The sequence below is a fragment of the Dendrobates tinctorius genome, unplaced genomic scaffold (assembly GCF_039654945.1).
Source record: "Dendrobates tinctorius isolate UK_male_01 unplaced genomic scaffold, ASM3965494v1 ptg000011l, whole genome shotgun sequence".
Classification (NCBI taxonomy): Eukaryota; Metazoa; Chordata; class Amphibia; order Anura; family Dendrobatidae; genus Dendrobates; species Dendrobates tinctorius.
In genome coordinates, this window is record NW_027361679.1 from 105406435 (window position 1) to 105478523 (window position 72089).

Sequence of the window (72089 nt, forward strand, 5' to 3'; positions counted from 1 at the left end):
GGAGGCTGAGTCAGCAATGTAAGACAAAACTTTTTCCTGATGCTCTGGATTTAAAAGCGGTTTGCCAACTCCTAGAAAACTAAGGGTTCGAGGCCTTATGTAGCCAGACGATGACGCAGGGTCAGCACCTCCTGCATTCGGTCCTATTTTGCTCTTGCCACTACCATCAGATCCACCACCAACACCATCATTACCAGCTGCCAACCACCGCCCAATTCCACGGCCTCTTCCACCAGCCTTCCTCATTTTTGGTAGAAATGTAGACAAAATCCAACAAACTATATAGTAATGTAAAACAAGGTACAAGGTGTCTATAGGACAGGGGAGATTTTGAATTTCTGCAGACACTTGTGGACACTGGACACTTTTGGATTGTGTGAGGCCCACTGATATCTGAGCGCTATGTGACAGGCTCGATGGCACAGCTGTGACCAAAGTGACTAGAGGATAAGGGAGATTTTGAATCTCTGCACACATTTTTGGACACTGGATGGACACTTTTGGATTGTGTGAGGCCCACTGATATCTGAGCGCTATGTGACAGGCTCGATGGCACAGCTGTGACCAAAGTGACTAGAGGATAAGGGAGATTTTGAATCTCTGCACACACTTTTGGACACTGGATGGACACTTTTGGATTGTGTGAGGCCCACTGATATCTGAGCGCTATGTGACAGGCTCGATGGCACAGCTGTGACCAAAGTGACTAGAGGATAAGGAAGATTTTGAATCTCTGCACACACTTTTGGACACTGGATGGACACTTTTGGATTGTGTGAGGCCCACTGATATCTGAGCACTATGTGACAGGCTCGATGGCACAGCTGTGACCAAAGTGACTAGAGGATAAGGGAGATTTTGAATCTCTGCACACACTTTTGGACACTGGACACTTTTGGATTGTGTGAGGCCCACTGATATCTGAGCGCTATGTGACAGGCTCGATGGCACAGCTGTGACCAAAGTGACTAGAGGATAAGGGAGATTTTGAATCTCTGCACACACTTTTGGACACTGGATGGACACTTTTGGATTGTGTGAGGCCCACTGATATCTGAGCGCTATGTGACAGTCTCGATGGCACAGCTGTGACCAAAGTGACTAGAGGATAAGGGAGATTTTGAATCTCTGCACACACTTTTGGACACTGGATGGACACTTTTGGATTGTGTGAGGCCCACTGATATCTGAGCGCTATGTGACAGGCTCGATGGCACAGCTGTGACCAAAGTGACTAGAGGATAAGGGAGATTTTGAATCTCTGCACACACTTTTGGACACTGGATGGACACTTTTGGATTGTGTGAGGCCCACTGATATCTGAGCGCTATGTGACAGGCTCGATGGCACAGCTGTGACCAAAGTGACTAGAGGATAAGGGAGATTTTGAATCTCTGCACACACTTTTGGACACTGGACACTTTTGGATTGTGTGAGGCCCAATGAATATCTGAGCGCTATGTGACAGGCTCGATGGCACAGCTGTGACAAAAGTGACTAGAGGATAAGGGAGATTGGATTGCTTTTAAAAAAGCAGTTTGCGGAGCAGTGGGTAAACAGCAATGCAGGAATGTCAGGAAGCCTTAGAAGGCAGCCCAACAACCAACACCACTGATACACCACTATATAGCCTCCCCTTGCACTGCACACACAGTGACTGGTGTGTTGTGCAGGCCAAATTGCTAGCAGCAGAAGCAGTTTTTTTGTCTTCTCAGCAGGACAAAAAAAAAAAATTGGGATTGCTTTTAAAAAAGCAGTTTGCGGAGCAGTGGGTAAACAGCAATGCAGGAATGTCAGGAAGCCTTAGAAGGCAGCCCAACAACCAACACCACTGATACACCACTATATAGCCTCCCCTTGCATTGCACACACAGTGACTGGTGTGTTGTGCAGGCCAAATCGCTAGCAGCAGAAGCAGATTTTTTGTCTTCTTCCCTGCCTAACGCTCTCCCTACAGAATCAGCAGCAACCTCTCCCTATACTAAGATCGGCAGAAGTAAGATGGCGGTCGGCGTGCACGCCCTTTTATACCCCCTGTGACGTCCACCAAAGCAAGCCAATTACTTGCATGCCCTTCTGAAAGATGGTGGTGACCCGTGCCTATGTCATCACGTTGCCCACAGTGTCTGTGGATCCTGATTGGCTGAAAAAGAGCGCAAAACAAACTTTTGAAATGCGACTTTGGCGCGTAAGTCGCCGACCTCGTGGCCGACCTCATCCTAGGACCGGGTTTCGTTTCATGAAACCCGACTTTGCTAAAAGTCGGCGACTTTTGAATTTTTTCGACTCGTTTCGCTCAACTCTAGTTGTGGCCATTTTGCTGAATTTGAAATAGAGAAAGATCTATTAAGTTTTTGTTGCAAGGCTTTGAATAGTTACGTCCCTATACTGACAAAAGGTGGATCTCCTGGAAACAAAGTTTACTGGATATATGTTGTCAGAATATTGTTTTTTACTTGTTACAAAACAAAACAATGTGTCCAAAATAGTTTGTGTATAAAGTTTTCGCTAAATTGGCTTATATATGTAGTGTTCTTTTCTATATTATATAGACTCGATGGTGGGCGATTCTTCTCATTATATTAACACTTGGAGCCATGATGGCTGGGACGATATTTATATTTGGCCGGACTCTGGACTCCAGTAAAGGTAACAATGAGAAATCTTAAAAGGATTGTGCCATAGATGCAAGGTTTCACCTATATTCAAGATAGCTAATACCCTGCTCATCATTAGGACTCGCCCTAAATCTGAGAACAAGGCTCTCACAGAATATTTCTTCAGACTTATATATGACATAAAGGCTTTCATAGAATGACTCCACCTGGTGTTCAGAGTGTGTAGATTTGCATACTCCATTAATCTCCTTACAGTCAGTTCTCTGCATAGCAATCCTATGTTCAGGTGGTCAGCCCTACTTTTCAGTTTCTCCCAGTTGTATGACAATATAGCATTAGGATTATATTTTCAGCTACCAGAAGGGAAAGAAGACATATACTGTCCAGAGCCCTGCCTGACCAGAAAATAACATCAGATTAGTAAAGTTTAACAATTTAATCCAAACTAATAATAGTGGACATTAAATATTTCAACTCCTCACCATTTTCATTTTTTTTTGTCAGTGACTAATAAAGGTTTTTATTTACATACCTATCATATCAGTGGCACCATTACTTGACTTTCACTAGTTAGTTTTAGAATGAAAGCAAGAAACTCACATACCTTTTCATATGATTAAGCTTGGTTTACATGCATCTAAGAATCCCTTATAATATTTATTAAAAAAAAAGCTTTTTTTTAAACTTATAAAATGGTAAATCTGTTTTTTTTTTCTCGTAGAAAAAACAACAAAGCCAACTACTAGAGCTAATGCTAGAAGATCCAGTACTGACTATCGAGGACGTATTTGTGACCAGAAAGAAGAATTATATATGGCTTCCATTTATGAGCAATCAGAGACAAGAATCTAAAAATCTCTAATGTCAAAGTAAAAGTTAAAGAAAGTCAGCTGAGCCATTTGGTATACAGTATTTCTGTCTTTTAAATAAGATGCAATAAGACCATTTCTCCATAATAATTTTATTCGGTAATTGATGTAAAAAGCCGCTCAAAAGATGCCATGAGCCGAACGACAAACTAACAGACTGACAGTCTTTGTATATATACTAAGATGGGATATCGTATTAGACTGAAAAAAAAATGTACGTGTTATAAAGCTGAAAACTACTGTATATATGTAGGGAAGGTGACCTGACGGACGGACGGACTAGTCAGAGTGAAGAAAGATAGGTTTGCACAGTGTAGGTAGGAGTCAGTGATTACAGTGGGGAAACAACTAGGAAAGTGTAGTGGACGTGCAGTACCTTGGGATGACCATTAGATGGCAGGGAGGAGTGTGAGCAAAGGACTTTACAGCAGCTTAGGGCTTTAGAAACCGTTGGTCATGGGGGGCGTGGTGACAGTTAGTGACAGTTTCAAGGAACCGGGGAAGTTATAAATACTGAGGGAGGGTTCCAGAAGGTTCCAGTCCCCAGGGGGAGCTCAAGTGACAGGAGGACTACGACAGTCTGTGCACTCTGAGGAGAATCCAGACCAGGGGGACTGAGGAGAGAGGACGTCAGGGGGGTGGTCCTGACAGGAAAGGACCGCAGTTGAGACGAGGTACTGGGTGTAAGACACCGTATGTGACACGACGACTGAGCAGTAGAAGCGCTGTTGGTTAATGGGCCTAAGGCGGCCACAGTGACGGAACTGTCAGGAGCGTCGACAGTAAAGGAGGGGACGGTGTGTGCAGACACGTCTCCAGTGTACGGTGTGAGAAGCGGCTCTGGAAACGGAGGGCCGCGAGGTGTGCCGTCAGTCGGACGGCAAGTGAAGAAATAAACTTGGACCTGTTGCACCCAGAATCTGCCTCCATCGTGTCTCTGTTGTCATCTCTGCGCGGTATAAAAGTAGGACCACCCCCCCAGCTCGGCACCCCACCACCGACTCTACATTTGGCATAGTCGGCAGGATCGCCGCCGCTAATACCCCATCTTCTGCGGCAGACCTGCCTCAAAGAATGGAAAAGGACTTGGACTACTCTGTTTGGATTACAATTACCTGTGGATTACAAATGACCTACCTGTGGAATACAAATGGGAAGCGCTGTGGCGGATCTGTGTGGCGAGCAGAGGATCCGGGGCGGTACCAGGTACTGTGCAGTATGGCGGTGTTGCTTCAGCGCAGAGGAGAGGTCCGGGTGTTTGCAGTCGTGTTGAATGGACTGGGACCCCCTCCAACGTACCCCAAAAGGAAGCAGTATGTGCCTGGAAATCGACGCTTCCATATATTGGACCCTGACAGGATGGTGGAGAGGCCTGCCGACACCTCACCTCACAGAGGGAGTGGCACAGAAGAAAAACTTGGCTGCGGCTGTCTGATGCCATTCGAGTGCTGCCCAACGGACGGTATGAGACTCTGCAGGTGTCGGGGCATCGGCCGCCTAGAGTGGCAGTGGCGGCAGGGGATGGAGCTGTGCCAGAAGTCGCCCTTAGAGCCACGGGAGAGCAGCGGGATGCTGAGCTGGGGAGCGGAGCCTGAGCGGAGTCAGCGAAAACGGCCGCCACCAATACCAGCAGAGGACTTCTCAGCGGAGCCCCCGAGTTTAGGGGGAAAACCCGCGGGACAGTGGAGCGAGGGACGGAGGCTGCGGGTGAAGCCACGTATTGATGTGATGGAGGCCGCAGCGCCGGGGAAGGTGAGAGTACCCCCGGCACCACCAGTGCCTCCGCCAGTGTCCCTCATCATTCCGCCGCAGCACGCTGCCCCCTGCGCCCTGGAAGGCCTGGGTACATCGGGCCCAGTGGTGTATGCAGAGTTGTGCGAGGCCCCTGCTCAAGTCCCTGGGGTACCCCGCCTGGAGCCGCCAGTGCGGAAGTCATCCAAAGAAGACGCTGCTGCGTTCCCCCTGCTGATAGCAGCTGCATCGTTGGAACCGACCGTTACTCCGGCTCCAATGGAAGTAGTGGATGCGGCCTGTCCTGAGGCCGCGGTTATGCCGCTGCTGAAGTCGACTGCGGCCGACTTAGTGGGCCTTGTGATTCCAGCCTCCAAGGACCCGGTTGTCCCAATTTGCTACCCGGCCCCAGCGGCTGCTGGGCCACAGATATCATCGACCGCCTCTGCCCCGCGCCCCTTCTCGGCAAGGTCCCGCCCACCGGACTCTGGGACTGGCGCGGTACCCTCCGTTTGGGTTGCGGAGGTGGTAAAACAAAAGAAGGTTCGAGAGCAGGAGGTATGGAGCCTGCTTCATTCAAAAGGGGAGGCTGGCATGGCGGTGGAAAGATCCCGGGGGCGGCTGGTGTACACCAATGTGGCCCGGGGGTATGGCTTCATATGTGATCAGACTGGTCAGAAGGTATACGTGAACGTAGCCTCCATACGCCACGGCCGTGCCCTGGAAATAGGGGACTTTGTCTCTTATTATAAAGAATACTGCCCCCGCGGGTATTATGCGGTGGCGGTACTGGCGGTACCCGAGGAACGCGAACCCCCGTAAAGAGGACTGTATTGGACACTCCCTTCACCCCAGGAGTTCCACGGCTGTGGGCCCCTTGCTACCGGCCATCAGGAGATGGCCTGGACTGTCAGAGTCTGAAAGAACAGTTCTAGTTTTAAAAAAAAAAATGTTTTATGTGATTAAGCTGTTTTTTTTTAGAATGTTCCTCTTACAGGATGTTATTTTACTGATTTGGAAACTTGACAGAACGGGGATACGAAGACAAGAGGGAGTGTTCATGTCCAAGGAAGGGGGAGGGAAAAGGAGTACTGGCGATGTTTATTGTTGAACGTTGAGTTTTAAAGCAAAAGAAAATGAAAAAAAAAAATAATATAAAAATGGGTACTTGTGCTATTATAAAGTTGTTTATTGTATAATATGCCAAAGTAAAATGCAACAGGTCCGGGTAAGGGAAGGTCTGCGGGACCAAAGGAAAGTGTGAGATCCGGTAGGGATCTAAGAGTTGAGGTCTGGGAGACCGGGACGCCGACCATGGCATGTAATTGAAAGAAGGAAAATGAGTTGGAAGACGTGAGAAAGACAGCCGTCCTAGGTCAGGTCCCCAACACCACGGACACCCCTGAAGAAGGAAAGGCGGGCGTCGGCAATGATCTGGTAGGTGAGTGGCCTCGATCATGGCGTACCGGATAGTGAAAGGTAACAGTAGGGGAGAGTAGGGGAAAGATACACGCCGTAGAGAGAATACGGGTGTACCTTGCCCAATTTGAAAGACGTTGTCATGTGGCGTGCGCGCTGGTGAGTAGCAGTAGGCTGCTCAGAGCATAGTGCTCCCAGTATGGTTCGGCCCCCGCAGATATTGGGTTTGGCTCAACTTCTGGTCCGACAACAGAATGTAGGTGTAGATTCAGAACGACGAAGGCAGGGATGACGATTGTCGAGGACAACAATGGACAAAGGAAGGGGGAGTGTAGGGAAGGTGACCTGACGGACGGACGGACTAGTCAGAGTGAAGAAAGATAGGTTTGCACAGTGTAGGTAGGAGTCAGTGATTACAGTGGGGAAACAACTAGGAAAGTGTAGTGGACGTGCAGTACCTTGGGATGACCATTAGATGGCAGGGAGGAGTGTGAGCAAAGGACTTTACAGCAGCTTAGGGCTTTAGAAACCGTTGGTCATGGGGGGCGTGGTGACAGTTAGAGTGACAGTTTCAAGGAACCGGGAGAGTTATAAATTCTGAGGGAGGGTTCCAGAAGGTTCCAGTCCCCAGGGGGAGCTCAAGTGACAGGAGGACTACGACAGTCTGTGCACTCTGAGGAGAATCCAGACCAGGGGGACTGAGGAGAGAGGACGTCAGGGGAGTGGTCCTGACAGGAAAGGACCGCAGTTGAGACGAGGTACTGGGTGTAAGACACCGTATGTGACACGACGACTGAGCAGTAGAAGCGCTGTTGGTTAATGGGCCTAAGGCGGCCACAGTGACGGAACTGTCAGGAGCGTCGACAGTAAAGGAGGGGACGGTGTGTGCAGACACGTCTCCAGTGTACGGTGTGAGAAGCGGCTCTGGAAACGGAGGGCCGCGAGGTGTGCCGTCAGTCGGACGGCAAGTGAAGAAATAAACTTGGACCTGTTGCACCCAGAATCTGCCTCCATCGTGTCTCTGTTGTCATCTCTGCGCGGTATAAAAGTAGGACCACCCCCCCAGCTCGGCACCCCACCACCGACTCTACATATACAGTATATATTGTAACAAAGTCTGGTGGACTGGGGTTAAAGTCTGGTGGACTGGGGTTAAATCCTAGCCTTATGGGCTCTGATTATTTGCATCTGGCTGACTCTACATACAACAAGGCTAGATGTTTGCCTTAGTGAGTCAGCTGTGGGAAGCTGACCAGAGTGGATTGTATTGGAACTGGAGAAAGAGACAAGTAGGAATTTCTTTCTGAGAAGAGAGACAAGCCAGAATTTATCTCCGAGAAGGCCATGTTCTTCAAACTGCAAATATCAGTGGTTGCTATGGACAATAGCTGTCTTGCTTGACCAGACTGGGACTAACTCAACTGTTTCTCAGTAGCCAGGGTCTGTGTTGCTTAGTTAGTTAGCCCTGGACAGGGCTAGGGATTTATGTTTCTGGTTTTGCTTTTTTGCTTGGTACTGTGCAACCAGTGAAAAATAAACATCACATTGTTTTAATACAAGAATCCAGTTCTTGTGTGAACACTACCTACTGCCTACCTGAGAGCGTGAATCCCTACAATTGGTGGATGAAATGCGAGTGTGAAATCCCTGAAAGCACAGGCTATTGCAGTGTTGAGGCTGGATAAAGGCAGCTACAACATTTAAAACATAATTTGAAGGGCTGTGGAGTCACTGGGATCAGAGGGTGCTCTAGTGCTTTAGCTGAAACTGCAAGGACCATGGATCATCCCACCAAACGCCGGCTCTCGTTTTACCATGGTCATAATACTACTCAGACAACACAGGTTGAGAGTAAAACAGTGTTGCAATACGTTATTGAACTACAAAACAAATAACACATAATACAGTCCCAGCAAAATACCCAAGATGGTGCAAATTACAGAGTCTCACCCTTCCGCTGACTCGGCGAGATAAGACCAACTGTGACTTCAGAGCTTCCGGGGCCAACTACCCCCACCTGCGGCGCCATCTTGGTGGAGGAAATTTTTTTTCTTCTCCAGCAAGATGGTGCCACTGGCGCCTGCGCAACATCAGCTATCAGATCTCTATACAAACTGATAGGTGCTACTGCGCAGGCACCCTGGGCACCATTTTCAAAATGACTTTTTTTTTCCTCACCCAAGTAAATCTGCAAAGGGGTTTAAGTCCACATTAACTATGCAATTATGCTGCAGCGCAGGTACTACGGCTGCCTGCAGAAGCGCTTTTTTTATTTTTTATTCAGTGTGTGATGATTTTCATTATGTAAACTAGGTGGCAGGTCAGTGAGGGATCAGTGACCTGTCAGCAGTCTGCATTATGAATACCTAATCAGAGCACAACATACACCAACTCTGCCTTAGGACATGAGAATCTCATTAACAGAAAACTGAAAATAAAGATTAAAGAACATCTATGAGATGGATTTCATCAACCAAGGTATCATTTTATTCAGTATTTTGATACCGACATGACAGTGTATGCAGGTTACTACTAGGGATGAGCGAGCATACTCGGTAATGCTCGGTACTCGCCCGAGCATTGCTGTACTCGCGGTACTCACCAAGCGCTGAGCATTTCCAGGATTATTCAGTGGGAGCTCAGGTCCCTGCCCTGCATGTTTGGCGAGATAGGGTCAGATTTGGGGGTTTAAGTTAGTGAGGGTACACCATAATAGAATACATAAATCCAGCTAAATCAACAGTCCTTCTAAGGACTAATTACTGGGCATATAGATTGCAGTGCTAGGTTGGCAGGGAGTGTATGTGCGAATATACTTATCAGTGCAAGGCATGCAGTCACTGTATGTGGGTATACATTATAGATATCAGTAGCAGGCCGGCATTGTATGTGGCATACTTCATTGCATACATCAAGAGGGTGTTGGCATATGCAACAGAAATGGAATTATTGTTTATGTAAAGGAGGACTTTACACTAGCCTGACAGCAGATGGCGATAGTGTGAAGTTAAATGTTTGTTGTATTGTGGGGAGGGAAGCTCTCTTGTTGTAGCTAGTTTTACTTTCACTTTTGACTGTATTATACCAGCAGCACAGCTGTGTGCTTCTGAATGCTTTACCCATAAGAAGTAAATGCTGTTTACTCAAGATAACTTGCTCAGTGAAGTTCTCCTGTGTACCAGTGGATTCTCAAAAGATACACTCTGCTACAGGTTATGGACCCAGAACCCAGACACCCAAAACAGGAGATAAATCCAGACACCGGAGAAACAGATAATCTCTATTAACAGAAGGAGATAAAAACCAGTGAACGAAGGCTGAAAAGAAAAAATCCAGATACAGAGGGACAAAGGAATTTATGACCCAGGAACTGGATGGCCACACACTGGAGATAATTATAATTACAGAGAATCACCACAGACACAGGATATACAGGAACTCTCAAAGAAGAAAGAAGAATATCTTCATAAAACAAGTAAGATTATATAAAAATGAGCACTAAGCTGAAACTCACAGTAGCTAAGCTGAACAGTGAAAATTATCAGTTATGGAAATTCAAAGTAGGGATGTTGTTATCCAAGGACGATTTATGGGAAATAATCATTACAGATAGACCTGATAAAGATAATCAGACATGGGATAGAAAGAAAAGAGAAGCTAGAGCCACCATTAGCTTATTAGTGGATGATGCTCAATTAATACATAGAGTAGAGTTGAGCAAAACAGGGAAACAGGTTGGCCAGATTCATAAGTCGCTGACTTTTGGTGAAGTCGGGTTTCGCCGACCGAAACCCGACCACAGCGTGAGGTCGGCCATGCGGTCGGCAAAATAAGCGCCAAAGTCGGATTTCCCAGAATGCTTGCACATTACTTTTTTCAGCCACTGAGCAAGGACGTACACTGTGGGCAATGAGATGACATGTGCAGCGTCAGGGGAGAGAGAGTTTTCACGTACTTCAAAAAAGCGGTCCGGCATGTAGGTGTGTTTACTGTCCTCCACTCTCTGACGACTTTGCTTCCCCATTGACTTGCATTGGGTTTCGTATTTCAGTCGGACCTTCGACTTTTCACAATAGTCAGCCAATTTCGCTCGACTCGACTTTTGAGAAAGTCGGGTTTCATGAAACCCAACTCGACCCTAAAAAAGGCAAAGTCGCTCATCTCTACATATAAGAAATGAAGAAATTGTGAAAGGAATGTTGGACACATTGAAAAAGCTATATGAAAGATCTAGTTTAAATTACAAGTTATTTCTATTAACAAAGTATGAGATTGAGTGCAAATGATGACAAGCAGAAGCACATATTTTCAGAGACAAGAGAAAGTCTCAGATGTAAGAAAAAAGGTCACTTAAAGAAAGACTGTACCATATGAAAAGCAGAACAACAAAAATTACAACATAAAGAGCATACACAGAAAGTGAAAAACACAATTTCCGATTCATGTGAGAATAATTGGAATGGCAAATTTAAAGTAACAGACAAGAAATCATCACTTGGTTGGTTTATTGATTCAGGAGCAACGAGTCATATGACAAGTGACAAGAATTTCTTCACTGAACTTGATTTAGATAAGAAAGAAGCCATTTATCTTGCAGATGGAAGCAAAATAACCGCAGAAGGTGTAGGACAAGGTGTGCTAAACTGTTCAAACAAGTTCGGACAAGATTCAAAGATACTTGTACAGGATGTAAAAAAGCTGGATTAAAAACACACATGTGACATGCACATATGTGAACAAGTCTGTTGGACAATGTTCACACCACCCTGACTGAAACACAAACAAAGAGCACAGAATGACAAATGTGCAAAAATACCTTGCAGTAAGACATATGACAGTAGTCAACAAGTGCTGATAAAAGGTAATAACAAATACAGGGTATTTGTCATATGTCTTACTGCAAGGTATTTTTGCACATTTGTCATTCTGTGCTCTTTGTTTGTTGTACAGGATGTGTTGCATGTTCCAAAATTAGAAGGCGGATTGTTATCTGTGAAGTGTTTAACAGCCAAAGGACTCACTGTAAAATTCAAAGACAATGAATGTGCAATTCTAGCAGGAAACAAGGTGATAACCAATGTCAAGGCAGATGAACAATTAAATCATCTTGACACACCAAAGGAACAGATGAAGGGATGTACACATGATCACAAGAACTGTATTCACGTGTGGCATAGACGTCTAGGACACAGACACCCTGACAGTATAGGGGTACTACAAAGAAAAGAATTGACAAAAGATCTAAAGATATCAGATTGCTCAATTACCGTAAGATGTAAATGTTGTATAAAATCTAAAGCCACAAGAATATCTATTCCAAAAGAAAGTGAGATGAAAAGCAAAAGACCACTTGATTTGTTACATACTGACGTATGTGGACCCATGAAAGTGACTACATCAGGAGGAAATAGATACATGGTGACTTTCATAGATGACTACTCAAGATACACAGTCACATACTTAATTAAGAACAAAAGTGAAGCTTTTGATAAACTTGTAGACTATGTAACAAGGTCGAGTATCAAATTTCAAAGGAAGCCAATTGTCATCAGAAGTGATAATGGAGGTGAATTTACAGGTCACAAAATAGAAAACTGCTTAAGACAGAATGTAATGGAACACCAGAAAACTGTTCTGTACACACCGGAACAAAATGGAGTAGCAGAAAGGAAAAGCAGAACTCTGACAGAAATGATGAGATGTATGCTGACAGATTCCAAACTACCAGAGAAATATTGGGGTGAGGCGGCAATGACAGCTACATATCTACCGAACAGACTTTTTTTTCCAGAAAACTAAAGAAAACTCCATATGAACTGTGGCAAGGTATGAAACCAAGTGTCAATCATTTAAATGTTTTTGGATGTAAAGTTTTTATATTCATTCCAACAGAAAAACGTTCCAAACTTCAAAACAGATCCATGGAGGGAATATTTGTTGGATAGAGTGAAAATTGCAAGGTATACAGAATCCTAGATCCCAAAACAGAGTCACGGTGAGTAACAGTGTGACATTCATTGAGGAGCTAAATGAAGACACTATGATTTCAATTGACACAAAAAATGAGAAAAATAGCAGTGACATAGCTGAAGAAGTATCTGATGAGAAGGTAGTTGAAATTGATGAAGAACAGAAAACTGAAAATGAAGAAATACAACTACAAACAGACACAGAACCAAGTCGTTCAATGAGAGAGAACAAAGGTAAACCACCAAAACGTCTCTCATACAAGACAAGCGCAAGTAAAATTTATGAACCTACTTCTTGGGAAGACATATCTTAACTCCCTAAAAAAGAAGTTAATAAATGGATAGAAGCAACAGAAACAGAAATGAAATCCATGCATGACTCAAATACATGGACACTGACAGATTTACCAGAAGGAAGAAAAGCCATAGGATGTAAATGGATTTTTAATGTAAAATACCAAACAGATGGCACACCTGAAAGATACAGAGCAAGACTCATAGCTAAAGGGTATTCTCAAAAATATGGAGAAGACTATGATGAGACATTTGCTCCAGTTGTCAAACATACTACAATAAGAACGTTACTTACAGTTGCAGCAATGAAACAGATGGAACTGATACATCTGGATATAAAGACAGCATTTTTGAATGGAGATTTAACAGAAGACATTTACATGGAACAACCTCCAGGATTCAAAGTTGAAAGAAACCCAAACAAAGTTTGCAAACTACAGAAAAGCACATATGGTTTAAAGCAAGCAGCTAAAGCGTGGAATGACAAAATCACAGAAGTGCTTACAAATGAAAATTTTCAAAGAAGCAAAGCTGATCCATCCTTGTACACAAAAAGGGTGATGAATAGATGGATTTATGTACTCATATACTGTATGTAGACAACATTTTGATTTGTTCTGAACAAGAAAGGGATAAAGAAAACATTCTAAAAATCCTGAAGCAACATTTCAAAATCAGACTTGGGAAATGTGAAACAGTACCTAGGAATCCTGAGTAGAAAGGTGTCAAAACCAAATAAAGCTGACTGGAATGTTGTGAAGACAGTAAGGCGTTATTTGTAAGGAACCAGCAATGTTAAGCTCAAACTACCTACAAGTGACAATTGCATTTTAACAGGATACGTTGATCCAGATTGGGCTGGAGATCCAACGGACAGAAGATCTACCAGTGGACATATTTTTTTCCTCTCAGGTGGACCAATAAGTTGGGCAAGTAAGAAACAGTCAATTGTGACACTGTCTTCAACAGAAGCAGAGTATGTTGCCGCAGCACATGCAAGTCAAGAAGTTCTGTGGTTAAGACAATTGTTGACAGACTTAGGACAACCACAGTTGCAACCGACAAAATTGAAAGAGGACACTCAAGGATATCTTGTTCTTGCTCAGATGGAAAGAGTCAATCCAAGAACCAAGCATATTGATGTGAAGTATCATTTCTTGAGAGATCATCAGGAACAAGGAGTCTTGAAGTTAGAATATTGTCCCACTGAAGAAATGACAGCAGACATCTTCACAAAGGCGTTGAATGCTGATAAACACCAGAGACTAATAAAAAAGTTGGGTTTGACTGAATAAGTCCTTATTGTTGAGAAAGGGTGTTGGCATATGCAACAGAAATGGACTTATTATTTATGTAAAGGAGGACTTTATACTAGCCTGACAGCAGATAGCGATAGTGTGAAGTTAAATGTTTGCTGTATTGTGGGGAGGGAAGCTCTCTTGTTGTAGCTAGTTTTACTTTTGCTTTTGACTGTATTATACCAGCAGCACAGGCTGTGTGCTTCTGAATTCTTATCTCATGTTTACCCATAAGAAGTAAATGCTGTTTACTCAAGATAACTTGCTCAGTGAAGTTCTCCTGTGTACGGGTGGATTCTCAAAAGATACACTCTGCTACAGAGGGTCCATTCCATTACTGTCTGCTGCTGCTGCCTATTACATTTATTGACCGCATATTCCTAGCCCCAGGTATCAGTGGGCAAGAAATTTATTTTTGTGTCTTAATCCTGATTATTTTATTCCAAAGAAATCCAGAGCCCCTTTTTTTTCTCCATTTGCTTGATGACACTGCAGAATACAGCCAGATCTGAGGTGGTGGATGATATAGTAACTGACCCAACCTGGCAGAAGGACATGCAAAGTGATAGGGAAGCCCTGATTCTTTGGGGTCCCTTCATACACTCTTAGGGTCCTGCTCCCCATACTTATATGAAACATTTCATATATGAGCTCTCAGAGAAAAGATCACCTCTTACCTAATCTTGTTATTCTCATTACTTAAGCTATTCTTGCCTCTCACCTCTGTGCCTCTTATGATTCATGTAACTAATGGGCATATCACAAGTTACACATAGACCTAATGATCAGGCTAGGTAGCTAATGAGGACACAGTCTTAGAATTAGATGAATCATTATAGATAAAGGGGCTATGAACCCTTACTAAGGCAGGTTAATGAGACTAATATTAGGGTCATGTATAACTAATACCTGTTTTCACCTTTTTCTGGAATTTCCCTAATGCATTAATAACATCTAATGATTAACATACAAGGAACAAGAATCTGATTGGTTGAAAACCATTTATGCTTACTACTGATTAAATTATTGTCCAATGAAATATGATTATGCAATGTTAACACCCACTGAAAAGGGTATATATGAGCAAATCTTTTCATTAAAAGTGTGCTTGGACAGCATCTTTGATACAGATACACCCTGTCTCTGTGTTGATCTGTCACATTGCCTGGGCAACAAGCTTACTAATCTGGCTACCATCCGGTATATCTGAAGATCTCCCCTTGAGAGATAAAGATCAAACCTATCAAAAGCGAGGACAGCAGGATACAAGGGGAGGGAGGCGTAGCACTCCAACAGGTAGGAAGAAGCAGTGTGGTGTCTGCAGATAGAAGGCGGGCAACCGTTCCTCGTAACACCAATACAACAGAAGTTGGCAGTACTACTGCTAGGTCTTCCCGAGTCTGGTTGTTTTTTAAAGACTCTGCCGATAACCCCAAACAGGCCATTTGCTCCACCTGCCATGCCCGCATCAGCAGGGGTAGCAAAACTAACAGACTGACCACTACCAGCATGATCAGGCACATAGCAGCAAAGCACCCAATTTTGTGGACCGAACACTGCTTCTTCCACTGTTATGTGTGCAAGCCAATCCCCTGTCCACGTTGCATGCGAAGATGCCTCCTGCCCTGCACCTGTCACTGCCCATACTCAACTAGCACCATTGTCTCAGCGCAACCTTCGTCTGCTTGTGCTCGAAATGTTGCCTTTTAGGCTCGTGGAGATGAAAGCTTTCCGCAACCTGATGGCTGCGGCCGTCCCAAGGTACTCTATTTCTCCCGGTGTGCCGTCCCAGCATTACACAAGCACGTGTCCAACAACATTACCAGTGCCCTGAACAATGCTGTTACTGGGAAATTCCACCTAACCATGGACACGTGGACAAGTGCTTGTGGGCAGGGACACTACATTTCGCTGACGGCACATTGGGTTAACATAGTGGAAGCCGGGACTCAGAGGGACCTAGGGATGAAACACGTCCTCCCAACGCCAAGCATTGCGGGCCCTACATCAATCAGGGTTTCCCCCACAGTCTACAGCTCCTGCACCTCATCCTCCTCCTCCTCTTCAGCCTCCATCTTCGAAATGACCACATCAGTCACAAGCTGGAAGCGCTGCAGCACTGCCTCAGCCCAGCGGTAACAGGCTGTACTGAAGCTAATATGCTTAGGTGACAAACCACACAATGCTGAAGAGTTGTGGACAGCTCTGAAAGAGCAGGCAGAGAGCATAGAGAGCCAGTAATCTAATGCTCTCAGCGTGAAAAACAAAATAATCTTGTAGTTACGATACCTTTTAATGGCTAATAAAAATAAAATAAATGATGTTACAAGGCAAGCTTTCGGGACTTCTTAGGTCCCTTCCTAAGGCATGGTATAACAAAGTATAATCAAAGGTATCAAAACAAAAGACATATTAAAGAGGTAAACAAATAGAAAAATTACTGAAGTTTGCCAAGTAGGCAACCAGTAATAAAGGGCACTCCACTAGATATGAACCCTATAAGTGACTTGGAGTCAAAAAAGCCCAAAGACCATACATATAAAAAAGTAACAAAATTTATTTCACATGAAAGTACATACAAAGACATAATAATGCAAATATAAACAGTAAAGAGTTCAACAGGAAGAAAGTGATGGCACAGGGTGTCACAAAAATTGCTAGCTCACATACTAAAGTATAGGGTATGGGTAAAAAAATGTCCCCATAAATAGGATGTACTAGGAGTCTAATATCCCGCATGTATATCTAAAAAGCTAAAAACTGGCATCACATGATATTAGCAAACGTACAGTGTTCTATTAATAATGTTTGACATTAAGTATACTCGACATAAAGTAAGAGGGCATATATAAACCCAGTACAGAGTGATGCAAACAAAGTGAAAACAAGCCACCTGAATGAAGATAGGGGATCAAGTCATCTTACCCATAATGACCCTTGTGAGAGAGCAAAGAAAGAGTAGCCCCAGGGGCAGTGCCAGTTGGGCTTTGGCAGCTTCTAGTCTCCCATGGAGACTATTGAAGCATGCCAAAAGTGAAAAAAAAATGTTTTTAAAAATATAAAAAAAATAAAAAATATATAAAAGTTCAAATCACCCCCCTTTCGCCCCATTCAAAATAAAACAATAAAAAAAGATCAAACATACACATATTTGGTATCGCCACCTTCAGAATTGCCCAATCCATCAATAAAAAAAAGGATTAACCTGATCGTTGAACGACATAGCGAGAAAAAATCACGAAAAATGGAGACGCTACGGGTAACAGAAAATGGCACCATTTTTTTTTTTTTTACAAAGTTTGGAATTTTTTTCACCACTAAGATAAAAAAAGAACCTAGAGATGTTTGAACTTGTATTGACCTTGATAATCATAATGGCAGGTCAGTTTTAGCATTTAGTGAACCTAGTAATAAAGCAAAACAAAAACAAGCGTGGGATTGCACTTTTTTTGCAATTTCACCGAACTTGGAATTTTTTCCCATTTTTGAGTACCTGACATGGTAAAACCAATGGTGTCGTTCAAAAGTACAACTCGTCCCACAAAAAACAAGCCCTCACATGGCCATTTTGACCAAAAAATAAAAAAAGTTATGGCTCTGGAAAGAAGGGGAGCAAAAAATGAAAATGAAAAATACCTCTGATCGTTAATAAGTTAAGTTTGTATTCCCAAACCCTGCAATGTATTTGTGATTTAAAATTACCTTTTAATATGACAACTTTCATATTGTTTATGTGGTGTACTGTACCACAGAAATGTTTGGCCACCAGTAAATGATTTTTTTATCTGTAATTGTATTAACACACTTTCCCTTCTGTGGCAATTTACACTCTGCTCTGCCCTCCGGTTCCTTAGGAACCATTGACTGCCTTTCAGGCAGCATAGATCCAAGTTGCCATCATCCAGTCTGAGGTTAGGGCTATCCCAGCTCATGCAGTAACCACTAGGGACTGAAAGGTCAGGATTTCTAGTCTGTTCAGGAACCGGCAGGGTCTGTTGCAGTTTGCAGACTGTTACCTATTTTTCCAAGTGAGTTCCTATACTATTATAACAGCAGATGTCAAAGTGGAAAATATTTGAATGTAACATACAATAAGGAGTGTCTGCAGGAAACAGTATGGTGGAGGTTCCTAGCAAATTTAAAGTTGCATTTCATCAAATGAAATTGGGAATTTGGTCAAGATTAAAAGTTTCCTTAATGCTGAGATATACAGGCAGATAATTATCCAACATACAATATCATGAAGGAGCTGTCCGATTCCTTCTAAATTTATTTTGTAGCAGGACAATGACAAAATATACAGCCAATCTCATTAACCCTCAACTGGTGAGGTGGAGTTTTTGTCACGCAACTGGTGATGTGGGGTTTCCTATACCCCAGTGTTTAGAAATCTCTTATTTTTACAGAAAATGCAAAGATCACGTTTGTTTTAATTGTTTTCTTATTGGCGATTGATTACGCATAGTATAACAAATATTTGACACCCACAAGTATCGGAAAATGTAATAATTTGATTCAATCTGAGGGCATTATGAAACATGACTTTTAGGATAATGTAAATAAAAATCACAAAAAAATTTCAAAAACAAGTGAATATAAGTATTAACATGAAAATTGAAACTAAGTTATAAATTTGTGCAAAAATAAAGAAGTTTTCAAAAATTTCAAAATGTGTAAAAAAGAATTACATGAGTGGTGATGTGGGGTTCAGCAAAGCCAAAACAGCATTTAGCGGCAGCTTGCTCTTTTATGCGTGGCCAGAAGAGAGAGGCCTTGACGACATCCTCTTGACAAGGAAATGGATGGAAGCTAGTGAGACACGTATCCTCATACCAGCATTTTTCAATGAATGGCAGCCAAACAAAAATTCCCTGGGGTGTGGCAAACCCCACCTCACAAGTTGAGGACTAAGAACTATCTTTAAATAAGAAGTCTATGGAACCCACGTAGCCCTGATCTTAATATCATCAAGTCTGTGTGGGAGTGTAGGGGAGGTGACCTGACGGACAGACGGACGTGTCAGAATAGAGAAAGATAGGTTTGCACAGTTTAGATAGGTGACAGTTACTACAATGGGAAAACAGCTAGGAAAGTGTAGTGGACGTGCAGTACCTTGGGTTGACCATTAGATGGCAGGGAGGAGTGTGAGCAAAGGACTCGACATCAGCTTACAGCTTTAGAAACCGTTGGTCATGGGAGGCGGAGTTACAGTGACAGGGGACCGGGAATGCCATAAATACTGAGGGAGGGTTCCAGAAAGTTCCAGTCTCCAGGGGGAGCTCCAGTGACAGGAAGACTACGACAGTCTGTGCGCTGTGAGGAGAATCCAAACCAGGGGGACTGAGGAGAGAGGTGGGGGGTGGTCCTGACAGGAATACCGCAACAGAGACGAGTTAAAGAGAGTAGGCATACCGTGTCAAGGACGACGTTTGACCAGTGAAAGGACTGTCGGTGATTAGGCCTATGGCAGCCACAGTGTCGGAAGCTGTCAGTGCGTCAGCAAGGAAAAAGGGACAGGACGTATATATACGTCCCAGGCAAAAAGCACGGTGTGTGAAGCGGCCCTGGACACGGAGGGCCATGAGTGAGGTACTGTGTTGTAATGTGAGGGCCGTCAGTCGGACGGTGAGAGCACGATTAAACTTGGACCTGTTGTACCAGAAAATGGCCTCTATTTGTCTCTGTTCATCTCTGCGCGGTATGATGAGGGACCACCCCCCCAGCTCGGCCACCAACCCTACAGGACTACAAGAAAAGACAGAAGAATTTGCATAAGCCTATAGATCTGTGGATAGTTCTCCAAGATGTTTAGAACAAACTCACTGCCGAGTTCCTTCAAAAACTGTATGGAAGTATACCTAGTCAAACTCATGCTTTGATGCTGCTTTAAAGGCAAAGGGAGGTCACACCAAATATTGATCTGATTTAGAAATAAAAGGCGGTTCATGCTTGGAAACCCTCCAATGTGGCTGAATTACAACAATTCTACAAAGAGTGGGCCAAAATTACTCCTGAGTCTATGTGCACACGGTGCGGATCCTGCTGCGGATCCCCAGCGTTTCTGGCCCTGCGGGTCCGCAGCAGTTTCAGCTGCTTTGTACAGTACCATTGTTTCCAATGGTAAAATCAAAAACGCTGTGCACATGCTGCAGATTTTTCCGTGCAGATTTGCTGCGGGTTACAATCCGCAGCATGTCAATTGTTTGTGCGGAATCTGCTGCGGTTTCACATCTCCTCCATTGTAGAGGTGTGAAACCGCAGGGCTAAACCGCAGGTAAACCGTAGGTCTTTTTGACCTGCGGTTTTTCCAAAATTCACACGAAAAAATCCGCACCACCGAAAACTACGTGTGAACATAGCCTAAGTGTTGTGAAAGACTCATTGCCAGTTATTGCAAATGCTTGATTACAATTGTTGCTGCTAAGGGTGGCCCAAACAGTTATTGGGTTTAGGGGCAATCAATTTTTCACACACGGCCCTGTAGGTTTGGATTTCTTTTTTCCTTAATAATAAAGACCTTCATTTTCTTGTGTTAATATTTAAATTTGTTTGATGATCTGAAACATTTAAGTGTGACAAGCATGCAAAAGAATAGGAAATCAGGAAGGGTTAACACTTTTTCACACAACAAACTCCTCAACTTTAAAAATACAACACCAAGAAAAGAAAAATTGAAACATGCTACGCATTTCTGTAGGTGACACTCATACTTGATACTACTGGATAAATTGAGAAATTTTATAATTTTACTTTCAGAAAGCCACAATTTGTTTTTATGGCAACTTCAATGTTGAGGAATGTATACAGTGTGTATGTACTGTACATACAAGTGTATACGGTATACAGCTCTGGAAAAAATTAAGAGACCACCACATCAAAACCCTGTCATGGGCAGCCCCTTCTCCAGACCTGAAACCATGGAAAACCTCTGGAATGTAATCAAGAGGATGACGGATAGTCACAAGCCATCAAACAAAGACGAACTGCTTAAATTTTTGATCCAGAAGCAGTGTGAAAGACTGGTGGCAAGCATGCCAAGACGCATGAAAGCTGTTTTTAAAAATCATGGTTATTCAACAAAATATTGATTTCTGAACTCTTCCCGAGTTAAAACATTAGTATTGTTGTTTCTAAATTATTATGAACTTGTTTTCTTTGCATTATTTGAGGACTGAAAGCACTGTTTTTTTAAATTTTGACCATTTTTCTTCGTCAGAAAAAAAACACAAAATGTATTGCTTGGAAATTCGGAGACATGTTGCCCGAAGTTTACGGACTAAAAGAACAATTTACATTTTACTTGAAAATATACAGTATCTATAAAGAGAAAAATCAGACAAATTGGACATTTGAAAGTAATGGCTTAATTTTTTCCATAGCTGTATATATATATATATATATATATATACACTCACTGGCCACTTTATTAGGTACACCTGTCCAACTGTGTGTTAAGACTTAATTTCTAATCAGCCAATCACATGGCGGCAACTCAGTGCATTTAGGCATGTAGACATGGTCAAGACAATCTCCTGCAGTTCAAACCGAGCATCAGTATGGGGAAGAAAGGTGATTTGAGTGCCTTTGAACGTGGCATGATTGTTGGTGCCAGAAGGGCTGGTCTGAGTATTTCAGAAACTGCTGATCTACTGGGATTTTCACGCACAACATCTCTAGGGTTTACAGAGAATGGTCAGAAAAAGAAAAAAAATCCAGTGAGCGGCAGTTCTGTGGCCGGAAATGCCTTGTTGATGCCAGAGGTCAGAGGAGAATGGGCAGACTGGTTCGAGCTGATAGAAAGGCAACAGTGACTCAAATTGCCACCCGTTACAACCAAGGTAGGCAGAAGAGCATCTCTGAACGCACAGTGCGTCGAACTTTGAGGCAGATGGGCTACAGCAGCAGAAGACCACACCGGGTACCACTCCTCTCAGCTAAGAACAGGAAACTGAGGCTACAATTTGCACAAGCTCATCGAAATTGGACAGTAGAAGATTGGAAAAACGTTGCCTGGTCTGATGAGTCTCGATTTCTGCTGCGACATTCGGATGGTAGGGTCAGAATTTGGCGTAAACAACATGAAAGCATGGATCCATCCTGCCTTGTATCAACGGTTCAGGCTGGTGGTGGTGGTGTCATGGTGTGGGGAATTTTTTCTTGGCACTCTTTGGGCCCCTTGGTACCAATTGAGCATCGTTGCAACGCCACAGCCTACCTGAGTATTGTTGCTGACCATGTCCATCCCTTTATGACCACAATGTACCCAACATCTGATGGCTACTTTCAGCAGGATAATGCGCCATGTCATAAAGCTCGAATCATCTCAGATTGGTTTCTTGAACATGACAATGAGTTCACTGTACTCAAATGGCCTCCTCAGTCACCAGATCTCAATCCAATAGAGCATCTTTGGGATGTGGTGGAACGGGAGATTCGCATCAGGGATGTGCAGCCGACAAATCTGCGCCAACTGTGTGATGCCATCATGTCAATATGGTCCAAAATCTCTGAGGAATGCTTCCAGCACCTTGTTGAATCTCTGCCTCGAAGAATTGAGGCAGTTCTGAAGGCAAAAGGGGGTCCAACCCGTTACTAGCATGGTGTACCTAATAAAGTGGCCAGTGAGTGTATATACACAGTACATGTGTGTGTGTTTTGAAGAATATTTTGTTTTTAAACGATGTGTAAAGGACAAGGAACTGCTGTATGTAAAAGCTCATGCTAAAATCGCATTGCATACGGATTGCATAGGCATGTCATATGGATGTCATATGGATGTTGCATTTAAATATTGCACAGAAATCACATTGCACGCGCATGACACTTAGATGGCACTCGTCCGTTTTTTCGGTCCAGAAAATGGACCATTTTTTTTTCTCACAGATGGGTATGAGTACTTAAACAAATGTACACGTACAAAAATCCATGGCATCAATTGATTCATATGTACCAAATTAATTTTTGTTGAATAGTATGATGCTAGAAAAAGGTGTTACTACATTAAGGACATAAAAAAACATGAAAATTGAGCTTGGTTTGAGTTGGTATACACGCAGCACATAAACACTTGTTCACATTGGCCATAATGAGAAAAAATGAGAAAAACCCTGCTTTAGTTAAATAAATAAAAAGCCAAAGTGCATTTAAATAATTCAGAGTTCTTAATAATACTGTATTTGATCAAATATAGCATAAAAGCCGTCCCACTGTCGACAAGGTGACTCTGATCAGGGCAGAGACACTGTCTAATATTAAAAACCTTATCATGTGTCAAAGTTGACGTCAGTGTGTGAATAAGGGCAGACAAAAGGACCAGGTCCCAGCCAGTGGACACCAGTCAGGGGAAGCCTTTAAATACAATTTCCAGCTCAGGAGGGGGAGACCACATGCCGGTTTGCACAAAATGCAAAAATGCAAAGAAAAAAAACACTAAAATTGAGCTTAGTTTGAGTTGGTATACATGCAGCACATAAACACATGTTCACATAGGCCATAAAGCATACAAAACCTACAAAAGACAAAATGAGAAAAACCCTACTGTAATTAAATAAATAAAAAGCAAAAGTGCATTTATATAATTCAGAGTTCTTAGTAATACTGTATTTGATCAAATATAGCATAAAAGCCGTCCCACCGTCGACAAGGTGACTCTGATCGGGGCGGTCCTACACTGTCTAATATTAAAAACCTTATCATGTGTCAAAGTTGACATTAGTGTGTGAATAAGGGCAGACGAAAGGACCGAGTCCCATCCAGTGGACGCCAGCGAGGCTGGAGTCACACTGCCGTATTTCTCGTGCGATAATCGCATCGCACTGCAAGGACTGGCCGGCACCTCTCCTGACCTGAGCAAGACAGCATGATGGATTACTGTGCAGCTGTCAAGCTCAGGTCAGGAGAGCAGGCAGCCAGTGCGAGTTTTACGATGCGATTCTCTCACGACAAATACGGCAGTGTGTCTCTGCCCCAGTGTGTCTCAAATACATTATTTCTAAGAACTCTGAATTATTTAAATGCACTTTTGCTTTTTATTTATTTAATTACAGGAGGGTTTTCCTCATTTTGTCTTTTGTAGGTTTTGTATACATAAAGGACATGTCAAATAAATGTAGATTGAAGTGAGAATAAATATGAATATAAAAAAATCTGGACGCCAGCAGAATGAGGAACATATAGTGCCACCTCCAAAAGGAACATCAGCCAGGTTATTGAGATAACGCCCAACTCAATCCGAAAAAGTATCTAATAGGATTGTGCAACAAAGGTTAATATACTGTATAAGCCAGAAAAGGAATTGCAAAGAAAGATAAGCAGCATTAAAAGTATGGATTGAAGACCCCACCGTACTGAAAATATGATATTATATCAGTGAATCAGAGAAATATCATCAATTCTAAAAAAGAGGGGATGGCACATTGTGCCCAAAGGAATCAAAAAGGAGTATACTGTAAAGTTGCTGCACAGGAAGCTTAATATAATCATAATACAAAAAGATGTCAAACATTATAACTTCGGCAACTGATGACCCAAATGCATATCAGAAAATCCACATACCTAAATTCAAATAAAAAAGGAGTTTCGATACGTTTTGTCAAGGTGGACATAAAATGCTGAAATCATATGGCGTAACGTCATAATAATATCAAGTAGTAAATTTGGCTCATATTGTCATGAGATATGCGTCATGTTGCAGTCTCTGTGCGTTCTACCATAAGAAATATTTAAAGCGTTGTAGTATCGGTGCACATTATCATTGAGAATACAGAAAATATCAAATATCACAGTTATGGCACTTAGTGACAAGGCATAAGATGAAATAATACTTGTGAAGTATAACCCGAAAATAGGAAATAAGTCATAGTAAACCCATACACAAAAACAATATTATATACTATTACAAAGATGAACTGTGTAAACAAAAAATGATTTTATATGGATATAAGTGGGTCGCCCTTCCAGGGCTGTGGGGTACTCGGTACCGGGCCGGTGTCAGGGGGAAAGGTGCCACAGCGGCGGTGACCCGGTCCGTGGCCCTGGGCGCCCAAATCAATGGTGGTTTGTGATATAGTTTATGTGACGGAATAGTTTGTGACGCCACCTATGGTGTTTGGCAAGCAAGATGTTATGCCAATGCTGCGTGCAGATCCTCTGGGGCTGATGGTGTGTTGCAGCATAGATGGTATAGCTCCCCACAGGTGAAGCTGTAACCCCAGGGCAGTGTATAGGCACAGGCGGTGTGAGGAATGTTGGTACCCAGATGTAGCGGTGCTGACGGTGTTGGCGCACAAATGAATGGAAGACACCAGGGTTTGTAATTCCAAAGCTTTACTCACAGTCCGTGGTACACACTGGTGCCTGCCTCCGTGCCGTATCCTCCGGGGCAGAGACTCGATCAACCTCCCGGGCAAGTCAGGATTCTCCTCTCCAATACTCCGCCAACATGTACCTTTCCTGAACGACTCCTCTATTGCGCCTTTTAGTGTGAAGAGCTCCAGTACCGTGGTACTCTGAAGTTCCTCCTGTCAGATGTTCCTAACAACTCTACGCATATGGCAGACAGCTGTAGCCTCTCTCGGGGACTCCCTTCTCCGGAGTCCTGGCTCTCTATTCAGTTGCTGTTGTGCCCCGAGTCTTGGATGGGAGTAATGCATTTACAGCCAACTACTCCACCGGTGTCTGCTGCAGAACCATAAGTGTCCATACAACCTCGGGGATCGGGCCCCGGCCTTGCGCTGAGAACCTATAGGCATGGTTCCTCTTCCAACCCACAACTCCTCTCTGTTCTCCTACTCCTTCGTTCCGCACTGTTCCTTCTCTCTCTTATGGAAGCTTAGGTTGCAGTTCTACGTCTTTCTCCTTCTGTTCCTTTCCCGTGCCAGCTGGCTCAGGTCACTGAGGCAGCTGCAGCACTCCTTCCTCCATCCCTTCTTCCAGGGATCACCACTCCTCCAGAGTGGCTTCCTTCCTTGCTGACCCTCTGTCAGACTGAACCTCCAGGCTGAAGCCGTAATGCTAAACCTTCCCAACCTTTTATATATCTCAACTCCACCCACCTCCCAGCACATCTCGTGTTATGAAGCAAGGACCCATGAAAGGTGCTCTGCTACCCTCTAAGCATGGAGCCACAATGTGGTCCTGCTGAACTATCCTGTTTGTGGGGTGCAGGTGTTGGAGTGTGGAAAGGAGTTCCCAACTTACCTAGTTGGTGGGGCACTACACCTTAGGAGAAGGTGCAGTACCTCTGTGGCGACTGAGCCTCAGGGGCGCCACATAAGCATACATATATAAGTTATATATTTACATACACATAAACAGAAAACAGAATTTCCTAAATATTTGTGGAAATAAATATCTCGCAATTGATATAGATATGCACAAAAGATGCATCAAATAAAGGGCATGAGTGTGAATGGGTTAATGAACAAAGTACGGTGAATAAAATTAGTGAAGAAAGAAAAATCTAACAAAAGAAAAGCAACATGAATAACAAAAATAGGTCCAGTATACAATAGATAAATGTATAAGGCTTCCTAACGAACCAGAAAAGCAATGATGATCTGCTATGTACCTCAAAAAGGGATAATCTGATGTAGTAGGAAGTCCAAACTAATGATAATGATCTGTTATATACTGCAACAGGGGATAATCAGAAGTGGCATCCCCAATCCAATCTAAGGAAGGACAGATACATATTGTAGGACATTGGGACAGCATGAAAACACAAGAATGGGGATAAATCTAAGCGGAAAACCAAACGTGTTAGTGAATAGTGTTCATGAATATGGGCGTACCATGCTCAAATATACTGCAAGTGTTTCTTACATGGTAGCAAGTAGCAAAATACAAAGTAAAGACACTACCTGTATCCACTCAGCTTAGCTACACCACCTCAGCAGATCTTTATTTCAGTGAGTTCTCTTGAATATTACCACACCCTATGAGATTTGGACAGACCTGAAGACATTTACTCTTCCTTATGCAAAAACAGCCATATTTTGAACAGCAAAAATATTTTGCAAGTCAACAAGAAAAACTGAATGCATGTGGATTTGTAGTGGATCTTACTGTAAATTTTCTTTTGATTTTACCCTAAATATTTCAAATGGTGACATTCATTGTGAAGATCTGCACTAAATGATGTGCAAATCTACAAGTCTATGGATCCCTATTGGTCTATGGGAAACATAGACACAATATGGTAGGCATAATATGCAGATTGTGTTCTGTTTTTGTTTACATTGCAATGGATAGGAGAAGTTTCACTTTTTGTATTGAAGAACTGAAATTATTTAACTTTTTGATGATATTCTAATTTTGTGAGAATCACTTGTATAATGTATTGGTAAACATGAAGATCTCAGGTTGTGGGTTGTACCTAGGCAGATTAACGATACCATTAGTTTTATTTCTTCTGTCCACAATCTTACAGCAACTCTGGGTAGAGAGCCACAATGAGATGCCTCCAGTCCACAAGATCCCAACCAAGGACCGGTAGTTCCATTGCCCCTGTACCATGCGAAGCCCACTGTCTCCCAACTTTTGGTAGGCCCCTGGGACACTAACAAGATTAATAGAATGATGCTTTACCTAATTATCAATCTCCTGTCTGGTCTTATGTATACATAAGATTCATCCCATATGTCTATCTTTACTCCATGGCTCCAGGGTATACATGAGCTTGGTAGGTGCATGCGTGAACTGTGTCTCCTATGGCGCCTCTCCGGATCCATTAACATTTTATTGTGCACCTTAAACTGACAAGCAAGGAGACCTCTATATATAAAAGTGAATGTATGTATGTGTGTGCGTGTGTGTGCATCACCAACCAATCACGAAGCATCTTTCATTTCACCAGAGCTGTTTTAAAGAAGCTGAGCTGTGATTGGTTGCTATGAGCATCAGTTTTCCTTGCAACCAATCACTAAGCATCTTTCATTTCACCAGAGCTGTTTAAAAGAAGCTGAGCTGTGATTGGTTGCTATGAGCTACAGTTTTCCCACTCGACAACACCTTAGCAGACACTGACATGGTGGGAGAAATCTAGCATCCCTGGAAACATAAGCTCCCAGCCATTGCCTGCCCCCCAGAAAGGAGCAGAGAGCACATGACAGAAATGAATCCCCCCTCCTGTGCCCATATACCCATCACACATCCTTCATCCCGTAGGCACATCTTCCCTCTTAAAGGGATTATAGGTATGGAAGTCAGAGCAAATCCATCCAGCGCTTTGGTTTTGACCCCAGGGTCTCTTAAAGGGATCAATGGTATGGAAGTTAGGGCAATTCCACTAAGTGCTCTGGTTCTGACCCCAGGCCTCTCTTAAAGGTATACCTGGTATGGAAGTTAGGACCGTTCCACTCAGCTCTGCAGTTCTGACCACAGGGTCTCTTGAAGGGATCATTAGTATGGAAGTTAGGTCAATTCCACTAAGCACTCTGTGGTTCTGACCCCAGGCCTCTCTTAAAGGGATATCCGGTATGGAAGTTAGGGAAAATCCCTCAGCGCTCTGATTCTGACCCCAGGCTTCTATTAAAGGGATCATTGGTATGGAAGTCAGGGCAAATCCATCCAGCGCTTTTGGTTCTGACCCCAGGCCTCTCTTAAAGGGATCCCCGGTATGGGAGTGAGCACAAATCTACTCAGCGTTCTGGTACTGACCCCAGGCCTCTCTTAAAGGGATTTCCTGTATGGAAGTTAGGGAAAATCCCTCAGCGCTCTGAATCTGACACAAGGATTCTATTAAAAGGATCTTAAGTGTGCAAGTCAGGGCAAATCCACTCAGTGCTCTGGTTCTGACCCCAGTCTCTTTTAAATGGATCAGCGCTCTGGTTCTGACTATAGGCTGACGGGATGATGTGGGATATTAGGGGGAGTAGTCCAGTGGCTCTGGCTGATGGGATGATGTGGGATATTAGGGGTAGTAGTCCGGCGGCTGTGACGGGATGATGTGGGCTATTAGGGGTAGTTGTCTGGTGGCTATGGCTGACGGGATGATGTGGGGTATTAGGGGTAGTAGTCCAGTGGCTTTTATGGGATGTTGTGGGATATTAGGGGTAGTTGTCCAGTGGCTCTGACGGAATGTCGTGGGATATTAGGGGTAGTAGTCTGGCGGCTGTGATGGGATGATGTTGGATATTAGGGGTAGTAGTCCGGTGGCTCTGGCTGACGGGATGATGTGGGATATTATAGTGAATGTGGCTATGCGGAGCGGGCGGGGCTATACACTCAGCTTTATATAGATATAATCATTATAATTTGTTATAACTAACCATAGTTAGTTACTATGCCCGGGAAGCGCCGGGCTCTTCAGCTAGTCTCTAATAAAACACAACAATAAGATCAACATAACTGTGCTCTGTGCTGAAAACAGTCTGCATCCCTTAGAGTTGTGGACTCTGCTCTACGTCCATTGGTCCAATCATCTTTAGTCCTTGGCCAGCTCCTCATAGTAAACTTTCCAGGAGTGGAAAGGAAAAAAGTTGGAAATTGAAACAAATTTTTGGTTGTAGTGTTAGATAAATGACATAAAGTTATCATTACTCTGTTGATCAATAAGAATATTTGACTATTTTTACTCAATAAAAATACTTAAAAAACACACCATATTTATGTTGCCCATCTCTTGAGAACCTTAACTTTTTTATTTTTCTGTAAACATAGCCTTTTTAGGGCTTGTATTTTTTAGGATGACTTGATGGTATTTTGTATTTTGTAGTCATTTTGTAGGACATTGCGGTATATAAGATTTTTTGTTTGCTTTCTATTTTGTTTTTAGGGGGGTTGGAGTGGGGAATCGAATAGACTAAAACAGCAATTCTGACTTTTATGGGGTTTTTTTTATACAGCATTCACTGTGTGGGCTTATTACTATGATTGTTTTTTTTACTTCTAATAAGGACAAATGAATTTTAATTATGTATACTCTTAATTATTTACATATGAAAGCATTATTAATGAGAAAAAAGTCTAAATATTTTTTAAAGTTTATTTGAAAACATAGGGGCCCTAATTATGCTATTGGTTGATCACGTTTATAATACTCAGTAATACTTCTGTATTGCAGTGTAATATGTCTGCCAAGATATCGCATAGGCTGATTACGTCTATAGGTAGGAATTAATAGGTGCACGAAAATAAAAATTCTGAATTTCATTGTTACATGTTATCCAGTGATAGCGGCATATATGAATAAATGGGATACCGCTATAGCTATAATTTACTTTAGTGGATAGGTCACTGTACCTGCAGAAAAGCAAAATCCTCAATGGTATAAAATTAAGATTTTAATTACCGTATATACGCTGAGTTTTTCAGAACATTTTTTTGTGATGAAAATGCCCCCCTCGGCTTATACATGAGTCATGGTCAAATAAGTCCCAGAAAGCCGGTGGGGGAGGGGGAGCAGCGGGTAAGAGACAGGAGCCAACGAGGAATGGGGAGTGGTAAATTAGTGGGTAAGAAACAGGAGCCAGTGTAGGAGGGATAGCTGCGGGTCACAGAGCGATTGCTATAGCCTGTGCCACTGCGGAAATAGCACAATGTGCCAGCCTCAGCCGTCGGCTTCCCGCACACATACTCACCTGCCTGCGCTCCCTCGGTGAGTTGGTGGCACTGCATCTCATTCTAGGCACTGGCGTCAGCAGCTCTCATCCAGCATAGCGGTCACATGGTACCACTCATTAAGGTTATGCACGCATCTCCACTCCCATAGGGGTGGAGAACATATTCATAACCTAAATGAGTGGTACAACATGCCCGCTTGGCTGGAAGAGAGCTTCTGGAAGCCGCAACAAGATGTAGTGCCACCAAGGGAGTGTTAGGCGTCGGATTCCTGGCACTGCACAGCGGGAATCCAGAGCCAGACATCCTGCGGTCTCCCATTCCTCTCCGACCGCTCGGACTCCTGCTCAGCAATCTCGGCTGGCCAGGCATCTCCCTCTGACTCGTTCTGTGAGGCTGGATGTTGCTGCCACCTCTGGTGCAGCAATGGTGACGCAACCTGCTTTGCAGGGAACTGCTCCCGAGGCTAAGTCCTCATGCCATGCTACTAGGCATGCCCACAACTTGTCCTCTCAGTGGAGAGCAGGGGTCACATGTGCAGGTCCTATGTCGGATCTGATTGGTCCTTCCTATAGTACTGGAAGGTCCCGGAAGCGCATGGCTATAAAAAGCCCGCATGGCGGCTCGGCCATGCGCTAGTGTAGCATATTATGCTGTGTGTGTATGGTGATGGATGCATGGACTGGTGACTGACTCATTTGAAACCCCTTCCCTCGGTTATTACGAATGGTGACAGATTGTTGGGTAGTCAGCTCCAGGTTGTGGCCAGCTACACGCCACTGTGCCTCCTGCACGACACACTAGCGTCCGACGGTGCTCGGTCGTTCCGGCGCCGTCGCTCAGCAGCGGTAGTTATTGCCGCGCTGCGGTTGCAGCGTTCTTGGCGTCTGCGGTTGCAGCGTCATTCGCTGGGTATCCTGTGAAGTAAACAGGGCCAGCGTCCTCATACAACTCTGTTGTCTTAGCGTCTCTGTGTGTGAACAGAGCCGTACTTAGCGTTCAGGTGACGTTAACCCGAGCGCAGTACCTCACCTTTCGGTGCATCCGCCATTACTCAGCAGCGGTCTTGTCACCTACCGCACGGTGGACCCCGGGCGGCGAACGCACCTCCTATTATTTATATCTGGTGCGTTCCGCCGACCCTAACAGGGAGTGCAGGCAGGTAAATAGGAAGTTTTTTTTTTTAACAGGAATCATACATAGGGATAAGGGGATAAGGAGCCATGCATACCAGGAGAGGGACTGGGGAGCCATACATACAGGATAGGGACTGGAGAGCCATGCATACAGGATAGGGACTGGAGAGCCATGCATACAGGATAGGGACTGGAGAGCCATGCATACAGGATAGGGACCGGGGGAGTCATGCATACAGGATAGGGACTGGAGAGCCATGCATACAAGATAGGGACTGGAGAGCCATGCATACAAGATAGGCACTGGAGAGCCATGCATGTAGGATAGGGACCAGGGGGAGCCATGCATACAGGATAGGGACCGGGCCAGCCATGCATACAGGATAGGGACTGGAGAGCCATGCATATAGGATAGGGACCGGAGGAGCCATGCATACAAGATAGGGACTGGGGGAGCTATGCATACAGGATAGGGACTGGAGAGCCATGCATACAGGATAGGGACTGGAGAGCAATGCATACAGGATAGGGACTGGAGAGCCATGCATACAGGATAGGGACTGGGGGAACCATGCGTACAGGATAGGGAAAGGGGGAGCCTTGCAAACATGATAGAGACTGGAGAGCCCTGCATACAGGATAGGGACCGAGGGAGCCATGCATACAGGGTAGGGACTGGCGGAGCCATGCATACAGGATAGGGACTGGAGGAGCCATGAATACAGGATAGGGACTGGAGAGCCATGCATACCAGGAGAGGGAATGGGGAGACATACATTCATACATACAATGACAGGGACAGGGGACAGGGGAGCCATGCATACCACATAGGGATGAGGGGACATGCATACCTGGCTTATACTCGAGTTAATAAGCTGACCCAGTTTTTCGCGGCAAAAGTAGGTGCCTCGGCTTATACTGGGGTCGGCTTATACTCGAGTATATATGGTATATCAACGTGTGCCTTTTTCAAGGTATAAAACTAAATGTAACATTGTTTTTTTATGTTAGAAAAAAAGTCAGTCTTACGTTGAAACACATGGGTGTATTAAAAACCTTAATTTTATACCATCGAGGGATCTTCATTTCTACAAACGCAGCCCAGGTACCACGATCTCTCCACTAAGGTGAATTGCTATCTAGAAGAATTTTTCCTCCAGCCATGAGGCTACCACCATGGATTCTAAGGCTCTTGTAGGTGTTGTGTCCATATACAACCATACCAGGTCACCACTACTATCACTCTTACTGTCTCTTGTCTTACCGTTATAGCTGTCTTTGATATTGGCCATTGAATCAAACTAACAGCTGTATTTTAACATCTACTCCCACCTAATGGCTTGGTGGTCTAAGAACCTGTGCCCTCACCGTCACAGCTCTGTATGTCTTTGAACTGCAAAACCCCCTTAGGAGCACATCTTATATACACAGCATATGTCTCTCCAGGAGTTTAAAAAAACAAAGCATGTTAAGATTACATGAGCCTTACTTAGATAATTTGCTATTTCAAAATTTTATCAAGTGCCCTACCTATCTCTTTATTTTTTATAGAATATATAATTGGATTCAGCAAAGGTGTAACAATGGTGTACAAGAGAGAGAGGATTTTGTTAATGTTTAATGATTGTTTCCCAGAGGGCACGCCATAGAGAATAAAAAGAGTCCCATAGTATAAAGAAACTACTGCAAGATGGGAGCTACATGTGGAGAATGCCTTAAATCTTCCTTTCTCTGACTTAATCCTTAAGATTGTGTGAATAATAGAAGCATAGGACACAATGATGATTATAAATGGGAAGAATGTAACAAGGAAAGAGAAGGCAAAGGCCATCATTTTCACTGTAGAAAAATCTGAACAGGCAAGTTCTAAAAAGGGTGCAAGATCACAAAAAAAATGGTCAATAGTGTTTAGGTGACAGAAGTGGAGTTTGGATAAACAAGTTGCAACAGGAAATGTAGGAGTAAATCCAGTTGTCCAAGAGAAAATGATGAGATTTCGGCAGAGTCTAAAGGTCATAACGGAAGAATATCGCAAGGGGTCACAAATTGCCAGATATCGATCATAAGACATAACAGTGAGGAGTAAGCATTCTGTTGCTGTTAGGGATCCAAATACGTAGAACTGAAGAATACAACTGGGGACTGTGATATTTCCATTTCCTGTCCATAAAATCTTTAGCATGTTTGGTACAATATTAGACGTTACTAACACATCAGATAAAGAAAGGTTACACAGAAAGAAATACATGGGTGTATGGAGGTGCCTTGCAATTGGCACTAAACATACAATAAAAAGATTCCCAATGACCATTAATACGTATATTAAAAGAAGATAAATAAATATAATGATTCGTACTTCATGAAAATTGTTAAAACCGATGATTATAAATTGTTTGACTAGTGTTCCGTTGAAATAATTCATTTTGTCAATATCAGATACAATCTAGAATATAATAACCAAACAATGAAAGGTGACTAAACACTGTGATTATTGTTACATTATTAACAGAAATTCTTCCCCTAATACAGTGCTGTATCTATAATAATAAATGCCCTAAGCAGCTTCCGGTTGTAACAACTTCCATCCAGTTGTAACCGGTGACGTCACCGCACACCTCTTTCCATGTTAACCCTCAACACACCACTCCTCCTCAACACACACACTCCTCTCACCTTTCACCATCTCCACTCACGTCCACTCACTCTTTCACTCCACATACGACCCTTTTTCTCACTCCGTCTCTCATACTCACGCCGTCATCGCCGCTGATCCACGATCCCAGACATCTTCCGCCGGCGCCATCCTGGATCCAGACGTCCTCCACGCCGGCGACATGTTCTTGCGGCGACGCCATTTTGGATCGGCGAAATCCCGCGATAGTCAAGATGGCGTCGCCGCAAGAACATGTCGCTGGTGTGGAGGATGTCAGGATACAAAATGGCGTCGGCGAAATCTCGCGAGATTACGCCGACGCCATTTTGGATCCCGACGGCATCCACGCCGGCGACATGTTCCTGCGGCGACGCTATTTTGGATCGGCGAAATCCCGCGATACTCAAGATGGCGTCGCTGCAAGAACATGTCGCCGGCGAGGACGATGTTGGGATCCAAAAAGGCGTCGGCGAAAACTCGCGAGATTTCGCCGACGCCATTTTTGATCCCGACGTCGTCCACGCCGGCGACATATTCTTCCGGCAACGCCATCTTGAGTATCGTGGGATTTCACGATACTCAAGATGGCGTCGCCGCAAGAACATGTCGCCGGCGTGGACAACATCTGGATCCAGGATGGTGCCGGCGGAAGAAGATGTCGGGGATCGCGGAGCAGCGGCGATGATGGCGTGAGTATGAGAGACGGAGTGAGAGAAGGGGTCGTATGTGGAGTGAAAGAGTGAGTGGAGATGGTGAAAGGTGAGAGGAGTGTGTGTGTTGAGGGTTAACATGGCAAGAGGTGTGATGCTATCGCATCCTCCCGATGCGATAGCATTGGGCCATAATCTAGTAGATTTATATCAGTGGTTAAATACCTTATGCAACTAGTTATAATACATGTGCAAAATGTCATTGTGTATGGTTGATGGTTTTAACACCACTTATATACTCATTGTTTGGATAGACACACTAGCATTTTTGGGATAATGATTACATACATTTATTGTATTGATTTAGGAATGTATTATTAAAAATATTTCCATTGTATTATTTTTGTGGTAGATGACTAAGTATGCCATATTTCACTTGACGACTCATGGCTGTGCCATCAAGGGTGTGAATCCCTTTTACTATCTACTAAATTTGGTAGAGTGTAAGAATGAGCTTGACACCATACCTCACCCAGCTGATGCATCCAAGGGCTAGCAAAAATCATTTTGCATTGCTGTATGGGCTTCCCCTAATATCTTGCAGCTGTGACACCTTACAGATTATCATAATCTGCACAGTGGGATTCAGTGCATGGCCTACCAGAGATCACCAGTTTCCAGTGGAGCACAGTTTGTATGGCAAAGTCGTTCTCCATCTCCAGAGTCACTGGGTAAGTCTCTCTTCTGTAGCGTATAATCTCTTATGGTCAATGGAGCCCTCTCTCTCCTGTAGAAGGTAAGCTCTAATGGCCCGTGAAGTTCTCTCTCTCTCGCCTGTAACATGTAAGCTCTTATGGACAGCAAGGTCCTCTCTCGCCTGTAGAGTGTAAGATCTTATGGTCACAGGCGTCCTCTCTCTTCTATAAAGTGTAAGCTCTTATGGACAGCAAAGTCCTATCGTTCTCTTTATTTCTCCTGTAGAGTGTAAGCTCTTATGGCCAGTGGGGTTTTCTCTCTCCTGTACAGTGTAAGCTTTTATGGTTAGCAGAGTCCTCACTCTCTAGTAAAGTGTAAGTTCTTATGGTGAGCAGAGTCTTCTCTCTCTTTTGTCTATAAATTGTAACATCTTATGGTCAGCGGGATCCTCTATCTCCTGTAAAGTGTAAGATCTTATGGTGGGCAGGGTCCTCTCTCTTTCTTTCTCCTGTAGAGTGTAAGCTCTTATGGTCAGCTGAGTCCTCTCTCTCCTGTACAGTGTAAACTCTTATGGTCAGCGGGGACGTCTCTCTCTCTCTCCTGTAAAGTGTATGGTCTTATGATCAGTGGGGACATCTCTCTCTTTCTTTCTCCTGTAGAGTGTAAGCTCTTACGATCAGCGGGGTCCCCTCTTTACTGTAAAGTGTAAGCTCTTATGGTCGGCAGGGTCCGCTCTTTCTTTCTTTCTCCTGTAGAGTGTTAGCTCTTATGATCAGCGGGGTCCTCTCTCTCCTACAAAGTGTAAGCGCCTAAGGTCGGCAGGGTCCTCTCTCTCTTTCTTTCTCCTGTAGAGTGTAAGCTCTTGTGATCCGTGCAGTCCGCTTTTTCCTGCCCAGTGTAAACTCTTATGGTCAGCAGAGCCCTCTCTCTTTCTTGCCTGTCAAGTGTCAGATCTTATGGTTCTCTCTCTCTTTCTTATTCCCCATGTATATTCTGTGAGCAATTACAAGCTTTTCAGTATTAACATTGGTGCAAATTAGCTGGAAAAAAATTTTTTTAAGAAAACTTGGTGAAGTTGGTAAATTCAAATTTCAAAAAATTAGATCTCTAGTCATCACTGTTTTGATGCCCACGTGTAAACAGTGTACATAGCAAAACACAGCAGCTCAGTCACACTTTTTATTGAGGTGACTAGGAGCTGATCAGCAGTACCCAGCAGCAGTCATTGAACAGTGTAGAGAGCTGTGGTGTTTCACCGTATACACTGATTATGAACCAACAGAGATTATCAGAGTTTATTGGTGGAGGTAGCAGTATTGACCCTCACCAATCTTATATGAAAGATCTCTCCTAAGAGTAAGTTGAGAGGTTGACAATTATTATTATTATATTAACCCCTTACAAGTACGGTTCAGCGATAAGTGTGTTCTTGCAAATCACCGTACAGGCACAACACTTTAATCGTGCCAGCTCCCAAGCATAGCCAGCAAAACCATCAGCGCGCGTCATCGTCAACTATACAGTATATCATAGGTGACACCCTAGAGTAACACCCACAAATGGTGCTAGCGCCGATTGTTGAATTGGCGCTGTCAATATCAACAGCAGCATCGATCTGCCTAGTAGAAGGAGGGGGCTCCCTATTTCTTCCGATCAGCACAACATCATTGTAGAGCATTAGACCAGCGATCAGACCAGGGAAAGTTGATGTCCCATACTGGAACTACCATAAGTAAAAAAAGGTGAAAAAAAGTCAAACAAAGTTTGGTAAAGGAAATAATTTTGCAAATAAAAACTAAGATTTCCGTAAAAAACAAAAGTAAAGGAAACATTTTACACATATTTGGTATCGCCGCGTCCGGAACGAACCAATCTATATAACTGAATGGTAATACAACACACAGGCGCTCCCTGTTATTGAATACAGCAGCTGGTATCTAGACAGATTCTGTGCAAATTCTGTCACAGGATTATTCAACACAAGTTATTAAAATTGAAAAAAATATACCACGCTGTCCAATGTAGAAACCTATATGTAATGACCCCCCAAGGAGTATAGAAGAGACAATAGGAAAAAACAGGAAAAATGCCGATCCTTATGTAAATTCCAGCATTGTATGTGTGTGATCGCTGACTAATGATTGAGAGTATAATGATTGAGAGTATAAAAAGCATTTTTCATATTTGCTGCCAGTGCTCACACATATGGATTGAGTGCCAGTATTAGTTATACGATGTGCGAGCTGGCAAGTTTGTGCTCCAAAAGGCCATATTTCCTTTCTGAGCACTTCAGAGATCTCAAATACTAGCTTCTGACCACATATTGGGTACTGTTGCATTTGGAAGAAATTTCTTTATAAATGTTTGGGTCCACTTCGTACTACAATTGCTTGTGTAAAAATGAAAAATTTGGGGCTTAAACAACATAAAAAATCATATTTTTTCATTTTTCACATCCCAGTGTTATAAAATTCTGTGAAGCACCTGTGAGTTCCATATGCTCACCTCACCCTTAGGTGAATTCTGTGAGGGGTATGGCTTCCAAAATTATGTCATTTGTGTGTACTTGAAACAAGAGGGGATTATAGGGAGAAAAATGGGAAGCGCAAGCTTCTAAGTGTAGTAGTTAATTATCAAAGGTATATACTCAGTGTGAATACACTCACCTATTTGGTGTCTTGAGATACTGCATGTAGATCCAGTCCCTGATCACTCCATTCCTCTTTCCATTCAGTTTGCTGCAAAGATCTGGGAACTAGTGAGAGCACTGGACAGTGCTTTCATAGGTTATAACACTTGGTGAATGTTTTTCCCAGCAATATGCGCTCCTGAAGGATGATGATGGAACTTGATATTTAGATTCAAGGATGATTTTTATTTTTAATGTATTTTATTTTTGAATTCACCATTTGTGTGTACTTGGGGGGGTGGTTACTGTTCTTCTGGCAGTACAAGGGCTCTAAAAATGTGGCATGGTGCCCACAAACCATACAAGCAAACTCTGATTTTCTTCTGTTACCCTGTGAAAATGAAACATTTGGGGCTAAAGCAACATTTTGGTGGTAAAAATTAAATTTTTAATTTTCACAGTCCAAAGTTCCTTGATGTCCCTGTGGGTTCAATATGTGCAACACACTACTAGCTAAATTGCTTGAGGGGTCTAGTTTCTAAAATGGGGTCACATGTGGGGGTTTCTGCTGTTTTGGCACCTTGAGGGCTCTTCAAACGCGACACGGCATTCACAGTCTGTTCTGGTCAAATCTGCATCCAAAAAGTCAAATAGTGCTCCTTCCCTTCTGAGTCCTCCTTTGTGCTCATACAACAGTCTTCCCTCACAAAAGGGGCATTGGCATACCAAGGAGAAATTGTGCAACAAATTGGGTAGTCCATTTTTTTTGTTACCCTTGTGAAAATTGCTTTAAAAGTGAAGTGATCCCTAAAAATATAGGATTTGTGAATATCAAAATAAAAATTAGGAATTACTGTTAATTTTTCAACTCTTCTAACCTCCTAACAAAAATAAAAAAATAAAAAGCTTAAAAAATCATGATGACATAAATTGACATGTAGTAAATGTTATTTATTATTTTTTTGTGCAGTTGGACTATTTTTTTTTGAGGCCACAAAAATTCAAAGTCAAAAAATTACAAATTTTTCAAAATCTTTGTCAAATTTTTGATATTGTCATAAATAAACAGAAATCATATCGATCTAAATTTACTACTATTATGAAGTACAATATTGGAATCCTAATAGCCTCCTCTATCTCTACTTCAAGAGAAAGGAGACCAGAAAAAGCACAAGATCCAAACAATTAACAATAAAAAGTATAATATTTTATTAAATATACAATCTATTCTGTTATTTCTAAACACTGTTTTTCGGTGATTACTTTGTATCTCCGTTCATACTCCACCCACACACACAAATGATACACCATTTGAAAGGTAAACATGCCCCCATTAGCAAGAAAATAGCCAAACAAACCACACATCCACGATTTGATCAAAAATACAGTTTAAACATTAATTTTCATAAACCTGCAGTAAGGAAAAATGACCTGCAGGTGGCACCACACTACCCCAAAGCACACTACCACAAAGCTGCTTACAGACATCATAAACAAATCCAAACATTTGCCTTGGGGGCTTTCCAGCTTACCGAACTGCTTGCCCAGCCTATCTCAGGCAAATTGGAGAATTGCACACATCACTGCATGTGAGTCACATATGCAAACACATTTGTAAACATGCACTGCCTATTGAATTGTACACTTGTTCCGTTCATACTCCACCCACACAAATAAATGATACAGCATTTGAAAGGACAAACGATTTTTTTTTGAGCATCATAATTTTAACTCAAGTTTATTAAAAATTCAAGGCATTGATGTGATACACATGGGGTCAAGAGGAGGTAATTTGGCTAGGAATTTACCTAAACTTGAGAGTAAGTGGATCTACAGGTATAGCCCCCAACATTTTGTCTTTAGTGCGTTTTTGTGGTGGGTTTTTCTATTCTAATTGCTTTTTAGGGGAATAGGGGTTAGTCACAGGGTTATCTATTCTATTATTTCTAATCACTGTTTTTCGCTGATTAATTTGTATCTCCGTTCATACGCTACCCACACACACAAATGATAAATAGCCAAACAAACCACACATCAAAAGATAGTTTAAACATTAATTTTCATAAAAAATAACCTGCAGGTGGCACCACACTACCCCAAAGCACACTACCACAAAGCTGCTTAGAGACATCACAAACAAACATGCACTGCCTATGGAATTGCACACTTGCTCCACTCATACTCCACCCACACAAACAAATGATACACCATTTGAAAGGTCAAATGACCTGCAGGTGGCAGCACACTACCACAAAGCACACTACCACAAAGCTGCTTACAGACATCACAAACAAATCCAAGCATTTGCTTTGTGCTTGCCCATGTGCTTGCCCTGCCTATTTCAGGCACATTGGAGGATTGCACACTTCACTGCAGGTGAGTCACATATGCAAACACATTTGTAAACATGTATTTCCCTTAAAAACAATTTTTTAATTTTTCTTTGTAAAAAGCACCTAACCCAATGTGGAGGGTAATGAAAAAACCCCAAAAAATGCAAATAATATATTGAAAACCTGCCCGCCAAAACCCTACAATATGCCTCAACTGACTCCTTCCTTGCCGTGGAGGTTGGCACCCTAAGAAACGATATTTTGGTGCCCCCACTCAGCGTTATTTAAATCCCCCTTATATGACCGCCGGCTATGCCTAGCATCATCATGGCATCCGGCATCTGTATCATCCATTCCTCCTGATGAACCGTGTGAACGGGGAAACGCGTCGGGTGGCCTTGACATGCGCTAAGTCCTGATTATCTATACTCATGTATTTTGCTTTATTTAAAAGCTTTGGTGTTTCTATGGCTGAGGAGTTACCTGTTTGATACCCTCAAACGTGATGAAAGTTTATTGAATATTGGGGGATACTGTTACCCATGGATATGAGTATGTTGCTGTGTCTGTAAGACTATTTTATCAGATACTGTATTTGCCATTGATGCTTTTGGTGGCTTTTTTGTTTTGGCTTTTGTCTTTTGTTTTTGTCTGCCAGTCCTAGGTAGTGAGCCTACTTTATGAAATGTTGTATATTATATAAGGATCTATTCCTTTCATTTCTTTTCTTTGCTATATTTTTTTCCCACCTATATTTATAGGGTTATATCATATCAGGGGAGAGAGGGACAGTCCACGTTGAGTGGGGGCGCCTAAAAATCGTTTTAGGATGCCAACCTCCACGGCAAGGAAGGAGTCAGTTGAGGCATATTGTAGGGTTTTGCCAGGCAGGTTTTCAATATATTTTTTGCATTTTTGGGGTTTTTTTCATTACACTCCACATTGGGTTAGGTGCTTTTTACAAAGAAAAATTAAAAAATTGGGAAATATATGTTCACTAAATGAGTCTTTTACATTTGTAAACATGCACTGCTTTTTCGGTGATTACTTCACCCACACACACACAAATGGTGAGTCACATATGCTAACACATTTGTAAATATGCACTGGTTTTTCAATGATTACTTCGCCACACACACAAATGATACACCATTTGAAAGGTAAACTTGCCCTCTTCAGCAAGAAAAGAGCGAAAAAACCACACATTCACGATTTTGTCACTAAATTCATTTTTAAATACCTGCAGAAAGAAACATTGACCTGCAGGTGGGACCTCAATCAGAAGACATTTCTTGCCTCTACTTATCAAGCCAATTTATTGTACTACCAATCTACATGTATAAATACCTGTCTGTGTTCATCATCTCATGAAATACTTTTACTTTTGACCAGCTTGCTTTTTCTGAAATTGCCTGCACCCCCGATGACCAATGTGCAAAAATTTTGCACGGGCCAACTAGTTTTATATATATTTTAATTCTATGTTTTTAATTGTTTTTTCTCTTTCATTATATTCGATAGTCTCTGTGATACCGGACCTTATGGTATTCAACTTAGACCTCTTCAGCAAGCGAGTTCTGTTCAGATCTTGAAGGGTCAGCATTTGAAGATATCCATATGGGAACTGTGATATGAACCTATCTTATTGTTCATTTATTGTTTACTTGCAGGCTATTATGTTTTTATATTTTATTCATTAATTAATATACTTGCAGTTAATATTTTATAAAATTAGGAGTATTAATTTTTGTACTTAGAGCAGTATAATTATAATTAGTGTTGAGCATTCCGATACCGCAAGTATCGGGTATTGGCCGATACTTGCTGTATCGGAATTCCGATACCGACATCCGATATTTTTTCAATATCAGGCATCGGAATCGGAAGTTCAAAGTTGATTGACAGCCGAAATGACGTCATCATGATGCGCGGTGTGTGCGCTGTCATTTCGGGCCTTCCGGGGGTCTCTGCCGGCCTGCCGGGGGGCTGTGCCGGCCTGCCGGGGGGCTGTGTGGACTGCCCGGGGTCTGTACCGGCCTGCCGGGGGGCTGTGCCGGCCTGCCGGTGGTCTGTGCACCCTTTGGGGGTCTGTACCGGCTGTGTGGGAGCTTTTACCATAAAGTGAGACTAGGGACTTTTTTTTTTTAAGTGGCGGAGGAATACAGTGCGGAAGGATACCTACCTTCCGTCATTGGATTCCTGCAGCCCTTAGAGAGCGGCAGCATCAGCTGATGCTGCAGTTCTCTACCCAAGATCGTCGTGGGACACACTCGTGGACTGCTTCGGATCATGGGTGAGTATTTTTGTGGTTTGTTATGTTAATATTTATTCCGTAGACGACAATGGCTTCGGGGAACAATGTGACAAGTATTGGTAAGTATGTTACTCTATGTTATATGTACTGTATGTCTATGTATGTATTGTATGAATGTATTGTATGTAGCATGCATGTAGTATGTATGTAGCATGTATGTAGTATGTATGTAGTATATATGTGGTATGTATGTAGCATGTAGTATGTATGTAGCATGCATGTAGTATGTATGTAGTATGTATGTAGCATGTAGCATGTATGTAGCATGCATGTAGTATATATGTGGTATATATGTAGCATGTAGTATGTATGTAGCATGCATGTAGTATGTATGTAGTATGTATGTAGCATGTAGTATGTATGTAGCATGCATGTAGTATATATGTAGTATGTATGTAGCATGTAGTATGTATGTAGCATGTAGTATGTATGTAGCATGCATGCAGTATGTATGTAGCATGCATGTAGTATGTATGTAGTATGTATGTAGCATGTAGTATGTATGTAGCATGCATGTAGTATGTATGTATGTAGTATTTTTTTTTTTTTTTTTTCATTTAACACATTAGCCGGATGATGGGACTACTACTGTCCCATCATTGGCTAATGTGTCAATCACTGTCATGGTAGCAGGCATCGCCCGATGGGACTTGTAGTCCCATCGGACGATGCCTGCACAGACCCCCGGACATCAGCACAGCCCCCCGGCAGGCCGGCACAGCCCCCCGGCAGGCCGGTACAGACCCCCACAGGGTGCACAGACCCCGGGCAGTCCGCACAGCCCACCGGCAGGCCGGCACAGACCCCCGGTAGGCCGGCAGAGACCCCCGGAAGGCCTGTACAGACCCCCGAGAGGCTGTACAAGGGCAGGAAAGGGTTTTTCCAATTCCGATACCGGAAGTCTCATAGACTTGAATGGGACTTCCGGTATCGGCATCGGCGATACCGATACTTTTTTTAAAGATCGGCCGATCCATTCCGATCCGATATTTTGAAGTATCGGACAGTATCGCTCAACTCTAATTATAATTAATAATTTTCAGGAAAAATTTATTGTGAAGGATTTTATACTTTGCACTTAGCGCTTTTTGTAATTTGTATAAACAGATGCTAATCATAGTATTATTAATGGTGTAGTGACCATAATTGCACTTTAATGATGTTTAGTAAAATATTTGTGTATGAATTGTAATTGTAATTTGGCACTTTGCACATTTTTCTATATACTTATGCATTGTAATAATATTTATTTTTGATACACATAGTATTATTTGTTTAGGGACCATAATTGCACTTTAATTGACATATAGCAAAATAATTGTGAATGAATTGTAATCTGGCACTTTGCACTTTTTTACTTATTTCTATATGTACTTATGCATTGTAATATTGTTTTCCAGTGAATTATAATTGCATTTATAATAGCACTTTATTATTTTAGCCTGTTAGAGTTCGTATTAACAGGAGGGTGAGCGCTGTTAGCCTCTGACCGCTTTCATGCTCGTTCCTCTCCAGAATCATGTGATCAGCTAGCACGTACTGCGTCTGTAACCATGACGCCTGAGTGCTTGCAATCCAAAGACCGGAGATGATGAACAACTTCTGGGATCTCGGTAGTGACGTATGGCGCGCCATAGCAAACTCCTGCTTAATGCTGGAAACACATGTGACCCATATTTTGGATTCTGATTGGCCGGTTAAGAATTTATTATGTCCGGTGTCCCTCTTCCCCGACATGCCCCCCTGAGGAAGTGTGGGACGAAATGCACGTTGGGGTGGAGGAATGAGGACTGGACATCACACTTTTTGTAAGTTACTATGAATTTTTGAAATTATGACTATTTTGATAGGTGACTAATTTGGTTAGAGTCCATAGCCTTAAATTATAGGTGTGCGCCATTATTTTGTTTTGAATTGCTGGGCATTCCATATCCCTACTTCATTGTTAGGCATCGGGTTCCTGCAGCGGCACAGCAGGAATCCAGAGCCTTGCATTCAGCGGTCTCCCATTCTCCATCGACCACAGAGGAGCTTGCTCAGCAGCCCCGTCGTTCCAGACGCTCTGCTCAGACCAGCTCTGTGGGTCTGGCTGTTGCTGCCACCTCTGGGCCAGCAATGGCAACACAGGCTGCTCAGCAGCAAGCCACTAAGTCCTTCCGTCGTTCCACTGAGCATGCTCACGAGACGAACCCCCATTGGAGATCGGGAGTCACATGCACAGGTCCTTCTCCAGATCTGATTGGTCCATCACAGGGATCTGGAAGCTTCCGGAAGGTCCCGGCTATAAAAGGTTCGCATGGCCGCTCGGCCATGCACTAATATAGACTCTAGTTGCTACCTGTGTGAATGATGACAGATTCATGGACTTGCAAATGACTCATTAAGATTCCCCTCCCTCTGATATTACGTGTGTGGATAGGGAACTAGTGATAGAGTCAGCGCCAGTCAGTGGCAAGCTACAGGCCACAGTGCATATCATCCATGGTACTAGCGTCCGACAGTATGCCTGCTACCGGGCATTGTCATACAGTGGCAGTGTCTGTCGCTGCGCTGCAATCAGCAGTGCTTATTGGCATCCGCGGTTGCGACGCTTCACGCACAGTAGGTCTAGAAGGATGTTGACCCTGTGTCTTGGGCCCGAGTCCTGTGACCATTTAGTGAGCGTGCATTCTGCTGAGACCTGTGAATTCAACAGGCTCGGCATTTGTGTTTAATGCTTCGGCGCCTCTGTGAAGTAACAGAGTCCGCCCAGTGCACACCGGGTGACGTTCAACCCGCATGCGTTATACCGCCATATTGAGCGTCTGCCATTACTTAGCAGCAGTGTAAAACCTCTGCACGGTGGACCCCGGGCGGCGAACGCACTTACTATTATTTAGTGCGTTCCGCCGTCCCTAACATTATACTAGAGCCAGGGTCTGGCTAGTAATGGCGGACCAGCAGCAGCTACGGCAGTACATTCGGCAGCTGAAGGGCAGGTTGGCAGCTCTCGAGAGTTCCACCTCAGCTGCGAATGCTACAGTGGCCACTGCCCAGGCAGTCGCAGAGGCTGTCTCGCGTGGGTCCACATCCACGCCTGTGCCGACAATATCCCGCTTCCCGTTGCCCGATAAATTTTCTGGTGACAGCGCCACCTGTAGGGGTTTTGTGAGCCAGTGCTCTATCCAGCTCGAGTTACTGGCCATGCGATTCCCTACAGAGCGGGCTAAGGTGGGGTTTATCATCTACCTCCTGTCAGGCAGGGCGTTAGAATGGGCCACGCCACTGTGGGAGCATGGTAACCCCGTGGTTCTGAGTGCTGCTCAGTTTCTAATGTCCCTAAAGCAGGTATTTTTGGGGCCACAGGTCACTCATGACAGCTCCCTCCAGTTACTAGCTTTAACACAGGGATCCCTCTCGGTCAGCCAGTACGCCGTCCGTTTCCAGACACTGGCTACCGAGCTGGAATGGCCTGATAAGACACTTGTCCCTGTGTTCTGGAGAGATTTAGCGGAGCATGTCAAGGATGCTCTAGCTACCGGGGAGGTTCCTTTAAGTCTGGAGGAGCTGATTGCTATTTCCACCCACATTGATCTCCGTTTTTCAGAGCGTGGGCTGGAGCGTGCTCAATCCAGACAGAAGGTTGACTTGACTCCCAACTTCTCTGAACCTCTTGAACCCCCCGAGCTGGAAATTATACCTCCTGAGCCCAAGGAGGTGTCTTGCACTGGTCTCAAGCCGCGCCCGGCACAAAGTTCCGCACACTGTTATCAGTGTCGACAGTCTGGTAACCTGGCTAACAGGTGCCCGCAGCGGTCGAAAAAACGATCACGTCCAGTGGTAGGAGGGACGTTAGATAGCGGTGCTTCCTCCTGGGAGGTAGAGGTCACGGTAGACTCCGGGGCAGAAGGGAACTTTATGTCCTCGGCCTTCGCCCAACAGCATGCATTTCCATTGGTGCCACTTCCTCACCCTGTGGCTATCAAGGTGGTCAACGGTTCGACCTTACCGTCCCAGATTACCCACCAGACAGCACCCCTTAGGCTCTCAATCCCACCATCTCACCACGAGACGTTGTCCCTGCTCATTATGCCAGAGGGCATCGACCAGGTGCTCCTCGGAGTTCCCTGGCTCCGCTGCCATTCCCCTCAGATAGAGTGGTCCTCAGGGAGAATACTGGGATGGAGCAAGGACTGTGAGGGAAGGTGCATGGGGGGCAGCGTCCAAGTAGCCTCTGTGGACGTGCCCGCGGATCTTTCCGCGCCCCCACAGAGAACCTGAGGACTGTGGCTCCGGTCGCCCTCGATTCAGTGCCACCGGGCAAGACCTTTGTCCCTCCTCGCCTGTGGCCAAAGGTTCTCACGTGGGCACACGCGCCCAGGGTGGGTGGTCACTTTGGCTACAAGCGGACCACAGAACTCCTGGTAAGGTCTTATTGGTGGTCACACAGGGCTTGGGACATTAAAGAATACATTCAGGCATGCTCCTCTTGTGCTCGGAACAGGTCCTCTAGGCAGAGGCCAGCTGGGTTACTGCATCCCTTGCCGGTCACAGACCGGGCAGTGGAGGTTCGTGACATTTAGGATCGCGCCCAGCATGCCATTCTAGCCTCTAAAGAGAGAATGAGGGCGTCCGCCGACACACATCACTTCAGCGCCAGTCAGTGGCAAGCTACAGGCCACAGTCCATATCATTCACGGTACTAGCGTCCGACAGTATGCCTGCTGCCGGGCATTGTCGTACAGCGGCAGAGTCTGTCACCGCGCTGCAATCAGCAGTACTTATTGGCGTTATTTAGTGCGTTTCGCTGTCCATAACACTTCATAGACATTATAATGGTGGATAATTAGGTGGTAGCCAGGGTGGATAAAAATCAATGTTTTTTTTAAAAAATAAAAAAAAATCGGATTTTTTTTATTTAAATCGGATTTTTTTTATTTAAATCGGATTTTTTTCAATAAACTGCTTTTTGAGGAAAATATTTTAACATCCAAAGGTTCTTCCATCATGAGATAAAGCTGAGTTGTTTAACTCAGTAGAATAAAGGCTGTATATGTGTAACATTCACAATGCCATGCTCTTCCCGAGGTTTCTGTAGGATTAGTGGGCAGTTTCTCTCCTATATTATCACAGACGCTCGCTTTACTTACGCAGTTCTCAAAACTGAATTTGACTCCGCAGAGGTCCCAGCCTCTTCTTCACGGCAAAAATGTTACAACATGAACAGAGTTGAGAAAAAGACCTTAATCCTATTGTTCTACAAACCTATGAATACAGAATCAACCCCTTCAGTGCCAAGTCCAAGAAGTTAGACAATATGTTTCTGATTGTTTGGAGTGGAATAGATCTGCACAACACAAGAAGAATGTGAATCTTAGGCTGGTTTCACATTTGCGTTTTTTAGCGCTGGAAAAAAATGCATATGTGCGCATGCGTTTTTTCCCCTATATTTAACATGGGTGCGCATACCTGCGCGCTTGTAAGCGCATGTATGCGATTTTCATGCGCTGCGTTTTTTTGGGGTGTGCGTTTGTATTTTCCAGACGCAGCATGTTGCATTTTTTGGCCCTGCAAAAAAGCGCATGCGCACATATGCGCATGTTTTGCGCTAAAAATGGCCATTATAGCCTATGGATGCGCATATGTGCGCACTGGCATGCTCATGTATGCTTTTTTTGCATATGCGTTTTTTTTTTTTAACCATGGAATTTAGGGGTTTGGGTTAGAGTTAGGGTTAGTTAAGGGGGTTTAGGGTTAGGGTTAGGGTCAGGGTCAGGGTTAGGGTTGGGGTTTGGGTCAGGGTTAGGGTTAAGTATGGTTTGGTTAAGGGTTAGGGTCAGGGTTAGGGTCAGGATTAGAGTTAAGTATTGTTTGGTTAAGGGTTAGGGTCAGGGTTAGGGTCAGGGTCAGGGTTAGGGTTAGGGTTAGGGTTAGGGTCAGGGTTAGGGTTAAGTATGGTTTTGTTAAGGATTAGGGTCAGGGTTAGGGTCAGGATTAGGGTTAAGTATGGTTTGGTTAAGGGTTAGGGTCAGGGTTAGGGTTAGGGTCAGGGTTAGGGTTAGGGTCAGGGTTAGGGTCAGGGTTAGGGTTAAGTATGGTTTTGTTAAGGGTTAGGGTCAGGGTTAGGGTCAGGATTAGGGTTAAGTATGGTTTTGTTAAGGGTTAGGGTCAGGGTTAGGGTCAGGATTAGGGTTAAGTATGGTTTTGTTAAGGGTTAGGGTCAGGGTTAGGGTTAGGGTTAGGGTTAGGGTCAGGGTTAGGGTCAGGATTAGGGTTAAGTATGGTTTGGTTAAGGGTTAGGGTCAGGGTTAGGGTTAGGGTTAGGGTTAGGGTCAGGGTTAGGGTTAAGTATGGTTTTGTTAAGGGTTAGGGTCAGGGTTAGGGTTAGGGTTAGGGTCAGGGTTAGGGTTAGGGTTAGGGTTAGTTAGGGTTTAGGGTTTGGGTTAGGGTTAAGTATGATTTGGTTAAGGGTTAGGGTCAGGGTTAGGGTTAGGGTCAGGTTTAGGGTTAGTAAAGTCATGGTTTGGGTTAGTGTGAGGGGCCACCTAAAAATGTTGGAAAAAAACGCAAACGCAGTAAAAACGCACTAAAAACGCATACAAAAGCATAAAAACGCTGCGTTTTTTTCATGCATGCTCATAAAAATGCTTGAAGAAAACGCAGCCGTTGTATGCTTTTGTATGCGTTTTTTCAATGCGTTTTTTTGCGGGAAAAACGCGCTGCAAAAAAAAGCAAGTGTGAAACTAGCCTAAGTGTGTGAATCTAAGTGTGAGGAGGAGGAAGGGCAAGCAGACAAGAAAATGAAAGTGAAACTTTGAGCACAATACTGCAGTATAGCCACAGACAGACAAGTCTGGATCTGTTTGTGTGTACGATCTGAGGTTTATTACATTCTTTCCTTATAATGGCAGCAGGCCGTAAAAGAGACCCAGTTTGGGAATATTTTAATGAAGCTCCTTCGCCTATCGGTAAGGCAGGCATGCGTGCAAAATGCAAACGATGCAACAAAGAGATGCAAGGCCTGGTGGCGCGAATGAGGCAACATCATGAGAAGTGCGGTGATGAAGATGACCAAAGAAACACTTCTGAACAGGCAGGATCTTCAGGTTGGTAAACATTTGTATTGAATCCTATTTCTAAAGACTGAACTGTCATGTGTGAGAAAAATTATATTTCTTATTATTACTGCATGTTACTGTCATTTGGTACAGTTATGAAGAAAAACAAATATTCCTTTTGGGGCAGGGGCAGTGATGTGTTGTGTACAATAAGCAGAAATTGTATAAACAATAAAATAACAGCATTGACTTTTTTTGTTTAGGGGAATTCATGGATTCTGGAAACTATCCACCTCCAAGATCACCATCATCCTGTTCTACAGTTTCAGAGTTATCCATCCAGGATAGTGCTTCATTAGCAGCAGCAGCATCAGCATAAGACACCCACAGTCACATATCACCATCACCCAAAAGGAAGAAAAAACCTTTACCTCCTGGAACCACCATAGATAGGTTTGTGATAAGAACTAGCAGATTAGAAAAAGAGTTGATTGATGAAAAAATTGCCCAGTTTATTTATGCAACAAACTCTTCTTTCCGTCTGACTGAGAACCCACATTTCATTAATATGGTTCAGTCACTGAGACCAGGATACAGTCCACCCAGCAGAGCTGATGTTGCAGGGAAACTGCTGGATCAAGTGAATGACAGAGAAATGGAGCAATATGCAACAGCTCTGGAGGATAAAATTGTTAACCTAAGTATTGATGGGTGGAGTAATGTCCACAATGATCCTATTGTATGTGCTTGTATAACAACAGAAGAAGGTAAAGTCTTCCTTGCACAAACAACTGATATGTCAGGAAATGCACACACAGCAGAATACTTACAAGAACTGGCAGTAAAAGCTATAACGACATGTGAACAAAAATTCAAATGTCTAGTACGCAGTTTGGTCACTGACAATGCTGCAAACGTATCCAAGATGAGAAGAGATTTAGAAGAGCAGGGAGGGAATACAAAGCTGCTAATAGCATATGGTTGCAGTGCTCATTTGCTGCACCTCTTAGCCAAAGACTTAAGTGTTCCAGAAATAAAGGCTAATGTTGTTGAAATTGCTAAATACTTCCGTAATAATCATTTTGCTGCAGCAGCTCTGAAAAGGATGGGTGGAACCAAGCTAACGCTCCCACAAGATGTTAGATGGAACTCTGTGGTGGACTGTTTTGAGCAGTATATCAAAAACTGGCCTATTCTGATGACACTTTGTGAAGAAAATCGAGATAAAATAGATGGCACTGTCACGGCCAAAATCCTCAACATTGGGCTTAAGCGAAATGTTGAACATATGCTGAGCTTCCTGAAACCCATCTCTCAAGCTTTAAACAAAATACGGAAAAATAGCTGTTTTATTGCGGATGCTGTTGAAATTTGGAAGGAACTGAGTGAACACTTAAAAACAGAACTACACATGGACAGAATTAAATTACAAGCAGTAAACAAACGAATGGGACAAGCACTGACTCCAGCTCATTTTTTGGCAAATATTGTCAATATCCAATATCAGGGTCAAAACCTAAGTGCTGAGGAAGAGGAGTTAGCTATGACATGGGTATCCAGCAATCATCCATCTTTAATGCCAACTATAATAAACTTCAGAGCTAAGGGGGAACCATTCAAGAAATATATGTTTGCTGAAGATATTTTAAGGAAGGTCACACCAGTAAACTGGTGGAAGTCACTTAAGCGCTTGGATTTAGAGACTGTTCAAGTAATGATTTCACTTTTAACAGCAGTAGTTTCTTCTGCAGGCATTGAAAGAATATTCTCTTCCTTTGGACTCATTCATTCTAAATTGAGAAATCGGTTGGGACCCAATAAAGCAGGAAAGCTTATTTTTCTTTTCCAGATTATGAATAGGAACAAAGAAGAAGATGATGATGAAGATGACGACAAGTGAGCTACAGAGGACAGCAGGGACAGTAGTATTTAAGTTTTTCATGTGTCGGCTGGGCTGACAGTCTAAGTTTCTTAAAATATATATATATTTTGTTTAGCCAAATTAGTTAACAAACATGGATGTTTGTTTAAGCAAATAACTTATGCTGTAATGTTGTTATTGTTTCAGTTGAATAAATCTATTTAAATTGTTATTAAGGTCAGGATTATTTTTCTCCTTCCTAAGTACAACAGAACAGTGGTGTCCAAATATGAATGACTAACCCATTAAACTGGGGAGAAAAAAGTAATATAAAAAGTGATTCTAAAAATCTTCATCTACTTGCATGTTAAAGTAGCAAGAACTAGTTTAGGTAGAAACTTTGATTTAAATCACTGATTTAAATCAATCCTTACTGACTAGTGATTTAAATCGTGATTTAAATTGTGATTTAAATCAGTTAGATTTAAATCAAATCCACCCTGGTGGTAGCTCAGCCTTATAATAAGCATACACACTTTAATATATTGGATATTTATTACTATATATTTGGCATTATATTGGACTCTTTTTTAATGGTGGGAAATCTTATTTCCGATTCAGTTGTTATTTACAGACTTGCAAATAAGAAATATATGGCGTGTTTAATGGTGCCCTTAGCCACAGAAATTCCTCGCATTGGAGGCATTCCTTTTTTCGAATTGATGATTTTGGTTATATTGTATATTTAATAAAATATTGTAATTTTTATAGTTAATTGTTTGGATCTTGTGCTTTTTCTGGTCTTCGTTCTCTTGAAGTAGAGATAGAGGAGGCTATTAGGATTTCAATAATGAATATATAGCACAAATGTTATGTTTTTGTGGATCATTGTAGTGTGATTTTAATATGAAGTACAATATGTAATGAAAAAACTGTCTCAGAATCACTACATAAAGTGACACTGGTGAGAATTGAAAATTTCGGCTTCATTAGGAAAATGAAAACAGGCTTTGCGGTGAGGGGATTAAAGTATGTGGCATTTCTAATTGCATTTTTCTGTGGATGTCATAAAAGGCAATATGACAGAAAAATGCATTATAGCATACAAATTCAGTTATACAAGTTTATAATTAAGTTTTGGCTCTGTGTGGGCAGGAACTAGACCCACATTTTTTCTCTATGATTCCTGGCAACATTTGAACAACATTTTAAATAAAAATACAGTAATACAAAACTAAATATATTCAAGCTAACACAAGAAGAGATATATGATGTCATACGCATCACTAAATCTTCGTGGGATGATACACATGCTTGGAATACAAACTTTAAAGTCTATAACTTGTTTATTAGAAGCAGGATTAACAAGAAGGGAGGAGGTGTTGCAGTGTATGTTAGGAACAAGTATTTCTACACAGAGATCCATGCATCAGAGACTGGTAGCTCTGTAGAAACTGTTTGGGTAAGAATTCAAGGTGAGAACAGAAAGGACACTATTGTAGGTGTTTACTATAGACCACCTGGAGAGACTAAAGATGTCTCTGATCTCAAAAAAAGTATGACATAGTAATCATGGAAGATTTTAACTATGCAGATATTTGGTGGGAATCTCTCTCAGGCAAAAGTACTAGCTCCAGTACTGGCTTTCAAAAGGTAGAAGAGAGATCAAGAGGATCTGAAATCTTGGACCAAGTTCTTCCCAACAGGGAGGAAATGGTTGAGGAAGTAAAAGTGGCTGGGAATTTAGGAGGCAGCGATCATGGTATCCTCGAATTTTGGATTACAAGGGAAGGAAGACCAGTGAGGACTCAGACTGTAAGGTTGGACTTCAGAAAGGAAGATTTTAATGGACTCAAGAAAGAGGGTAGGAAAAGTCCAATTGCTGGACAGAAATGTCAAAGAATATGTGAGATTTTGCTAAATGAAATTCTCACTGCACAATCCTGAAAAGAAGGAAGAATTGGAAGCTTTTAAAGAGACCACAATGGATGAACACAAAACTTGATCACTTGTTAAAAAGGGAAAAAAAAGTGTATCAACTGGAAAGAGGTGGGCATATCTAAAGAAGAATATAATGCTGTCTGCAGGGAATGCAGGGCAAGGGTTTGAAGAGCTAAAGCCAGTAATGTAGAAATGCTTGCGAGGGAGACCAACAACAGTAAAAAAGGATTTTGGGGGTATGTCACAAGCAAAATAAAACTCAAATATGCTATAGGATTTTTACAGGATGAAAATAGTGAAGTGGTGAAAAATGATGTTGAGAAGGCTGAACTTTTAAATTCCTATTTTGCATCTGTGTCCTCTAAGAAAGAAATTGTAACATCAACTGATCTTCACGTTGCCATCAAATGAATAAATTAATCTACCCTGTCCATAAACAGAAAGCTGGTGAGGGAACATTCAGCTAATTTAAATGAAATTAAATCTCCTGGTCAAGATGCATTACATACTAGGGTACTGAAAGAGTTAGGAGAGGAAATTGCAGAACCACTAGCAAGAATTAAACTAATAGAGAAACAAAGGAACAATATAGTCCAAAAAATGCAAATCTATTAGTGTTAGATAAATCTAAAACATCATAACAAATACACTTGTTATAAATACATCAGTAGAGAGTGCAATCTGGATGGTAAATAGTACCTATCCCAAAATTTCAGAGTGGCTACAGATAGAAAGAAAATATATAGAACCATATATCTGTGGTTATACTTTAATAGTACACCATTAGAGCAGCAGAGACCTTAGATGTAACTATCATTGGCAATTGCTCCATATACTACTATCTCCGACATACAGGACCAGACAGGATAATATGGATATTAACAAAATGCTTCCACATTAATAAATATGTACAAATACATTAATTCATCAAATAAACTGCACCCGAACAAGTCATAAAGGTACCTTTCTCACTGATATTAATCTAAACCATAGGTTCAGGTGCAAAAACAATCCATTAGTCATTTAACTGGTATCCATTGTAAAATCCTTATAAATTATCCCATAGATTACCTGCAGTCATGCTGCCACCCATATATAAGGTCCTATGTCACACCTTAACGCGCGTTTCACCGCCTGTGCTGTTTCGTTCGATTCACTAGCAAGAATCTTTGAAAAATCCTGGAAAACAGGAGAAATATCAGAAGATTGGAGAAGGACAAATGTTGTCCCTATCTTCAAAAAAGGAAAGAAGGAAATTAAAGGCTAGTGAGCCTTACTCCTATAAAAGTAAAGATATTTGAACAAATTATTAAACAGCATGTATGTAAGCACTTGAATAAGAAGACAGTAATTAACCATAGCCAGGATGGCATGGGTTTGTAGCAAACAAGTCATGACAGACTAGTCTAATTTCCTTCTAAAATGGAAACACTGACTGGGTGGATCAGGGAAATGCGGTAGATATAGTATATGTCAACTTCAGCAAAGCATTTGATAAAGTATATCATACTATCCTTATTGAAAAAATCACCAAGTTTGGGATTGACAAGAATATGGTTAGGTGGATGCATAACTGGCTCATTGATTGTACTGAAAGAGTGGTAATAAATGGTTGCACATCCAATTGGTAAACTGTTTCAAGTGGAGAACTACAAGGCTCTGTCCTGGCCCCAGTGTTGTTCAACATTTTTATAAATGGTCTAGATAAGGGAACTGAAGGTAAACTAATAAAATTTTCAGAAGATGCTAGGAGGGATAGCTAACACTAGAGAAGACAAAGAAAGGATTTGGAAGGATCTAGATAAGGATCTAGGATCTTGAACAATGGACAGTGACTAATAGAATGGTATTTAACAGGGAGAAATGCAAGATTCTACATATGGGCAAAAAAATGAAAATTACGGTAGATCTATAGAATGGGAAGAATAGAACTAAGCAACAGCACGTATGGAAAAACTAATAGATCACAGACTGCACTTGATCTTGATTCAACAATGTGATGAAGCAGCAAAAAAGGCAGACAGAGTTCTAGGATGTATTAAGAGAAGTATAGAGTCTAGATCACTTGGAGTAATTAATTATCCCCCTCTACTAATCCTTGGTCAGGCCTCATCTGGAATGCTGTGTCCAGGTCTGGGCACCATGCTTTAAATAAGCCATTGAAAAACTGGAGCAAGTTCAGGGAAGAGCTAACAGTATGGTAAGTGGATTGCAAAGTATGTCCTTCGAAGAACGATTAAAGGATCTGGGAATGTTTAGCTTACAAAAAAAATTACTTAGAGGAGACTTAATAGCTGTCTACAAATATCTGAAGGGATGTCCATGTAGAATGATCTTCCTTATTTTCATTTGCTCATTAAAACATGAAAAGCATAGGAATGAAACTGAAAGGGAGAAGTTGCAGATTAAATGTTAGAAAAAAACTTTTTGATAGTGAGGGTGATCAATGAATGGAACAGGCACACCACGAGAGGTGGCGAGTTCTCTTTCAATGGAAGTTTTCAAACGGAGGCTGGACAGACATCTGTCTGAAATGGTTTAGTGAATTCTGTGTTGCATTGAGTAGGGGGATGGACACTATGACCCTTAAGGTTCCTTCCAAGTCTAACATTCTATGATTCTATGATTCGTAAGATGAGCTTTTCTTCCTCTCTTCTTTGATCACAAGAAGAGCAAATTGAGCTTAGGAAACCCGAGTATAGCGAAGACTTTTCTAACTGCATTTAAGAGCGACATTGCATTACTTTTTCTCAGATCCAACTTCTTCATTAGCATAAAGCTTGTAAAGCAGTGAACAAAGGCCAAGTTCACAACCACACATAGTGAATCTGATAGCATATAGCATCATTTTTTATGTCAGATATGAAAGAGTAGGTATTGTAATTTTTTAAGCTTCATCATCTTTATATGTGTATATTGTTTGCACAAATATGAAATTGATATATCTACATGTTATATTTTAACACACTTTTTGCATGACTGAAGAGAAAGTATGAAAACCATACAGTATACTTATCTTACATTGTACCTGTCAGTGTAAGGGCAGCACACTACAGCTACAAGTTGTATTCATGTACTATTCATGTACTAAAAAAATATGCCTTATGGCTACTAGACAAAAACCACAGAGAAAATTGCAATGCAAAAAGTCCAAAAGTAATAGTATTGTAGAAAAATGCAAATCTTTATTAGAAAACCAGATAGGTAACAAACATGGGCTAAAAAGTGACACCTGTTGTCTGCAAAAACAGCAGTGGAACAGTGAACAGTGATTCCCTCAATAATATCATTATAATTATGACAAAACTCTTATAAATAGCTGGTTCATAGTAAAGTGCATAGGGCCATAACAAAAGATTATGGTCAGGTAAATGGACAGCACATTGTCTAAATAGAAGGAATAATCACAGGCTGATATCCATGATTAACAAACACCCAATATTATAGCCACATATGTAGATGGTAGCAGATAAAGCACATACCAGGGTTAGAGGAACACAGCACTCTGTCCACAGCTGGCCCCAACGCGCGTTTCGGAAAAATTCCTTCCTCAGGGGGTGTGACGTGTAATATTGGGTATTTGTTATTATTGGGGGAATCACTGTTCACTGTTCCACTGCTGTTTTTGCAGACAACAGGTGTCACTTTTTAGCCCATGTTTGTTACCTATCTGGTTTTCTAATAAAGATTTTCATTTTTCTACAATACTATTAATTTTGGACTTTTTGCATTGCAATTTTCTCTGTGGTTTTTGTCTATTTATGTGCAGTGTGTCCTACACTGTCCTAATAATGTGCTGGAGGTATAATTTTTCAATTATTTGTTTTCAGTACTTTAAATATGGCGCTACTTGTCCTCTCCAGCTCTGTGTGCTGTTAATTTTTCTTACTTATGGCTACTAGACCCACTGAAAAAATACCCCCAAAACAAAACTTATGAGTTTGGTGCAGTAATAAGGAAAGTGTGACACCCACTTCATATAAGGGACTAATACGTGTTTCAGAACAACATCTTTAATCATTTCAATGCTGTGCATCTGGGTTTTTTATTGTTATGAAATAAGGAAAATATTTTTACGCTAAAAGGATCCCCATGTTGGATTTTTCTATTTTTGGAGTGCATTGCACTTGGCTGAGGTTGTGATTTGGGCAACAGGTGATCTGAATTTTTGCTGTATCCTGAAATACACTGCTCTTACATAATGAAACATCATAAGGTGACCAATTTATTTAAAGAGATTTCTTTTAAAGACAATCATAGTCCATATGTCCTTTAACCCCTTCATGACATGCGCTGTACACGTGCTGCACATGTCGTGTCCCCCTCTTTGATGTGGGCTCCGGCGGTGAGCCCACATTTTTCCCGGTACATGTCAGCTGTTTTGAACAGCTGACATGTGCCTCGAACAGCAGCGGGTGGAATCGCGATCCACCCGCGGCTATTAACCCATTACATGCCACTGTCAAAATCTGACAGCGGCATTTAACATGCGATTCCGGCAATCATGCCGGAAATCCGCCCATCGGTGACCCATGTATTCGCAGGTCACCATTGGGTTGGCATGACAACCAGAGGTTTCCTGGAGACCTCTATTATTGTCGCTGCATGATTGCTTTGAGTGCCGCCTGGTGATCGGCACCCATAGCAAGTCAGCAATTCTGCTATATACAGGTGATCTGATCATCACCTGTATGTAGCCAATTGGGTTATTGCAACTTCTAGTCTCCCATGGAAAAAGTCAAAACGTCAGAATTACTTTTTTTGGTGACTGCAACATTGCATTAAAATGCAATAATGGGTGATCAAAAGGTTTTATCTGCACTAAAATGGCATCATTAAAAACATCAGCTTGGCGTGCAAAAAATAACCCCTCACCCAACTCGAGTTCACAAAAAATGCAGATACCATGGGTCTCGGAAAATGACGCAATTTTTTTTACCACTTAAATAGAAAAGAACCTAGACATGTTTGGTGTCTATGAACTCATAATGACCTGGAGAATCATAATGGCAGGTCAGTTTTAGCTACTGGTGAACATGGTATATAAAAAAATAAAAACCGTTGTAGAATTGCACTTTTTTTGCAATTTTACCGCACTTGGATTTATTTTCCTGTTTTTAAGTACAAGATATGGTATAACCAATGGTGTCATTCAAAAGTACAACTCATGCTGCAAAAAACAAGCCCTCACATGGCCTATTGATGGAAAAATAAAAAAGTTATGGCTCCGGGAAGAAGGAATAAAAAATTGTTAGTCAACTGGAAAGAGCTTTCAAAACCGTTTTGATATTTTTGTCAAAAATACTGATTCAAATTTATATATAGGACAGTGGAGAACACCTGAATACTATACCTAATTTTTCTGAATACAATATTCCATTAAGACCAAGCAGCTTTATATATGACATACTAATCTTCTGGGTGGATCACTAATGCTTTTCAAATCTATTTGTAAAATCCAAGCGGAGACTCCACATGCAATACTCAGCTGGCAATATATAGTTCTGACTCCCCATATCTTTGCCTTACCTTTTGTATCAAAGTGGTAAAGCACTGATGTATTAATAATTGTTTTCTGAAATGGTGAAGGCTACAATTTGTAAAGTAACAGTTTATTTACTAAAATGATTTAATCCCATGTTGCATGTTTTATAGCTTAGTGTTGTTTTAATATAAGTACACATTTGATCAAATTGATTCCTTCGAGATTAATTAGAATACCATTAGGGCAAACGAAGGGAATTGGAAGTCTTTAGTGGAATATTATGCCATCATGTTGTTTATTTGATAGGAGCCTTAGTCTCCTTGCTAGCTGCAGCTAAATAATTTAAAAAAGTAAAGAAATATTGATAAAAAATGTAATAGCAGAGACAGCATTGAATCTTGGGGTACACCATATATAACCTGAGAATATTGAGAGTAGCATTCATTCATCACAACTCCGTGGGTGATCCAATTAAAACCTTACTTTCTATTCCCATAGACCTTAATTTATCCATAAGTTTTCCATGTAGGACAGTGTCAAATGCCTTTGCGAAGTCCAAACACAATTTATCCACTGCCACATCTCCAGTTTTCTACTAACAAAGAAATCAGGTTGGTTCGACATTTTCTGTCTTTAGTAAAACCATGTTGATTATTATTTATTATGTTTTTTCTATCACATATTCCCGCATATAATCCTTTAACCCCCTTTAGGACATGTGCCATATATATATGGTGCTCTGGGAGCTGCGTTCTCGCAAACCGTTGTATATATGCGGCGTGATGATCGCGCTAGCTCACGCTAAGAGTCGCTAAGTTCAAATGTGGGTGTCTGCGGGCTCTATATGAGAACTGACACCCCGCAGAAATGCCTACGATCAGTGCTAGCATCGATGGTGGGCATTTAACCCTTCTGATGTCAATAGTGACAACGACATCGAGGGGTATCGCAGTCGGAGGAAGCTCCCTGTCTGCTCTCATCAGCACAACAAAATTTTGATCGTGATTGGATTGTGTTGATGATCTCCATGGTGACCCTGGGCCGAAAGATGGCCGTGGGGTCACCCAGGAATGGTGGCCCGTAAGCTTGTGCTCAGAGCAGAAGCTGGCATGCATCCTCCCTGCCTGCGATGCACAGATCTAATGCTCTGCAATGCAAAAGCATTACAGAGTATTAGATCAGCGATCAGGCTAGGCATAGGTGATGTCCCATCCTAAGACAATGTAAAAAGTAAAAAAAAAGTCTTTAAAAATTGTAAAATATATATTAAAAAAATAACAAAATAAAGTACAAAAAAATATTAATCCAAGAAATACATTTATTTATGTAAAAACAAAACTAAACAAAAAAAAATATACATATTTGGTATTGCTGCGTCTGGAATGGCCAAACTATAAAACTGTTACACTATTCCCTTCAGTGAACACTGTTAAGAAAATAAATGAAGAACGAGACAAAAAACAATGCTTCATCAACATACTGCTGAACAAAAGGTGAAATAAAACACTATCAAAAAGATGAATATAAATAAAAATAGTATATCTGACAACGTCATCTTGTCTTGCAAAAAACAAGCCACCATACAGATCGACCAGCGGAAAAATAAAAAAGTTATACCACTCAGAAAAAAAACAATGCAAAAATATATTTTTTCTATAAAAAAGTTTTTATTGTGTAAAAGCGCCAAAACTTACCAAAATTTATAAATGAGCTATCGCTGTAATCGTACTGACCAGAAGAATAAAGCTGCCTTATCAATTTTATCACACACAGAACGGCATGAAAAAAAAAATCCTGAATTGCTGGTTTTTGTTCATTCTGCCTAGCAAAGTCAAGATAGAAAGCGATCAAAAAATGTCATGTGCTCGAAAATGGTACCAAGAAAAACGTCAACATGTCTGGCAAAAAACAAGCCCTCACGTGACTATCAGCCAAATATGAAAAAATTATTGCTCTCAAAATATGCAAACAATAAGGCCGTCTAATCGCTTATACTGCACCAGGAACGGCGTAAAAAATAAATCAAACCAATTCTTCACCTGCTGTTGATTTTTTCATTTTGCCTCACAAAGATCTAAATACAAAAAGACATGGAGTGAAAGTCCAAATATATTTGTGCACATGTATTGCTTTATCTAATATATAAAGCTCAAAGTGTGTATGTGTGTATGTATGTGTGTATGTATGTGGGTGTGTGTATGTTTGTTTGTATTTCCGGGATAGGCATCCACACCGTCGCAGCTACAGCCACAAAATTTGGCACAGTCACACGTCTGGACCCCGAGAGCGTCCTAAGCTATGTTGTGAGGCGAAATGTTAACCCCGCGCGTTCCAATTCACCAAACAATTTTGCCCCTATCTACATACTGGGGGAAAAAGTGTGTGCGCGTCAAGCCCCGCCCCTCATTGTGATGTCACAATGGTTGCCATGGCGACGCTGATGTCATCAAAGGTTGCAAGCCCCGCCGCTGCTCATTATGATGTCATAATGGTTGACTATGAGATGGAGGATGTGTGATGAGTATATGGGCACCGGACTATGGGATAGAGGATATGTATGATGGGTATATGGGAACGGCACTATGGGATGGAGGATATGTATATGGGCACGGGACTATGGGATGGAGGATATGTATGATGGGTATATGGGAACGGGACTATGGGATGGAGGATGTGTGATGGGTATATGGGCACTGGACTATGGGATGGAGGATATGTATGACGGGTATATGGGCACGGTACTATGGGATGGCGGATATGTATATGGGTACGGGACTATGGGATGGAAGATGTGTGATGGGTATATGGGCACTGGACTATGGAATAGAGGATATGTGTGACGGGTATATGGGCACGGGACTATGGGATGGTGGATATGTATATGGGCACGGGATTATGGGATGGAGGATGTGTGATGGGTATACGGGCACTGGACTATAGGATGGAGGATATGTATGACGGGTATATGGGCACGGGACTATGAGATGGCGGATATGTATGATGGGTATATGGGCACTCGACTATGGGATGGAGGATATGTATGATGGGTATATGGGCACGGGACTATGAGATGAAGGATGTGTGATGGGTATATGGGCACTCGACTATGGGATGGCGAATATGTATGATGGGTATATGGGCATGGGACTATGGGATGGAGAATATGTATGATGGGTATATGGGCATGGGACTATGGGATGGAGAATATGTATGATGGGTATATGGGCATGGGACTATGGGATGGAGGATGTGTGATGGGTATATGGGCACTCGACTTTGGGATGGAGGATATGTATGATGGGTTTATGGGCACGGGACTATGGGATCGAGGATATGTATGATGGGTATATGGGCACGGGACTATGGGATGGAGGATAATTATAATTTTCTATAACTAACCACAGTTAGTTACTATGCCCGGGCAGCGCCGGGCTCTTCAGCTAGTTAAATATAAAGGCACATGAACATTAATAAAAATATGTTTCAGAACATGGTCATCATATATAAATGGATGGGTAGAAAAAATGTGGGTCTCTCAATCTGTATCTGAAAGAGAGGTGGGACGAGCAGTCATGAAAAATATACAGTTATTTCAAAAGTGCCAGTGCTGTTTGTGAATATGGAAAACAGTACAAACGCAATATTGCAGAACCAAAATGCCCACATTTTACTCACAGCATAGGGTCTAAGAAATGCTCCAATTTTACGAATCCCACCTTATACTACATATGTCCATAAGTCATGAATTGCCCTTACCCATAATTCCCCAGGACAGTCCTAACCCACGTTTCGTGTTGGCTTCTTCAGGGGGCCCTATATCACCTATATATTTTTCATGACTGCTCCTCCCACCTCTCTATCAGATACAGTTTGAGAGGCCCACGTTTTTTCTACCCATCCCTTTCTATATGATTACCGTGTTACATGTTTTTTATTAATGTTTATGTGTCTTTATATTTAATAAAGTAATACAGGTTTGCACAAAAATGTTTGGACTTTCACTCCATTTCTTTTTGTATTTAAAGCTATTAGAGGAGTGTCTGAAGTTTTCCAGGTCCTAAGAATAGAGTTATAGGACTTTATTTGGCGTGCTGTTATGTCGTTATGTATTCTGTTTGGATTATATTGTTTCCTGACTCCCAAAAATTGCAGTAAGGCTCGTCTCACATTTATCCTGCACGCTATGCTGACTGCTTACACAGGGGTTTCCATGTACATTTGTGAAATATGTAATTTAGATGGAACCCCCAGCAAAATATTCCCTATAATGCGGCAGATGGAGTCACTGTGTATGCTGTCTGACCTGTGATCTGGCAGTGTCCGTAACTGAACCACCAACACTGATATCTTTTTGTCATGAACAGCACTCTGCTGCTCCCTATCGTCCTGATAGTTATGCAGTTGACCAATGACTAACGGAGGAGGCTGTGGCTGTTTCCACTAAGGCCGGTTATTGGGAAACTAACAGTGAGTGTATGGTTTATACACCTCGGATTCCCAGGCATGGAATGTGTATATACCCTGGGTATGGTCACTGCTAGCTCCATGATAACCCAAGAACTACTGCCACAACCAGATTGTTTTTATAAAAAACTAGCTGAAGAGCCCGGCGCTGCCCGGGCATAGTAACTAACTGTGGTTAGTTATAGAAAATTATAATTATCCTCCATCCCATAGTCCCGTGCCCGTATACCCATCATACATATCCACGATCCCATAGGCCCGTGCCCATATACCCATCATACATATCCTCCATCCCAAAGTCGAGTGCCCATATACCCATCACACATCCTCCATCCCATAGTCCCATGCCCATATACCCATCATACATATTCTCCATCCCATAGTCCCATGCCCATATACCCATCATACATATTCTCCATCCCATAGTCCCATGCCCATATACCCATCATACATATTCGCCATCCCATAGTCGAGTGCCCATATACCCATCACACATCCTTCATCTCATAGTCCCATGCCCATATACCCATCATACATATCCTCCATCCCATAGTCGAGTGCCCATATACCCATCATACATATCCGCCATCTCATAGTCCCGTGCCCATATACCCGTCATACATATCCTCCATCCTATAGTCCAGTGCCCGTATACCCATCACACATCCTCCATCCCATAATCCCGTGCCCATATACATATCCACCATCCCATAGTCCTGTGCCCATATACCCGTCAAACATATCCTCTATTCCATAGTCCAGTGCCCATATACCCATCACACATCTTCCATCCCATAGTCCCGTACCCATATACATATCCGCCATCCCATAGTCCCGTGCCCATATACCCGTCATACATATCCTCCATCCCATAGTCCAGTGCCCATATACCCATCACACATCCTCCATCCCATAGTCCCGTTCCCATATACCCATCATACATATCCTCCATCCCATAGTCCCGTGCCCATATACATATCCTCCATCCCATAGTGCCGTTCCCATATTCCCATCATACATATCCTCCATCCCATAGTCCGGTGCCCATATACTCATCACACATCCTCCATCTCATAGTCAACCATTATGACATCATAATGAGCGGCGGCGGGGCTTGCAACCTTTGATGACATCAGCGTCGCCATGGCAACCATTGTGACATCATAATGAGGGGCGGGGCTTGGCGCGCACACACTGCTTCCCCAGTATGCAAATAGGGGCATTGTGACATCACAATGAGGGGCGGGGCTTGACGCGCACACACTTTTTCCCCCAGTATGTAGATAGGGGCAAAATTGTTTGGTGAATTGAAACGCGCAGGGTTAAAATTTCACCTCACAACATAGCTTAGGACGCTCTCGGGGTCCAGACGTGTGACTGTGCCAAATTTTGTGGCTGTAGCTGCGACGGTGCGGATGCCTATCCCGGACATACAAACAAACATACACACACACACACACATACACACATACATACACACATACACACTTTGAGCTTTATATATTAGATAGTGGAATGGTGTGCACTTGGGTGTCTCAAGAGGCAAGGTGCTGGTGAATTGGACCACAAAGGCCCCAAATACAAATAGAAAATATGATTCACCGCACACTCTAGTTTGATACTTTGCACAAAATTGTAGATTTATTTAAAGACATCCAGTCCAAAAGAAACATGCCATAACAGAAAAATATATATACAGCTTAGACACCCAACGTTTCGATCCTCCCGAATCTTAATCATGGGTTATTACCAGTGGCGGATTATAATAAGGTCAATCTGGGCGGTAGCCCAGGGCCCAGTGGTGTGGGGGGCCCACCAGCCCAGGGTAAATTGCACCATTATAATCCGCCACCATAACGCCACGGCCCCCCATGTACCGACCGATGCCATCCTCGCCCTCCCAGACAAGCCCACTGGCCACTACAGCCACTGCCCCTCACTCATAAATCCCCGCTCTGTGAGCACAGGACCTGTGATGAGGTCACAGGAGGGGAGGAGTCAGGGGTCACATGATCCTTCAGTCCAAGACGCCTGATCATGTGACCCCTGATTCCTCCCCTCCTGTGACCTCATCACAGGTCCTGTGGTCACAGCCCTCGATGTACTGTATGCAGGATTCTGCTGTGCAGGACTGCAGGTTGTTGTGCTGGATGAGGGAAGTATGTGTGGGGTCAGGAGGGGTTTACAGGGTGGATGTAGCAGAGCTGTGTGTGCGAGGTATACGGAGCGGAGCCGTGTGTGCACGAGGTGTACAGAGCAGAGCCGTGTGTGTGTGAGGTGTACGGAGCAGAGCCGCGTGTGTGCAAGTTGTGCAGAGTGGCACATGTGCAAGTTGTGCAGAGCGGAGCGTATACGAGTTGAGCGGAGCATTTATGAGGTGTGCGGAGCTGAGTGTGTACGAGGTGTGCGGAGCGGAGCCGTGCATGTACGATGTGTGCGGAGTGGAGCCGCGTGTGTACGAGGTGTGCGGAGCGGAGCCCTCGTGTATGAGGTGTACGGAGCGAAGCCGCATGTGTGTACAAGATGTATGGAGCGGAGCCGTGTGTGTACGAGGTGTATGGAACGGAGCCCTATGTGTACAAAGTGTACAGAGCTGAGCCGTGTGTTTACGGAGCGGAGTTGCGTGTGTACGATGTCTATGGAGCAAAGCCCATGTGTACAAGGTTTACGGAGTGAAGACGTGTGTACAAGGTGTATGAAGAGTGGCCGGCATGTGTACAAGGTGTACAGAGCAGAGCCGCATGTGTACGAGGTTTACGGAGTGGAGCCATGTGTGTACTGAGTGGAACTGTGTGTGTGCGAGGTGTACGGAGTGGAGCCGTGTGTGTACGAGGCATACAAAGTGGAACCGTGTGTGTATGAGGTGTGCGGAGCCATGCGTGTACAAGGTATATGATGGGGAGCATTCATACCTCTCAACCGTCCCAGATTTTGAGAGTCTGCCCCACTGCACTGACCGGGAGCTTACTATTCCCGTGGACACAGGAGTACATGGCGGAGCCCTGAGGAGCACTTGAAATCTCTCATGTGATGTTCCATCGGAAGTGACATGCTGGAAGCTGACCGGAAATGAGGTAATTTCGGGAGGAGATTGTGACGGAACCATGGAGGCACTTCAGTAATGCTTCAGATCCATCACCGTGTCCTCCAACAGCGCGGATAGCGGGATCGCCTTGGTCTCGGGGATGTCGGCCATGTGAGTGGATAATGATATGTCCTGCACCAGGAGGCTCAGGTGGGCATTACAATGGGAGCCGGGCTGCTATAGTATCTTTATAGAATCTTTTGTTCTTTCTTTCTTTCTCTCTCTGTTTCTTTCTTCCTCTGTTCTTTCTTTCTCTCTGTTTCTTTCTCATTCTCTGTTCTGTCTTGCCCTCTCTTTTTCTTTCTCTCTCTCTGTTCTTTCTTTCTCTCTTTAATCTTTCTTTTTTTCTTTCTCTCTCTGTTCTTTCTTTCTTTCCCCTCCTTCTTTTTTCCTTCCTCTCTTTCTTTCTTTCTCTCTGATCTCTTTCTTTCTTTACTTCTTTCTGTCTCGCTCTCTGTTCTTTCTTTCTCTCTGTTCTTTCTTTCCCTTCTTTCTTTCTTTCTTTCTATCCTCTCTTTCTTTCTCTCTGTTCTTTCTTTCTCTCTGTTCTTTCTTTCATGTTTTTCTCTTTCTTTCTTTCTCTCTCTCTGTTCTTTCTTCCCCTCTTTCTTTCTCTCTATCGCTCTGTTCTTTCTTTCCCCTCTTTCTTTCTTTTTCTCTCTGTTCTCTTTCTTTTTTTTCTCTTTCTTAATTTTTCTCTCTCTCTATTCTTTCTTTCTTTCCCCTCTTCTTTCTTTCACTTTCCCTCTGTTTTTTTTCTGTCCCCTCTTTCTTTCTCTCTGTTCTTTCTTTCCCCTCTTTCTTTCTCTCTCTGTTCTTTCTTTCTCTCTCTCTTTGTTCTTTCTTTCCCCTCTTTCTCTCTCTCTGTTCTTTCTTTCTCTTTCTTTCGCTCTCTGTCCTTTCTTTCCCCTCTATCTCTCTCCCTCTCTGTACTTTCTTTCTTTCTTTCCCCTCTTTCTTTCTTTCTCTCTCCCTCTCTGTTCTTTCTTTCCCCTCTTTCTTTCTCTCTCCCTCTCTATTCTTTCTTTCCCCTCTTTCTTTTTTTCTCTCTCTCTGTTCTTTTTTTCTGTCCCCTTTCTTTCTCTCTTTTCTTTCTTTCTCTGCTTCTCTCTTTCTTTCTTTCTCTCTGTTCTTTCTTTCTCTCCTTTCATTCGCTCTCCTTTCTCTCTCTGTTTTCTTTTTTCTCTCTCTCTGTTCTTTCTTTCTTTTCCTCAGTACCAGTCAGTGTGCCCACAGTACCAGCCACTGTGCCCACAATGCCATCCACTGTGCCCTCAGTACCATTCAGTGTGATCAGCAGTGCTAAATGGGTGTGGTTGGGGTGTGGACATGGGTGTGGCTAGTTGTGAAATGTGTGTGGCCGGGGGCTGGTAACCAATCATCATAGTGGAAGTTGTCTGTTTCCATCAGCCTTGTCATATGTGGGCAATGGGCACCTCTAGTAAGGTGGGCGCGAGATGGTTGGTCTTGTCACCTCTGCCTCACACATAAGCTACCATGAGGTGTACTTTATTCCTGCCACATTTCTTTCTTGGCCTGCTGAGAGAAATGTTTTGACCAGTTGAAAGTTATACAACCTGAGGATTGTGCATGTGTGCACTGCCTCCATGTAGCAATATGTGTGTGTGTATTTATATTTACTTACTCCGACCCCTATATATACCCTGCCCCTCCGACCGCCATCCACTTTCCCATGCTCCTGTTCCAATCCTGGGGCCTTTTTTGTCCCCCCCTTGGTCCTCCACATGTTGAACATCTGGTACATGACTAACATTACGCAATGTGCGCTTGTTCGTCGCCAAATGCAGCGTTGTGTCCAGTGTGTGAGGAGACAGCGACTTGTCTGTGGCTTTAACCCCTCTGCTGCCATGTTGTGCACAGCCTGTGATGAGCAGCGTCTCTTCCTGTGTATCTGAACACCGGTTGCACATTGGAGGCTACTTCTTCTATCTGGGGAAGTTCATGAAGCAGAAGCGCCTGTGTGACTCATGTGAAGTAACTTGTCTGACAGGTCATGGTTCCAGGTCAGCAGATGATTGCAGACTATTAGCTGGTTTCGATGTTAGGTACAGGTGAGTCAGGACTAGATGTTGGGTGGAAGCCTTCCAGTATTTGGTGAGTTTTTACCTCAGTATTTATAAGGCCTCGTGCACACGCTGAGTATTTGGCGAGTTTTTCACTCAGTATTTGTAAGGCCTCATGGACACGCTGAGAATTTGGGGTTTTTAACCTCAGTATTTGTGAGGCCTTGTGCACACGTGTATTTGCTGAGTTTTTTACCTCAGTATTTAACCCATTCCCACCCCTTGACGCACCGTATGTGTCATGAAAATAGTGACAGCCCGGGGCCCTGGCTACCCTTAATCCACCCCTTGGTACTACAAAATAAAAGAAAAACATATAAGACATATATACAAAAAAGACATATTTACAAAATATGGACTGAAAATACAAAAGCAGAAAAAAGGAAAAATACATAAAGAAATCATTCAATGATAAATCCAGGTATATTAAGTATCAGGAAATGCAACATCATCACATAATACGCAACAAGAGCAAAAATACATTTGAAAGTTGTATTAGACAATAATGCTATAAAATGCACAGGAGTGTCATGAATGAGGCACACGAGAGGAATATGGAGGCCTTTTGGATGTCCCCAGGTACTATAGGCAATAATATACACATTAGTACAGTAGATACAAGAAGAGAAAGGGAGGACTAAAAAAAATATAGTATACCTGTAGAATATGAATAAGGCTGAACTGGCCGTCACTTACTGGTCTCAAGCTATATGGAATATATAGTATAATATGTAATTGCCTATGGCATGGTAGCAGGGAGAGGGTGCACCTAGGTGCTGAAGGTTACCTGGGAGACTTTATGGATGCCGGGGGTAGCGAGGATCATGGGGTAATGGCGGCGCTCCCACACCCCTGTCCTGTAAGCTGGATGTGCTGGTGTGTAAGTGGAAGGCACATCAGGGTTTATAAGCCGCGCCGTGTGTCATCCGGCCCGGAAGTAACACGGCGCTGTAATGCAGTATGTAATTGCGCATGCGCGGTAGTTGCAGGGGTCGCCATGTTTGTTGTTTGCGTTGGCATGGAGAAGGAGACATGTTTATGACCGATAACCAAAAGCAGTAGCGAAGGAATCAGACCGCTGGAGTAGCTGGAGGGCATGCAGCGCAGACAAAATACAGAGCTAGAGACGCCGTGTTGTATGGGGGTAGCGTTGAATTGGCCATAAATACTAGAAGTGAAGGAGTATAATCTTAAATAGAAGGGGCAGCAGCAGACTGTTAGATGTAGGGAAAAGAAGGCTAAAGTCGGGCTTATAGGGTATAGAACACATGGTGTGGATTGGACATCATGTATAAAGACCGTACTACATTAAATACCGATTAATGGAGGATGTAGCCAGTAAATCATGTGATATATAAAATAAATAAATGAAGAAAAAATGAAAAAGTAAATAAAATGAAAAAAAATGGAAAAAAGAAAAAATGAAAAAAATAAAAAATAAAATAAAGAATAAAAAATAAAAATTAAAAAAGGGGGTAATCTAAAACAGATAAAATGTTGTGACTTGTGAACAAATGCCGATACCAAAACTGAAAATCTGAAGAAAATGAAAAAATGAAAAATAGTAAAAATAAAAAATAAATAAAAATAATGATACAACTTACCGGTTGGTGAAAGCAGTCAACGTGTCTGTAAATTAATGGACATGATTAGTATTAATTATAAAGGCTAATTCATTTCCCTATTTAGGCCCTTAGTAGATAAAGTATCCAATTTATGAATCCGGTATGTCTCTCTTAATTTCAATAGTCTGGTATGGTTGCTGCTAGAGTTGAGCAAATTGAGTCGCTCAAATTCAAAAGTCGGCAACTTTCGCTGAAGTCGGGTTTCATGAAACGAAACCCGACCATAGCGTGAGGGCGGCCACGAGGTCGGCAACCCGAGCGCCAAAGTCGCGTTTCAAATTATGCTTCCAGCGCCCTTTTTCAGCCAATGATGGAGGACGCACACTGTGGGCAACGCGATGACATAGGCATCTGTCACCACCATCTTTGAGAAGGGCATGCAAGTGATTGACTGGCTTTGTGTGGCGTCACAGGGGCTATAAAAGGGCGTGCACGTCAACCGCCATCATACTTCTGCCGATATTAGCATTAGGGAGAGGTTGCTGCTAATGATTCAGAATAAGGGAGAGCGTTAGGCAGGGACGATGAACCAAAAAACTGTTTCTGCTGTTAGCGATTTCCACTGTACAACACAACAGTTTGTGTGCAGTGACAGGGGAGGCTCTATTTTTGTGCATCAGCTCTGTTGATTATTAGGCTGCCTTATAAGGCTGCCTGATAGCTGCCTTGCTGTTTGCACACTGCTGTGCAAACTGCTTTTTTAAAAGCAAAAATACTTTTCTTCCTCTTTTCTGCACAGTTACCAAGCGTTCATTTTTCCACCCATTTGTGTGCAGCAGTCCTGCTTATTAGGCTGCCTGTGTCCATACTTGGACTGAGAGCATCATTGTCAGCGTCCTCAAATCTCAAGTGAGATTCAAATTCTCACCAATACTACATACACCCTCCACCTTGTCATACACCATCCAATTTCAGCCTGTTACATTGAGGTGTAATCTCGACTGGAAAAAATGGGGAAAGGGAAATGGATTTGTGCTCACCAAAAATAGTCCTGTAAGCCGGTTGTGAATATGGATCAATTGGCTGATCACCATGTGTAGCAAATGTAAGAAGAGAAGGAAGATCCAGCACTGAAGACTTGATAAAATCCACAGGAAACTTTATTCACATATTTTCATAATAAAAACAGAATGGGGAAGAAGACCCCCACGCCTTATGCGTTTCGAGCCCCACAACAGGTTCTTCTTCAGTTACATAATCTCTACTGGGCCTGAGACAATAGTTCAGTGTCCTCAAATCTCTAGTGAGATTCAAATTCTCACCAATACTACATACACCCTCCACCTTGTCATACACCATCCAATTTCAGCCTGTTACGTTGAGGTGTAATCTCTACTG

The 72089-nt window shown here is 42.7% G+C and overlaps 2 protein-coding genes across 2 annotated transcripts in view; one reads left to right on the forward strand and one right to left on the reverse strand.

The window, feature by feature from the left end:
- Positions 1-3507, forward strand: part of LOC141049408 (disintegrin and metalloproteinase domain-containing protein 10-like) — a 245653-nt gene extending 242146 nt beyond the window's left edge. The window contains exons 15-16 of the mRNA XM_073545856.1: positions 2553-2649; positions 3340-3507. Of these exons, the coding sequence (XP_073401957.1) occupies positions 2553-2649; positions 3340-3470 (228 nt within the window). The 3' untranslated portion in view covers positions 3471-3507. The remainder of the gene's footprint in view (positions 1-2552; positions 2650-3339) is intronic.
- Positions 3508-33395: 29888 nt separating this feature from the next.
- LOC141100228 (olfactory receptor 11A1-like) lies at positions 33396-34316 on the reverse strand. The gene has a single exon (XM_073588559.1). It carries the CDS (start codon positions 34314-34316, stop codon positions 33396-33398), a length of 921 nt encoding a protein of 306 aa, XP_073444660.1.
- Positions 34317-72089: the final 37773 nt, after the last annotated feature.

What these genes read in the sequence shown, in the direction of transcription:
- LOC141100228 (XM_073588559.1), bottom strand. Translation starts at nt 34,316, where the DNA reads ATGAATTATTTCAACGGAACACTAGTCAAACAATTTATAATCATCGGT.